At 46.4% G+C, this 58,820-nt stretch overlaps 2 protein-coding genes and 1 pseudogene across 3 annotated transcripts; 1 reads left to right on the top strand and 2 right to left on the bottom strand.

Annotated features, from left to right (window-relative positions):
- The first annotated feature begins 4,456 nt into the window (after positions 1-4,456).
- On the top strand, positions 4,457-46,669 carry FGD1 (FYVE, RhoGEF and PH domain containing 1). 2 transcript variants are annotated; one of them, XM_004000549.6, is made up of 18 exons: positions 4,457-5,489; positions 22,583-22,756; positions 23,065-23,242; positions 23,369-23,807; positions 25,102-25,191; positions 25,887-26,035; positions 27,328-27,484; positions 27,590-27,728; positions 36,874-36,932; positions 37,069-37,215; positions 37,571-37,663; positions 37,827-37,906; positions 42,507-42,537; positions 43,044-43,145; positions 43,515-43,640; positions 43,818-43,979; positions 45,055-45,198; positions 45,743-46,669. In XM_004000549.6, exons 1-18 carry the CDS (start codon positions 5,183-5,185, stop codon positions 46,046-46,048), a joined length of 2,883 nt encoding a protein of 960 aa, XP_004000598.2. In that variant the 5' UTR covers positions 4,457-5,182; the 3' UTR covers positions 46,049-46,669. The 2 variants fall into 2 exon arrangements, with proteins under 2 accessions (XP_004000598.2, XP_011290058.1); XM_011291756.4 differs by lacking the exon at positions 45,055-45,198.
- Positions 46,670-46,819: 150 nt separating this feature from the next.
- Positions 46,820-51,869, bottom strand: TSR2 (TSR2 ribosome maturation factor). The gene is made up of 5 exons (XM_004000546.6): positions 51,710-51,869; positions 51,457-51,547; positions 48,620-48,711; positions 47,894-48,064; positions 46,820-47,671 (listed from the first exon to the last, which is right to left on the bottom strand). Exons 1-5 carry the CDS (start codon positions 51,791-51,793, stop codon positions 47,537-47,539), a joined length of 573 nt encoding a protein of 190 aa, XP_004000595.1. The 5' UTR covers positions 51,794-51,869; the 3' UTR covers positions 46,820-47,536.
- A 4,854-nt stretch (positions 51,870-56,723) lies between these two features.
- Positions 56,724-57,320, bottom strand: LOC109496327 (annotated as a pseudogene).
- Positions 57,321-58,820: the final 1,500 nt, after the last annotated feature.

The following is a 58,820-nucleotide window of genomic DNA, read 5'->3' as shown; positions in this document are numbered from 1 at the left end:
CTCAGTTGGTTGACCGTCCGACTTCGGCTCAGGTCATGATCTCGTGGTCTGTGAGTTCGAACACTGCGTCGGGCCCTGTGCAGACAGCTTGGAGCCTGGAGCCTGCTTCGGATTCTGTGTCTCCCTCTCTCTCTGCCCCTCCCTTGCTCATGCTCTGTCTCTCTCACTCTCAAAAATGAATAAATGTTAAAAAAATTTTTTAAAAAAGAAACAGTCTTCAGTGAATATTCTTGTAGTGTCTCCCAGTGCACATGTACAAGGATTTCTCTAGGGGAGCAATCCTCAAACTATTTTTTTTAACTCAGAACTTCCTTTATATTCTTAAAAATCACTGTAAGACCCCCAAAGAGTTTTCATAAATGTGGGTTATATCAATTGATACTTGTTGCATTAGAAATTAAAACTGCAAAAGCTTAAGTATTTACTTTTAAAATAACAATAATTACATCATATTTAAATAAATATTTTATGAAAAATAAGTATTTTCCAAAACAAAGAATAATTCAGTGAGAAGAGTGGCATTGTTTTAAATTTTTGCAAATCTCTTTACTGTATTGTTTAATAGAAGGCAGCTGGATTCTCACATCTGCTTCTGTGTTCAATCTGTTTGATATCTAGAAAACTCCATTTTACATTCTTGAGAGAATGGGGGTAAAAGAAGCAAATAACACCTTACTAGTATTATTGTTTTGGCTCCCTGCCCCCCGCTTCTGCCCCCAGTTTAATCCAGACCACACTGTGAGAACCACTGCTCTAGGATATGTACCTTAAAAGGCTGGATCATAGAGTATGTGCATCATTCAGCTTTACTAGAAAATGTCCAACTTTTTCTAGAGTAGTTGTATCAATTTACACTCCTACCAATGGTGTATCCATTCCCTCTTCATTCATTCTGGTGTTCATCCCTACCACTGCACCAAAACTACCATCAAGGTCACTACCAGTATCCATGTTGCCATATCCAATGGGCCCTTTTCAATCCTTATCTCAGTTGACTTCTCAGTACTCTTTTTAAAAATCTCCAACACAACCCTAGTTATGTCCCTATCTCTTTTACCTCTTTCTCAGTATCTTTGCCATCTCCTGCTCCTTCACCCAATTTCTATCATTGGAGTTCCTTGGAGCTCAGTCAAGGATCCTCTTCCTTTCTCTTTGCTCTGTTTCAGACTGACCTCTTCTTTCATGACTTTTAATGCCATCTCTATACTCACAACCCTCATTTATATCTGAAACCCAGACCTCTTCCCTGGGATGTATATACCATTACCTGCTTTAACTTCTCCACTTGATTATCTTAAGGAAGTATAGAATTGAACCCTTGATCTTCCCTCTGAAAACCTGTTCTTTCTGTCTTCTTCATCACAGTGAATGACCTAGCCCATGTCAGATCCCTAGGATGCATTTTTGATGCCTCCCTCTCCCTCCCACCCCAAGCCACCACACCAACCCCTTTCAGTTCTAAATATCTCTCAAATCTGTCTACATCTCTCCATCTCCACAGCCACCACTTTAGTCTACTTACCATTATCTCTGACTGCAGTACACTTCTAATCTTGTCCACTTCCAATCCAATCCACAGAAGCCAAAGCACTTTTTTTTTTAATTATACCATGTCAATCCCAAATTAAAAACCTTTCAATGTAGTGTATTTCAGCATTTGGGAGATGTGAATTATCTACAAAAGAGATACTATTTTATCATGATCCATTTAATATGACACAAACTGAAACAAAATTTCATGAAACAAACTTACCCTCCTACACAATTCTATCATACATTGATATTTTCTATTCTTTTCTCAAATTGATTTCAGTACCTTCTGCAATTTGACATACATTTAAAAATACTGCTTCAATACCTTTCCACTGCTCATAGAAATAAGATCCTTTCTCCTTCCCATGTCCTATAAAGCCCTACATAATTTGGCTCCTGCCTACTTCTTTGAGTACATATCCCACTCCTCTTACTCTCAGCTCACTATGCTCCAGCCACACTGGCCTTCCTGCAGTTCCTAAGTATACCATTTCCCCTTCTGCCTAGGGCCTTCCCACTTGCTCTGTCCTCTGTATGAAACACTTTTGCCTCCACTCATCATCTGCTAACTCCCACCCCTTCACATCTCAGCTTAAATATCAGGTCTTGCCTGACCCCCTCAGACTAAATTGTCCCCACCCATTTTTCTCCTTCCTATCACCCTGTTCTATTTCTTTATATAAGCTTATCACAATTTGTAATTATGTGTGTGTTTATGTGTTATAATTATGTGTTTGTTTACCTCCTGTCCTTTCCAGCACCAGACCATAAACTCATGGCCTTGTTCATGTCTGTCTCATTCACTACTGCATAGCTAGTGCCTCACAAGGTGCCTGGCCTATGGTGTATGCTCCAAAAGATATTCATCAAATAAGCAGAGATCTGAAGAACAAATGAAGTGGAATTGGGGAAATGTGGAGAGTTTCACACAGAGGCAACAGCATATGCAAAGACTCAGAGGCTAGAGACACTAAGGAATGGTCTAAGACTTTTAAACTTAGACCCAAGAATGAAGTCTGAGAGGCTGGCAGTGGCCAAACAAATCATCAAGGGCCCAGCTTAATCTTCCCTGTTGAAGAAGGTAGGTTTCCTTTTGAGCCAGTGGGGACTCATCAAAGTGTTCTAAGCATGAGAGTGATATGAGTTGATTTACTTTTTCAAGAGATCATACTGCCTACAGTGTAGAGAAGGGATTCCAGGGAACAAAACTGAAACAGGGAGACTGTGACAGTATTTCAGGTTAGATGTGGTGCTGGCTGACACTAGGGTCATATCAGGAGAAGTGAAGAGACTACATACATAAATTTGGGAGATATTCGGGAGGTAAAAATGACAAGATCTGGTGATTGCATGGGGGTGGAGGAGAGAGAAGACTCAGGGGTGTAACTCAGGCTTCTGCTTTGACTGGGGTCATTCACAAAAGTGATGTACAAAGAAGGACAAACAGGTTGGGAGGAGGATGACTTGAGGTGATGAAAAGGTTTTAGGTATTTCTGGAGTAGTCAGGTAGAGCTGTCTAATAACCAGTTGAATGCATGGGTCAGGAGAACTCTCTGGACCTCAAGAGGTGTCACTTTGGGAGTCATCAGCAAAGAGATGATAATTGAAACCATGGGAGTGAATGTAATAATTGAAGAAAATAACACAGGTAGAGAAGATGAGAGCTCAGGCCAAATCCCTAAGGAACACCAACATTTAAGGGTTGGACAAAGAGGAGCCTGGAAAGTAAAGGAATTTAACCAAGGCAGCAGGAGAAAAATGAGAGTGTGGTATCATGGAAGTGGCTTAAGGAGGAGGGAGTGGTCACAAGTGCCAAATACTAAGAAGAAGTCAAGTAGGATAGCCTTTGAAAAAATTCTATTAGATTTTGTGACACAGGCTGTGGCAGACTTTGATGAGAGCAGTATTAGGCAAGTAGTGGAGGCAGATTGGAGTGGGTTGAAAGATAAGTGGGAAGTGGGAAAACTGAGACAGTTAAGTGTAGGCAACTCTTCTGAGGAGTTTATAGAGAGGAGAAGAGAGGGTGATGGTTGGAGAGGGAGACCTTTCAGTAATTGTTTACTTGTTTTCACATGGAAGAGACCTGAGTATGGTTAGATGATGAAGGGAAGGAGCACGGACTCTGTAGGTTTGGTAGCAAGAAGTCAAGAACTTCCTTTCAGTGACCTCTGTTTATTCTGTAAAGTAGGAGGTGGAGGTCATCTGCTAAGGCTTAGGAGCAGATAGAGAAGTTGGTGGTTTGAGGAGAAGAGAGGTTTGAAAGGACTGCTGTGGAGGTGGGAGAGAGAGCAGCCTCGGAACACAGTAGGGTTGTGGGTCAGTACTGAGGGCGTGGTAGAAGCTGAAGACCATGAGTTTATAGTGGCACAAATCTGTGAGCCTGAATACTTTTCTCCAGCAGTGTTTAGCGGCCTTTGCACAGGCATGGAAAAGGCGGACAGTTGGGCTGATCCAAGGTTGGGATGTTGCCAAGCGGATGCAATAATCCTGAGAACTGAAGCTATTGGCGGGAGAGTGGCGAAGTAAAGGACCATAAAGTCTAGTTTGAGAGGAGGGAAGTGTATCAAAGACAAGTCCTCTATGAGCCAAGCACTAGGGAGACTCTGGAACCTGTGGAAAGGTTTCTGGAAAAGAGATTGAAAGATGAGCAGAGAGAAGATGACCTGAGAGAGGGACAGAAAGGCAGATTTGGGGCTTGAGCTCAGAGACTTGCCTATGTGGGACTGAAGGTTGGGGTATAGGGAATGAAGGCTGAGGGAAATTTTTAAGGGGGAGAAGGAGGGCCTTTGAGGGCGGTCACCGAGAGAAGTGAGGCGGGTTGGAGTGAGGGGGCGTGCCCAAGAGCAAATCCCGGGCGAGGGGGCGGGGCCCGGGTAACTGGGTCCCAGCGCCGCTGTGGCTGCGGCTGCCTCAGCCACGGCTCCCGCCTCCCCACCCCCCTTCTCCGGCTCCTTCCTGCCGGCCGCCGCGGAGACCTAGGCCGAAGCTGTTACCCTGCCCCCGCGGCTGAAGCTTCGTCCGGAGGGATTGGCTGAGGGCGAGCCCCGCAGCCTAAGCGCGCGACGCACACGCGCGCCCCCCGCCACCGCCGTCCTCTCCTTCCTCCCTCCCCTGTCCTGCCCTCCCTTCCCTTCCCCTCCGCCCCCCAGCCTCCGCTGCGGCGGGAGGAAGAACCCTTTCCGACCAGTCAGAAGAGCCCAGATCGATTCCCATTCGGGGAGAAAGAGACCCCGCACTCCAAACAGACCGACCGCTCGCCCCGGGGCCACGGAAGTGGCTCGCCTCTTATAAGAGAGCCCGCGCCGAGCGCAGCCCACCGACCCTCACCCAGCTGCAGCCGCATAGACAAGCGCTCCTCAGCGGGCCCCCGGCCTCGCCGAGCCCAATCCCCGCGCGGGGCCCGGGCCGGAGATGCCTGGCACGGCAGCAGCGGTGGCTGCTGCTGCTGCTGGTACTGCCACTGCTGCCAAGGCTGCTGGCCCGGGCCGGGGCCGGGGGCTTAAGTCTCCGCAGTGGGGCTGAGCCCGCAGCCCCGCCCCCCGAGCCTGAGGCCGCCGCTTCGCCGGGCGCCCGGCCTCCTCCGCCTGCGCCTCCGCCCCAGGAGCTGGAGCCAAGCGGGGAGCCCGGGCCCCGCGCCCAGGCCCGGACCATGCATGGCCACCGAGCCCCGGGGGGTGCCGGGCCTTCGGAGCCCGAACATCCAACCACGAACCTCCCCGGCGCCGCTCCTCTGGTCACTGCCGACACGGACCCTGGAGCCTCTGAGCCCGGACTGCCGGTGCTTAGGGGCGCAGGCTCGGCTCTCGGCGGCCCCCTGGATCCCCAGTTTGCCGGATCATCGGACGCCAGCCTGGGCGCTGTTCCAGGCCCCCGGGTCTTACCCTGCGGCCCCAGTCCACAGCACCACAGGGCCCTACGCTTCTCCTACCACCTAGAGGGTTCACAGCCCCGGCCTGGTGAGTGATCGAGAGAGCATGGGAGCCCGGGCCACGGGCCTGGTACTGGAAGTGGGTTCTTGTTCTCGGGCCCTCTAAGCCCCACCTCGGGGCCGACCCGTTCACCCTGGCCCTTCGAGTCTTCTCAACCCCCACCCCCTTCCCTCGCTCCTCTTCCGTCCAGTCCTTTCAACCTCTGCCCGCGGTCTTCTCTCTCTGTCCCCTTGCCCCCTCAACCCTTCCCACCCCCTTATCTTCTATCCGCTGAGACTAATGGGAGAGGGAGCATTCCCAAGAAAAATGGGCAGGATTGCAAGGGAGTAAGAGGAATTTGGTTGGGGGAACAGTGTTTGGGGGAATAGGAGAGGAGTCTCCCATTTGCCAAGTGCTTACATTGTGCCAAGCACTGGGCTGCGTGCTTTACATGGATTCTCATTTCATCTTCAGGAGCCTCCTGTGAAGTAGGTATCATTTTGTAGGGTAGGAAACTGAAGCCCAGAGAAGTTGAGTAACTTGCCCAAGGTCCCACAGCTAGTATGGAGCCAGGATTCAAAACCAGATATATTTGAGTACAAAGTCTGTGGTCTTTCTCTTTCCCCAAACTGAGGTTGGAGACCATGAAAGTAAATGCCAAACCTTCTGCTTATGTGATTTTCTCCTGTACTGTTCAGCTCAGCAGCTCTGGAGTATGAGTGGAAAAAAAAAGAGGGATGGTGGATTGATCCAAGGTTGGGGTTTTGCCAAGGTGTGTGTGGCGGGAGGACAAGGGAAGGAGGGAGTAGAAGGTGCTGATGAGAGAGAGAGGTGAAAAAGGTGGGCCTTGGGGGTCAACCTGGAGGGGAGGGCTGGAAGGGCTGCTAGGTAAGGAGACATCAGAAGGGGTGGGAGCAGAAGCCAGTTGTAGCAGAGCTGTAGAGCTGCAGGGCTTCAAGGATGATTGTGAAGAGAAACCAGGATGCTTGAACTTGGATTTGCAGAGGTGGAGCAGCTCTAGGTGAGGCTGGGGCCATAGGCTGTTGCCTGGAGAGGCCTCTGAACTGCACAGACCTGAGTGTCCAAGGAGTCCAGTATGGCTTCCCCCATCTGGGGACATCCCCATGTGGACCTGAGCCCAGGAGCCACAGAGAAAGAGCAGTGTTATTTCTAGTCTGCCTTCCACTGGGCAACACTGACAGAGCTGCTGAGCCTCTGGGACCCCCCAGGGCTCATATCCCAGGCTCCATAGGTCTCTGGGACTATGGCCCAGCACAATTAGCAGTAGTGAAGCATAAAGCACTGGAAAGACGTGCCCCTTACTGTGTTGTGACCTTGGGCTAGTTATGGAACCTCTGAGAGTTTCCAGGGGCTTCCTCTTCGTGGGCTGGAGATATCCAACTGATAAGAGGCCTTTAACACCCTGTCCTGCATGTTGCTCCTGCTGGCTTTCCAAACACCCCTTGACAGATGCTGTATGGAGCAGGCTACTCACCCACTTTACTGTAGCACCTCCTTTCAGATCTCGAAACATGCCAGAAGGACTCCCACCTCAGGGTCTTTGCATCTTCTTTTCCCTCTGCCTGGCAGCTCTTCCCCCTGCTCTCCATCTGTCTTGTTCCTCATCTTTCAGGTCTCAGCTCAGATGTCACCTCCTCCAAGAGACCTTCCCTGACCACTTTGTGTGTGTGGGGGGGGGGGGGGGAGGAACACTTGTGAGTCTCCATCACAGTTGCCTGTGTGCTTCCATCCTTGCACTTAGTCTGAAATTATCTTATTGTGTCTACTTGTTTATTGCCCATCTTCCTCCACTAGAATGTGAGTTCTGTGAGGGCAAGGGGATTGTATCTGTTTTGTTCACTGTTGTATCCCCAGTGACTAGTGCAGTGCCTAACACACAGTAGGTGCTTAATAAATCCTTGTTGAACAAATGCCTGAACAGACATGAAGGGAGCGCATAATAAACCCTCAGTAACTATAGGCTTAGAGAAGGACAACTGAATTCCTGCCCTCTAGATGCTCTTGGTCTGGGAGTCAGTAGCTGGGCAGTGTCTAGACCCTTGGTCAATAACCTCTGATTGATACATGGTGGTGATTCTGAGTTGCCTTCCCACTCCACCAATCCTTACTAATTACCAATCACAATACCCATCCTGAACTATTCCCCTCCTGCCCAAAAGAGCAAAAAAGTTTCCAGGATCCTTTTTCCCAGTGAAGTCCCTGCCTGTGTAGGTGTCTTTTTTTTATATACTACATGATAAAAAGTGTCAGGGAAAGACCTGACTTCCCATCCAACCATTCCTAGCTGACTCACTGTGTGACGCTGAGTTCCCTTATCTGAGCCTCAATTTCCTCATCTAGAGAATGCCATGAGGAGTCTATGAGATACTGGTGAGAAGCTTGCAGAATAAAATAAAATTTAAAAAAAGAGAGAAAAACCTTCTGAAGAGGAGGCGGAGATATTACTCAGGCCCTGGCAAAGCAGGCACTGGGCCATGTGATTCACAGCAGCATGGGGTGTGAGAGGCCCGCCTCCCCCACTGCCCAGCCTGCCCAGGGGTAGGCACAAGTGACTTGCTTCTCTCTCTACAGGACTCGCCTATAATTGGCCCAAGAAGCGCAGGGTTGGTGGTTGCAGTGTGTGTGTGTGTGTGTGTGTGTGTGTGTGTGTGTGTGTGTGTGAGAGAGAGAGAGAGAGAGAGAGAGAGAGAAAGAAAGAGAGAGAGAGAGAGAGAGAGAAAGAAAGAGAGAGAGAGAGAGTCCTCTCAAGAAAGAGAGAGAGAGAGAGAGAAAGAAAGAGAGAGAGAGAGAGTCCTCTCAATTAAAGGGTTGAAACATTTTAGTCCACATGTGAAGATTTCTGTGTGCCTGCCGACTTCCTCCCTCAGACTGCTGAGGCCTTTATTGAATCACTATCCTTAGGGGCCAGTGGACAATAGGGGGAGGGTGGTGCTTTTTAAAATAATACAACTGACTCTTGAACAATGTGGGGGTTAGGGGCACCAAGCCCCATACCCCTACTTGCACAGCCAAACATCTATGTATAACTTTTGACTCCCCAAAAACATAACTATTAATAGCCTACTTTTGACCAGAATCCTTACCAATAACATAAACAGTCAATTCCCACATCTTTTTGTATATGTATTATATACTGTATGCTTAAAGTAAGCTAGAGGAAAGAAAAAGTTATTAAGAAAATCATAAAGAAGAAGAAATACATTTATGGGACTGTATTGTATTTATAAAAAAAAATCCATGTGTAAGTGAACCTGTGCAGTTCATACCGTGCTGTTCAAGGGTCAACTATAGTCACATCTTATCCATGTGAAAAACCTTCAATTACTTCAAAGTGCTTTCTCTTTTAGTTACCCTGATTATTGGTAGGGAAAGGGGCGATCGTTTTTATACCCATTTTCCAGGTTGATAAAACCTAAGGCCTAATTAGGTTACTGAGATAACCCAGTGAGATACCAGAGAGGGTTTTGAGAGAGTTTCCAGCTGTAGGTGTGCTCATAGAGATTTGGGGGAAACCCTACCCTATTCTAGATTTGAAGCCTGGAATATCCTGGGGAGTAGCTTGGGGCCTGTGTCTCAGTCAAAACAGTTGCACCTGATATAAGAGTCTTTTCATGGGTAGTAAAGAACTAAGCCAATTGAGAGGGGCAGAAAGAAGGCTGGCTTCTTCTAATTTGGAGCCTAGGGCATCATCAGAGACTCCAAGAGTTAGAATTGGAGCTGGAAAGGGCCCTAGACACCATCTGGTTCTGGGTTTCCCAAACTGGGTGAAAATCAGAATCCCTTATTGACTTTGAAAAAATAACTGATTCCCAGACTCCACCTCAGAGCCCCAGAATCTTGGGGTTGCAATCCAGGAATCTATTTAAAATTCCCCAGGTGATTCTGATGCACAGTCTAGAGTGGGAACTGATTTTTAGTAGAGGTAGTAGAGGCTCAGAGAGGCAGTTTACTCATGGTCCTACAGTGAGTCAGCCTGATTAAGGCCTGGAGAATGCATTGGCCTCCCCTCTAAGGCCCTCTCCTCAGGACCCTATGTGGGCCTACCTCCCTCTCTCCCAACCCCAAAGGAAGGCATGGGATCTAAGCTAAATGGAGTCAGCCCCTCACTCACATACACACAAATACCGGCTGCCTCAGTTTACCATCTATGCTTAGCTCTCATGAATGGCTGCCATCTGGCACTTCAAGCTGGAAAGCAGTTGCAGTTTTGGGACTCTAGGCAGAGGAAACAGGCATCAGAAGTACCCATCACAGGGCCTGGCCCAAAGGAAGAGCTCTAGGGAGTGTCAGCAAGGTTTGTAGAGCTAAGAGGAACATGAAGGGCAGTTAAGGCAAGAATTTCAGTAGGAGCAAAGGCACTGAGACATGGGGCATCCTGGGAACTGGGACTGGTGTTGAGAGGAGTAAGGGATATGCCTGGGAAAGGGACTTTATCCTAGGGCAAAGGGGAACCATTGAAGGGTTTATTAAGCAGAGGAATGATGTGCTCAGATGTAGGTGTTTGAGAGATCCCCATAGCTACTTGTGGAGAGTGGATGGTAGGGGCACAAGAATGGGAGCAGAGATGATAGGCAGTCATCCCAGTGACAGGCAATTATAGTTTGGTTTAGAGTGGTGGCAGGTAAAGACAATAAGATCAGAGAGATATTTAGGTGCTAACATGAACAGGCCTTGGTGGTGGCTTGGATGTAGAGGCCAAGGAAGAAAGAAAAGTCCAGGATGAGTTTGTGTGTTCTTGTCTGAAACCAACTACAGTGGCCCAATGGGTGGTGGGGAGGCCATCTACATGCAAGAGAAGGAGCAGGTTTGACGGAAGATACTGAGTTTGAAAGGCTTTGGGGGACATCCAGGTGGAAGTGGCCAGCAGACATTTGGATGGAGGGTTGGAAAGCTCAGAAGAGAGAGGTCTTGGCAATATATGTTTGGGAATTCCCACCACCAATGCATACCATGGATCACAAAGCAGCTCATGGGGAAAAGTGTGTGGGGTTCTGGGGCCAGTCCCATCCCTGAAGACATAGATAGTGATCCACTATCTATGATCCACACCCAGTTGGATCATTCATTACCTGACCAAATGTTGCCTTAGAAATGCCTTGGGGAGGGGGAGCAGTTTTTAAAGCACATTTGCATAAAGCTGAGGCCCATTTCACATATACCCAGGGTATTTGCTGTTGCAAAGAACTCAGGGAATACTCCTTAAAAGCAAATGAAACATTCGTAAATTCTTGTGGCTCCCTCCATGTTCTCCATTTTGAAGGCATCCTGTGAGGCCATAGAAGGAGGTCACTTATGGAAACAAGAGGGGGCTCATGACAAGAGGGGTGGTGGGCTCTGCTGGGGATTTTTGAAGAGCAGCAGTTTAGGATTCCAGGGGAATGTCTGGGAAAAGACCCAGATTTGGTTCAGTCAGCTGAGGCCTTCCAAACAAACACAACAAAATATAAAGACTCTGGATAGCTGGGAAAAGGACTTCCCTGACAGGACTAAAAGAATTGCAGTTCCCAGGTTGCAGATGGTTGGCACGCCCTTCCTTGGCCCTTTCAGGTGCCTCTGTCCCTGTGGGAGGGCCCGGCTGGAGCTACCTGCTTCCTCCAGGGAGAGTGGCAGCTGTGTCCCAGACAGATTCCAACCAGGACTTTCTGGGGGCCAGTTAGCTAAATGCCTTAGGCAGATGTGGAGCTGGCCAGATCCTGGCTGGGTGGGGCTAGGACCTGTCTGGAATGAGGGCAGGAAGCACTGTCTGCCATTGGCCAGCCATGCAGAGTTATGTTTCCCCCTCTGGAGAATGCAGATATGTTGGAGCAGTGAGTTCAGCCTCTCTGGGCTCTAATACCCAGTTCCTTGGGCCTGGAAGGCATCACATCTCCAAAAGGTGCCTCAAAACACACACACACAGCTGGAGACAAGGATGCAGGGCAGTAGCTGAAGGAGTCTCAGCTCTCCTGGCTCTGCCATTAGTTCACTGTGCCCGTAGCCTTCCTTACCCCTCCCAGGGCCTTAGTTTCCCCATTTATAACACTGGGACCTGGTCATCACATTTGTCTGGCAAATAATATGGCATCAATAAATACATGGTAATAAATACTTGGCAGGTAAGGTAAAGTAAAAGGGGAGGAAGAAGGGCATTTCTTTATTCAACAAATGTCTATTGAGGACCTACTATGTGCTTGGCCCTGTGCAAGGTGCTTGGTGTACAACAAGACAGGCACAATCCTTGTGCTCATAGAGCTTCTTTCTAGCAGGGAAGATCTACATAACAAGTAATTCCAAGCATAGATGCAGCCGAACATATAAGGAGGGGGGGTAAGCAGGGAAAAGAGGGCACTTGAGTTGAGACTCCAAGGATAAATAGGAGTCCAGAGGTAAGGCTAAGTGGAAAAGCCGGAAAAGCCGTTCAGGCCATGGGAACAACATGTGCCAAAGCCCCAGGCGGAAGAGAGCACTTTCGAGGAACAGACAAGAGGCCATTGTGGCTGGAGGGTGGGGGTAGGGAAGTGTTCTTGAGATGGGCCTTACTTGTCCCCAAGCTCTGGAGGTTGGAGTTCATCTGGGAGGCAAAGGGAACCCTTCACAAGGCTGCAGGAATTGAAGCAGACTGTTTTCATAAGATGGTTGTGGTGTGGAGAATACCTTGTAGAGAGGGTGGAGGGAAACCAGTTAGGAAGGTAGAGAGTGGGAAAAAGCTTATGGACTCTAAAGCTAGGAAAGTTGAGTCTGCTAAGGCTTAGGGTCTGCCTGCTTGTGTGAGTTAAGGGAAAGGGAGGAGACCAGGAGAAAGCCTAGCCTCTGGCTTGGGGAACTTTGTGGATGGATGTAACACTGTTGGGATGGGGAAGGCAGGAGGAGGAACCACTAGGGCCTGGGTGTGGTTTGGGATGCACTGAGTCTGAGGAGCCTGAAGACAGGAGATGGGGCATCGAGGTGGCAGTACCCAGCAGGCATCAGCTGTGCCCACCTGGGCCCCAGAGTTAAGGTCAGGAGGGTGAGGGGCATAGGTGTGTGGCTGAGGCCCAGAGGGAATGGAAGGCTCTTCCCGGTGCTGGCAGCTGTTAGCCCTCTGTGGCGCTTTCCTGTAGCCCATGCATGGAAAGGGTTAAGTCACAGAGGGAAGGCGGTGGGAAAGGCCGACTGGCAGGGTTGGCCCCTGGGAGCTGCATCTGGCAAAGAAGCCCTTCCGTTTGGGCCTGTTAGGTGCGCAGCCGCTGCCCACACCACTACCTTTGCCTTCACCTTCACCTTCCCTGCTCACCCCCTTCCCCAGCTCCTTCCCAGTTTCCCTAGGCGGGGCCTCCCAGACTAATGCATTCCAGGTGTTGACACAGCCCCAGGGGCGGCAGGAAGTGGGGCAGGGAAGGTTTAGGTCTTTCTTACTGTGTGCATCGCCTAGGGGCTCCAGGCTCCAGGCCTTACTGACTGCTCTGTTCTCTGGAGAATTCCTTCAGGGATCTCTGTTTGGGTCCTGAATCCCTGGTACCGTCAGGCAGTGGTGAGAGCCCCCCAGACGCAACTCTGCCACTTCCTAGCTTTGTGTGACCTTGGGTGAGTCACTTCACCTCTCTGTGCCTCAATTTTCTCATCTGTAAAATGGGGTTATTATGCCCACTTCTGAGTGTTGTCATAAGAATTAAACGCCACAGGTAAAGAAAACCCGCAGCTCTCAGCATGACACATTATAGCCATGTTCAACAAATGGCCCTGGCCCTGGCCCACCCTTTTTGTTTCTGCCCCCTTGCCTCTCTGAGCCTGCATCCCTCACTGTCTCTGTCTCCCTTCTGACTTGCTTTGGTTTTACAGTTTCCCTCTCTAGCTGTCCAGCTCTCTGTAGTTTTCCTGTCTTGTTCTTCCTTGTCTTTGTCCCAGTGTCTCTTTCTGTGTCTCTCTGCCTTTTTCTCTCGTAATCTTTCTGTGTTACTAACTCTCAAATTTGACCAGGCTTCTGGTGAGAGTGGAAGGGAAATGGGTGGTTGTTGGGTCCCTGGGGTCACACACAGCAGGGGTCAGAGGGGCCATTCCCTAGTGGCTCTGTCCTCACAGGAAGGGAAATCCAGCCAGCGTGGCAGCCCCAGAGCTGGGTAATTACTGCCCCCAGTGCTCCCAGCTGCAGCTCCACTCCCTTCCCTTCCTGTCCTCTGAAGTCCCCAGCCCCCCCTGGGGGTGGAGCAACCATCCCCATCCATCTCTGGCCTCAGGTCCAGAGACACTGGGAGAAGGCCAGGCCCTTACAGCAATCCAGCAACTGCAAGAGGGATGGGCTGCCTGTGCTCCCATGTGACTGTGTGTTGTGTGTTGTGTGTGTGTGTGTGTATGTGTGTATGTGTGTGCATGCCATGCATGCATGCACATGTGCCTGGCTGCCTGGCTGTCTTTATCCCCAAGGGTCTGTTTTGTGTATATCTTAATGTTCTTATTTCTGTATGTCTATGTATACGTTTGAGTGTGTCTGTATATATCTGTCTATGTGTGTCTTTGGGTCTGTATTTGTTGTATGTTCCTATTTGCTTGCTGTGTGTCACCTTGTTTCTGTCAGCCCCTGGGAGTTTCTAGATGTTTCTGCATGTGAGTTTCTGTTTGTAGATCTCGTCTGTGTGCGTGTGTGTGTGTGTGTTTCTGTGCCAATGTCTGTCTCTGTATGGCCCCTATGAGTCTGTATCTTGGTTGTGGTTGTGGTTGGTATGTGTCTGGCAGTGGAGGGGGGTGGTGACTGCTAGTCTTTTGGCCCTTCCTGCTGCTTGCTCCTGTTCCGGAATGTTTCTACTAACCCAGGACTGTTCATTGTGCCCTCAAACATACTCTTCACCTCCCTACCCCTAGTATTCACACCATTGCTCACTTTTCTTCCTTTGCCTGTAGGACTGTGCCCATTCCACCTAAAACCTACACCCCTTTCTGGATGGTTGAACTTGAAAACCACCTCCTTTAGAAAGTCATCCCCACTCATCCCTTCAAATGTGATTTCTTTCCCAATTCAGCAAACAATGGCTGAGGATGTGCTCTGTGACTCTGGACGCAGACATGCTTGAGATCCAGTCCCAGTTCTCACTGTGTATCCTCAGACAAGTTATTTTGCTTCTCTGCATCTCAGTTTTTGTGCCTATAAAATGGAGCTAATAGTACACAGGGTTGTTAGAAGGATCCCTTACAGGAAAGCATCAACACAATGCCTAGCCCAGAGTAGGTGCTTAACAAACACTTGAATCCCCATACTTTATATCTTCCACTAAAAAGTGAATACCTTGAGTTCCAGAGAGTTCTGAAAGTTCTTGCAATCCCCTGCTCTCTTCTCCAGGCACCTTGCACAGGGCAAAGTGTGAACTGGACCAGGCAGAACAAAAGGCAGAATCCAGTTCAGGGAACTGCCAACAAGTATTGCATGAGCTAGCTCCCTGAGCCTGGTCAGGCCCAGAAGAGATTGGGCCCTAGCAGAGGGTGTAATAAGGGACCTTCAAGGCTGCCACCCAAGAGCCAGAGCATGTCAGGGCAGGAGGTAAACAGCAGAAGTGTAAGGGGCCTTAAGGACCATCTACTTCAGATATCAGAAAGTGGTGCCCCACAAGTTGAATTTGACTTACAAATTTTGCTTGGCCTACTCACTGTTTTCAAGACTAGGGGGTTTCACATAAAATTTTAGATTTCTGGTTCTCTTGAAATATTGGAAGATCTGAAAGTACAGGGCCCTGTTACTGCAAAGTGACAATTAGATAGAAGGGAGGAACTACTGTCCCTACTTCAGGGGATGCATGTGCTCTCCAGTTTACTCCAGTCCTTATCATTCCATAATGTCTTATACTGTTCTATTTTACAGAAAGGCATTCACTTTCCATGAGGGTCCACACTTTACAGAAACATCCTTCATTTTACAGAAGGGGCCTCACTTTATAAGAGACTTCCTCCATGTTACAGAAGAGTCTTCTGTTTGGCAAAGAGTCCTTCATTTACAGACAGGTCATCCATTTTACAAAAAGGTCTATAGAACTCTCCTTGCATTTTAGAATGTCCCTCCATTTTGAAGAAGTCTCCTCCACTATGGAGAAGTTGCTTACCTTTACAGAAGGGGCATTCTTTGTATCAAAGAGACCTCCCTTTTATAGAAAGTTTCTCTACTTTGCAGGAAGAAAACTCCTTATTTGCCAGAATGGCTCCCACTTTCCAAAAGTGCCTTCACTCTGCAGAAGGTGCCTCTGTTTTTCTGCAGAGTCCTCATGTTCAGAAGACCAGTTCACTTCAGGAAAGGAACCTTCAGAACTACCCACAGGGTTCTTGTAGATAGCTCCCAGTGCCCTTCTCACACTTGACGGAACTTTGTGTTTGAACTTTCATGGAGATCATCTGCCGGACCAAGCAAGGCCTGGGTCAGTCTGGCCAAAAAGGTGTAGGGCAGCTGGACTGGACCTCACATTCAAGGCCAAGGTGGAAGGAAATGGGGCAGCTATGCCTTTATCCCCTGCTTTTTTCTCAAAGTGAGGGACTCCCCCTTCCCCACCAACAGAGCTGGCATTCCAAAAGGCAGTTTCTTATTTGCTGTTGTTCTTTCTTCTCCACTCCCTCTGGTCCCTTTCTCCACCCCACCCCACCCCACCCTACCCCACCCCACTGCCAGGAATTCCAACTGTCCCTGGGGCCTACCTCTTAGCCTGGAGAGGCTGAGATCTAGGGGCTGTAGGGAGAAGCATGCAGTAAAGGTCAGGAGGCCTGAGTGCTGGGGCCAGCTTCTGTCCACTCTAGCATCTCACCAGGTCCTCAAAATGAGGAACACACACATATTCTCCCCCATTTTGCAGATAGGGAAATTGGGGTCCAGAGCTGTAAAGCAACTACCCAGGTCACCATGGAGTTAATAGCTGAGGTCCAGTCTGAGGCCCTATTAGCTGACTTGAGATTGAGCCAAGGCTACAGCTAGGAGGTGGGAAAGGGGGTGTTGCTGTCCAGGGAAGGGGCATGCTAGCAGCGGAAATTACCAGAAAGAGGTGAGGGAGAAGCAGGGTCATTCCAGTGGAAGTGGGCAAATGGAGGAGCTCTTATCTGCAAACAGCTAGAGAGTAGACTTGTTCTGCCAGGAGCCCCAAAGCATGTGCTCAGGGCACCTGCCAAGTAGGGGCATGCAGCAACCAAAAACAATTTTTGGAATGATTTTTACTTCTTTTTTCTTTTCTTTCTTTTTTTTTTTTTAGCAAACAAAATTGTTTATTTAATTCAATATCTTTTTAATGCCGGCATATATGTTTTACATTATGAGTAAGTGTTTTACATTATTTATTTATTTATTTATTTATTTATTTATTTATTTATTTATTTTTAAATTCTATTTATTTTTAATTCACATCCAAATTAGTTAGCACATAGTGCAACAATGATTTCAGGAGTAGATTCCTTAACCAATTTAGCCCCTTACCAATTTAGCCCATTCCCCCTTCCACACCCCCTCCAATAACCCTCTGTTTGTTCTCCATATTTATGAGTCTCTTATACTTTGTCCCCCCTCCCTGTTTTTATAGTATTTTTGTTCCCTTTCCTTATGTTCATCTGTTTTGTCTCTTATAGTCTTCATATGGGTGAAGTCATATGATATTTATCTTTCTCTAATTTCACTTAGCATAATACCCTCCAGTTCCATGCACATAGTTGCAAATGGCAAGATTTCATTCTTTTTGATTGCTGAGTAATACTCCATTGTGTATATGTACCACATCTTCTTTATCCATTCATCCATCGATGGACATTTGGGCTCTTTCCATACTTTGGCTATTGTTGATAGAGCTACTGTAAACATTGGGGTGCATGTGTCCCTTTGAAGCAGCATACCTGTATCCCTTGGATAAATGCCTAGTAGTGCAATTGCTGGGTTGTAGGGTAGTTCTATTTTTAATTTTTTGAGGAACCTCCATACTGTTTTCCAGAGTGTCTGCACCAGCTTGCATTCCCACCAACAATGATTTTGTTATTTCGATGACAATAAATTGTCATGGAAAAATTCAAAACTCTATTATACTTCTTAACACTTATTTTACAGTTTTGTATGATTTGTATTTTCAATTGAATTTGAATTGAATTTGAATTGGGGGATGGGGTACCATTGTCTTTTCTTTGCCATGCCACCTCTCCTAGGAATCCTGCCCTGATCTGAGGAGCTGTCAAGGAGAGCGGGGCTGGATTCTGTGTCCATCTCTGGCTGGGTTTGCTCATGTTTCTTGGTGTATCAACAGCTTTGTGTTGGGTTGCAGCCTGTGGCCTGTGGTTTTATGTATCTGTGTGCATAGTTTTGTGTCTTTGTGGATGTGCAGTTCTGTTGGCTTTCAAGTTTAACTCACATTGCTGTGTGAGTGGGGGCAATATGCTCTTTCCCTCTTTGTTTCATGGACTCCCCCAAACCAGGGGCTGTGATTACTATCCAATTATCCAGATAAGTAAACTAGGTTCAGATAGATAGAGAGGCTTGCCCATGGTCACGCAACTAGTAAGTGGGGATGTTGGGATTTAACCAGTGTCTGTCTGTATGACTTCTAAACCAGCTCTTCCTAATTAAGGTGCCACAACACCTCCACCCACACAGTCTAGTCAGTGCACGCTGTCATGCCACCCCTCTTTGGAATAGTCACATACCATGGGTTTTAAATGATTGACCTTGTTTTTTAATAAATAAGACCAGATTAAAGGTTATCCCAGAAATAATGTCGCTGTCATGAGCATTCAGGTGCCTATTGCAGGGAAATTGGGTAGAGCCCACAACTTGCCTGAGGCTTAAATGGACAAGAGACTAGGGGGCCCTGGTTGCCAGGTGCCACCTCAGAGGCCTTGCTCTGCCTCATTCACTCTAAGCCTTCCTTGACTAAGGTTGCTAAAATTTGCTCAAATAAAGTATGGGTAGATTTGAATTTCAGATATACAACAAATAAGTTTTTAGTATAGCATAATAAATTTTTAGTATAAGTATTCATGAGACATGCTTATACTAAGAAATTATTCATTGTTCATCTGAAATTCAAATTTAACTGGGCATTGTGTATTTTATCTGGTCGCCCTGTCCCTGGCCTCTCCCTCCCCTGAGCTTCCCCAGTCCTAACATGCTGACCCCCCTTGTACTTCCTAAGCTCTACCTTAGCTTTTCCTGAATGAGACTCTCTTGTCTTTGAGATTGGGAGCTCCCTGAGGGTTAAGATCAAGATTACCTTTTGGCCTACTGAGGGCCTGTTGGGACTGCACACCCCCACAGCAGAGCTGGGACAGTGCCCTGAACTCCTGGGGTGCCCAGGGTGTGCTTCTGGTCAGTGACAAGAGATGCCAGAATGGCAGCAATGATTGTGTGTGAGCACAATGCACCAAGCACATTGCATGTGGACATGTGAACAACTCTGCAGCTCTCACTAGGCCCTCGAGGGCTGTGCATTGTCAATATGTCTATTGGGTACATTTTCACAAAGTATTATAAGGTTTGGTGGTATGACTTTCTGCAGGGGTGGGGTGGGGAGGCTTTGTGGCCTCTGCTCTAATGGGCACTCAGGACTCTGGTAAACCCAGTGGTAGAGGAGGCAGTTCTGGTGGAGGACTTTGTCAGATGTGTAGGTGTAAGTGTGTGTGTGTGAGAGAGAGACAATGCTGTGGATTGTCAACTATAAAAAATGGGCTGGAGAAAACCAATGCAGGATCTAGCCAGGTGGGGATGGGATGGGGCAGTGGGAAGAGCTTTGGTATCCAGGAAAGGAGAAGGCATCCCTTGGGAGCTCCCCAGGGGCAGAGATGGGATTTTTCACATCCCTCAGCACTGCATCTACTTGGGCTCAGAGCAGGGCTCAGAAATATTCAGGGAACTGAACTAAGCCTAGAGAAGCCAGAGAGTTCAATAGGGTTGTGAAGTGCCATGGAGGCCTAGCTGAGAAGTTCCTATTTTCCCCATGGGCAGTGGGAAGTCACAGAAGGTTCTTGTGCAGGTAAGTGGCATGACCTGAGCTGGAGGTCCATCTACCTACTTGGAGGGAGCAAGATGGGACAAGGGGACCATTGAGGGAAAACATAGGAGGAGACAGGGAAATGTAGGCAGAGGGACAGGAATGAGGAGCACTGAAATGGGAGAGGGAGGGATCTTGAACCTTCTTCCTTCAGTGGAGCTTCAGCTGGTTCTTGGCCGGGCCTTGGCTCCTGAACTGGAACCCCACTGTCATCTCCCTACAGGTGGGTGTAGAGATATTGTGCTCACTAGCCACACTGCAGCTCACAACTTTCTGAAGCACTGGGGTATACCCCTGCCCCTCCTACTTTCCCTCTTTTCCAGCTTCCCTTGGAGAGCAAGATTAAGAAAGGAGTCCAACTTAGGACCAGTCTGCTGAAACTCTGCCATTGACTTGCTATGTGACCTTGGACAAGTCGTTGCCTGTCTCTCTGCCTTCATCTACTTAGAAACTGAGCTCACAGTCCCTGTCCCTCTCTCCTAGGAATCCAGAATGTCCCAGAATATTTGAATTTTATCCAGCCTCCCATTCTGCAGGGCTGCTCACAAGGAGGCAGAAAGAAAGGAGAGGCAGGTCCATTGGTGGGCTCCCAGGTGAGGTGGATGAGAAGGGATTAGAGAATGGGCCAGAGCACAGCCACAAAGAATGGTATAGTTACCCTACCACCAGGACAAGCAGTGGAGCAAAGAGAGAGAAGCCCAGCCAGAGGGCCCCCAGCTGCTCTGTACAGACTGGGTAGGGAGAGCTCACCTATGGAGGCCTGCCTGCTTTCAGGTGTGGAGACAGGGCCAGGTGGAGCCCTGAGGAGGCGAACAAGGGGCACCTGAAACCCTGGAACCTATGTGTGTCTTTGAGGGGGGATGTCTCTGCACAATGGGGTGCCTGGCTTTGCTTGCTAGATCTCTGGCCCTTTCAGCTACCCTGTCTCTCACTTTCTCTGGCCATTTGTCTCTCGAACTGTGTTTCCTCATGTGCCGTCCTCCAAGTGATTCATCCTCTTCAACCCCACGCCCAGGGGGGTTAGCAGGGCAGGACCAGGCCAGGATGTGCTGAACAGGGCAGGGTACACTGCCCAACTGAGCTGAGAAGAGCACCTCCTCCCTCCCAGTCAGGGCCCTGCCTGTTCAAGTGAGAAAGGAAGTGAGGACACTGCACCCAAGGCAAGGTACTGGGTGGAAGAGTGGGGCTTGGCCAGGGGCCTGGGGCACCATGTTCCTTCAGGATTGTGAGGTGACAATGGCTGGAGTCCCCTGGGGCCTACCTTGCTAGCCTGTGGCCAGAGTAGGGCCCAGGGCCCAGGGAAGCTGCTGGAACACTATAGTTTGGGCTATTCCTTCCCTCCAGGACTGGGATACCCAAAATTCCTGTGGCTCCTTTTGCACATGTGACCCTGTAGGTTGTCTCTGAATGTTATAGCTGTATGTTTTTGCAGCAGGGGGTACGTGTAACACCATGACCACTTAGACCAGTAGGCAAATTTCAGGTGTTTATATACGCCTGAGCCCCTAAGACTCAAGGACACCATGGACATGTTTGTTTCATGAGTATGACATAGTAAATTAGGGCACATGTCTGTGATTGTGTATCTGTGTTTCTGGGTACATGGTGGTGTGTGACTTTGTGATGTTATCTCATTGTGTGAGGCAGTATCTAACATGGTATAATAACCCTGCATGGCTATAGTCTTGATGACTGTGTGAACCTGTGACACCATATTATGGCATGTGTCACACTCTGTGGCCCTGCAATTGTGAGACACAGTATAAATTACACTGTATATCTTTGTGACTCAGTGTAACCATATTTGAGGAGTATATATGATGGTAAGTGGTTGGGAAATTATTGTATGAAACTGTATAAAATGAGAGGCTTGCCACTGTGTGATTTTCTTTGTGACCGTGCATGACTGTGTTTGCTGGGTGTACATGATACTGTGGCGCTGTGTGATAGTATGTGAGGTTGTGACTGTGGGTCTTTGTGACTGTGTGTGACCAGGCTTTCAGACCCAACAGTTGTATGAAACAGTCTCAATAACACCGTGTGTCTCTGTAATTGAGTAGACCTTTTTTGTGACTGGTGATTTGTGAGACTATATAACACAGGATAAGAGACCCTGTGGCTGTGAGAGGCTATGTCGCTGTGGCACAGCAAAACCAACACTGTGTGTGGGTGGGAGCTCTTGACTGCCACTCACTCTCTTGTCCTCACACCTGTTTGCCGGCACCCTTTCCTACACTGTGGCCTTTCATGGCTTTCTCTGTCCACAGGATGGTCACCTGGCTCCTCAGCCTGCCACAGGGGCTTGCCCTCTATGCTCTGCCCAGTCCCCCACTCCACCCCCACACTGAATTCTCTGTCATATGAGACCCTCTATAACTCCCTGACTAGCCAGGCCCACCTGAGCCCCATACTCCTTCCCTTGGGACATGTCATCCTGGACGGTCCCTCATTGTCTCCCAGGTGGAATCTTCTCTCCCAAAAGTAACCATCATCTTCCCTAGGGCCAAAGACAGAGGTGGATTTAGGGAGTCCACAGTGAGGGAAGAGGGAAAGTACAAAAAAGACCTCCCTTTTTCTGAATTTGTTGCCCACTGTTTTAAAGCTGTTCCTGTGACCTGAATGCTGGGTTTTGTGTGTGTGGTTGTGCATGTGTGTGGAAGCAGAAGAGGGTAGTACAGATTAGTGAGAGGCTGGGATTTTAAGAAGCAAAACTTTTGCTCATGAAATACAATTTTGTCATAGCATGCTCAGATGTATAAAATTGTAGACAAGGAAATCCAGATATTCTCAGGACCTTAAGAAAAAGGGTGAAGAACAGTTTAGCTCAGCATACTTACTGTGGCTATATAAACAAGGGCTGAAAACACATACACAAATTGTAGGGTGCTCGTACCCACCCCTAGCCTGGTTAAACTCCCTAGTAATAATGCCTGCTAACATACAAGGAATCAATGTACAGATCACAAAGAACTCTTGTCTATTGATGAAAACAGCCAGCCACAGCCCTGGGCCTGGATCCCCATCTGAGGGCTGTGGTAGGGGCTTCCCAGAAAGACAGTGTGCCCAGGAAAGGGGCTCAGGGAAACCCAATACCCCAATACCTGCTAAGACATACAAGTCCCCGGCTCCTTTGGGATAACATCAATCGCTTCACACCCAGGTTCTCCTTTTCTGCAGGGCTGCACCAAGGAAACCGTATCCTGGTTAAAAGTTTGTCCCTTGACCCTGGGCAGAGCCTTGAACCTCATCCAGAAGGTCCCCAGCGGCTTCGCTCAGACCCTGGCCCCCCTACTGAAACCCCCACTCAGCGTCCCTCACCACTGAAGCGGACACCAGGCCCAAAGCCGCAAGGTAAGTGGTTCCAGAGAGGGGCAGAGAAATGGCCCGGGGGAGGAGATAATGGAAGGGAAAGGTTGGCCAGTGTCAGAGGAAAGGGCTTGTTAGAAGGATAGGAAGCATCATGGTCTAGGAGCCAAGGGCTGTAGCCTGGGGCTAATGCATACATACTGGCATCTTGCCTCAGGCCTGCTCTGTACCTACCTTGGGCAAAGGTGCAGACTAGGAGTTTGTGGAGGGCCTTGTGGCCTGACTATGACAGCCACCTCCAAACTCAGCTCATTGGGGTCTCCCCTCTCTCTTTTCCCTGTCAATTTCTCCAGTCCCCCCAAAGCCCAGCTACCTGCAGATGCCCCGGATGCCCCCCCCACCTGAGCCCATTCCCCCTCCACCATCACGCCCTCTGCCTGCAGACCCCCGAGTGGCAAAGGGCCTGGCCCCTAGGGTGGAGGCCAGTCCAAGTTCTGCGGCGGTATCCTCACTGATTGAAAAATTTGAAAGGTGAGTCTGATCCCTGGAGGACCCTGTGGGGGTGAGGGTGGGCCTGGGACAAGAAGGACAGCTTTAAGACAGGACTCTCAGCCAAGCTCATACCCTGCCTCCATGTGTGTCCACCACCCACCTCAGAGAGCCTGTGATTGTCGCCTCGGATAGGCCAGCCCCTGGCCCCAGCCCAGGTCCCACAGAGCCAGCCATGTTGCCACAGCCACTCCCACAGCCACCAGTGCCCCAGCTTCCTGAGAGCGAGGCCTCCCGCTGCCTGTTCCTGCTGGCTCCTGGGCCCCGGGATGGCGAGAAGGTGCCCAACCGGGACAGCGGCATTGACAGCATCAGCTCACCATCCAACAGTGAGGAGACCTGCTTCGTCAGTGATGATGGGCCCCCGAGCCATAGTCTGTGTCCTGGGCCCTCTGCCCTAGCCAGTGTCCCTGTTGCTTTGGCTGACCCCCACCGGCCCGGCTCCCAGGAGGTTGATAGTGACCTGGAAGAGGAGGACGACGAGGAGGAGGATGAGAAGGACAGAGAAATCCCAGTGCCCCCAATGGAGAGACAGGAGTCTGTGGAGGTACTGACCCATGTTCACCAAATGGCAGGACTGTGTGGAAAAACCAGGAGCCTGGCTTTTACACTTGGTTCTTCCCCAGCTCATTATTTCTCAAAACAGCATTGTTTCCACTTAGAATGTTCGGCTTCCCTGGTTTCCTGGTACTAAATATCAGTAGCAAACCCATATTTCACCCCCCACTCCTTCACTGTAACTACCAACATGACCATGCACAGTTCCAAATGACTACCAAGAAAATTGTTCTACCTTTATCAGAGAACTACTAGCTGGACCTCAGTTTTTCCATCTTGAAGATGAGCATCCTGGTTGGGGATCCTTAAAGTCCTGTTCCAGCTGGAAAATCCTAAGACTCAGTAGCTATGTGACATTGGGCAAATCTTCACTCCCCTACCACAAGCCTCAGTTTCCTTATTTGTAAAATGGGAAGTCTCTCATATCCAGAGACTTCCTGGAAGCTGGCCTCCAGAGGGGCACAAGAGCTAGAGCCCCTCCTGTCCAAACGACCTGGGGCTGTGGCAATGAAGGCTCTTGGCAGCAGGAAATTGTTTCTGTGCCCCCGCAGCCTAAGGCTGCTTTCAGAGGCATCCTTGCACTTAAGTTAGGTTGTAGCCAGAACAACTTCTTCACCAGAAGCCAGCGCAAATATAGGGCCTGAGGCCAGGGACTCAGCAAATATGTGTCCAATGGATTGGAAACTGGGACAACAGGCAATGAGTTTTATACATTCTGGTACTTTCATGTTTTCTTCACATTCCAGGGACTCAGCAAGCCTTTGCTGACAGTGAACTGAGTGAGTGAATAAATAACATGTATAGACTACTTAATTTGTGGTCTTCTATGTTTTACTTGTATTAAATCATTAAATTATCTCAATTGCAAATGAACTTAAGTCCTATTACTATCAGTGTATGTAGATGAGAAGACTTAGATACTGAGCAGTTACACAACTTATGCAAGCTAATGAATGACAGAGGTAGGATCTGAACCCAGGAAGTCTGACTTCCTGGCCCACATAATTAACCACTGCACTATTCTAAATGGATAAAGAGAGCAGATGACTGGGTGCATGAGTGGCCGAGTGAGAGAGTGCATATCACCAGAATTGAGGAGTGGCCTTTATGGTACATTGGGGAGTCAGGGATGAAGTTGGGAGGCTATGGGTCTAGAGATGCAGGTTGGGATTATCCCAGGGTAGCACTGGGCTTAGAGTAGCATTTGAGCTCTTCAGAGAATTCTGAGGGTGAAGGTTAGGGCACAGGATGATAAATGAGTGGTTGCCTCTTCTCCTTTCCAGTTGACCGTGCAGCAGAAGGTGTTCCACATTGCCAATGAGCTCCTGCAAACTGAGAAGGCCTACGTTTCCAGGCTCCATCTCCTGGATCAGGTGAATGGCCCCTCAGGGATCCCAGGGCCCCAGGACCTGGTAGGTGGGTACCAAAGAGGAAGTAATAGGGCCTGAGCTCAACCCTACCATTACCAATCTAGAGTTGGTAAGACCCCTTTCTGACCTTGACCCCCACCCTGTCTCTGAAGTCAATTTTTATTATGACTCCAAACTTAATCTTTGTACCAACCCTCATTGCTAACTTTGGGTGGGTACATCAGCCCTGACTGCAACTCTGACCTAGATCCTGAATTTACCCCAGCTGTAAACCAGACCCTGAACTTCATTCTAATTCTGGCCGTATTCCTGACCCCAAATCCACTAGTATCCCTAAGGGTAGGAACTTTTGCTTGCTTTACTCACTATGTTATACCAGCCACTACAACAGTGCCTGGCACACAGTAGGAATTCACAAATATATGTTAAATGAATGGATCTGACCCTGAACCTAATTCTTGACCCTGCTCCTGACTTCTCATTGTCCCAATGCCTACTTCCAGGTCCTAACCTTGATAACCGGAAATCCAACCCCACATATAAGCCTAGCTCCATTCCCTCTCTCCTCAGTCTCAAAACCAATGCAGATCCCAAAGCTCCACAGAGCTTCCCACAAACACTGCCCTCACCTACAAACTGCCCCTTCCCCAGCCAAGCCTCAGGCCCAGCTGCGCTGAACACTCCTGCCTGCCCCACAGGTGTTCTGTGCCCGGCTACTGGAAGAAGCTCGGAACCGCAGTTCCTTCCCTGCTGATGTTGTCCATGGCATCTTCTCTAACATCTGCTCCATCTATTGCTTCCACCAGCAGTTCCTGCTGCCTGAGCTAGAGAAGCGCATGGAGGAATGGTGAGGGGCCCCAGATCTAGGCTGTCTGCCCTCCTTTCCTCCTGCCTGTCCTCTCCTCTTACCGCCTTTCACAAAGAGAATAAGACCAAAGTTCTTCCCTCTATTCCCTCCCAATCTAATATGAAACATAGACCAGGACTCAGAAAATTGTAACAGCACAGCCCTTAAGAGTATGAGGTTAGGAGCCACATTGCCTGGGTTCAAATTGCAGCTCTGCCACTTGCTAGCTCTGTGATATTAAGCAAGTTTCTTAAATTATTGTGGTTCAGTTTCCTCATCTATGTAATGATGATAATAATAGCCTACCTTATAGGGTTGTTTTAAGGATTTAAATGAGTTGACACGTGTCGAGAGCTTAGAACAGAATCCTGTATATAATAAGTGCTCAACATGAGCTGTTGTTTTTTATCAGACCTAAGATAGAGCTGAGAATGGGAGGCTGTAGGAATCCAGACAAATGGACCAAACCTAGTGTGGGGTTAGAGAAGGATTCAAGGAAGAGGTGATTCCTGAGCTGAGTCCTGAGATAGAAGGGCAGAGTTTATAGGCAGTCTCCCAGCCACCAGGCTCTCCTCTTTCAATCCATCCTTTAGAGTCTACCTGCCATAATGGTCTTCCTGAACAATCAGACCATGTTACTTCCTTTTAAAAATCATCTCCATGTTCCCCACACCCACAGGATAAAGTGTGTTCCCCTCACCAGACTGTACCATGGAGGACTGGAAGGAAGCCAGTTCCTACATCTCCCCAACTGACTTTTACCCCTGAGGGATAGACCAGACCTGGTTCTTGTGTATTCCCCAGGAGACTGTGACCAGTGAGGGCTAAGACCAGGTCCCTCAGCAGACTGTGACTCCTGAAGAGTATGACTAGGCCTGTTCACTTTGCCTCACCTATCAGACAGTGGCCCTGTCAGGGCTTGGCTAAGTATGACTCATTTGTGTCTTCAGAATCACCCAGCATAAGGCTGGGCACAGAATCAGTAATAAGTGTATGAAGTGACCCTTGCAGTGAGGTCCGGGCAGGTATTCCAGAATATATTATTCCTGGTACTTGCAAAGGGCAGAGTTGAGGTAGGTGGTAGCCTGGGCCATTGTCTCAGGTCAAGCTGAGCCTTTTGGCCTAACTGGCCTATAACATAAGCAGCAATTCCAGAGGAGCAGACTGGCTAAGAAGTAGATTTCCAGGAATGAGATGACAGTAGCTTGCCTGTGGCTAGAGACCTAGAACCCTGGGAGAATTCTGGGGGACAAGGATCAGCAGGACCATGTCAGCCCCTGCTTCCACCCCAGGGACCGCTACCCGCGCATCGGAGACATCCTACAGAAGCTGGCACCCTTCCTCAAGATGTATGGCGAGTATGTGAAGAACTTTGACCGGGCTGTGGAGCTGGTCAACACCTGGACAGAGCGCTCCACCCAGTTTAAAGTAATCATCCACGAGGTACAGGTAAGCAGTGAAGCTGGATAGGGCAGACTGGGGAGGAAAGGTCTGCAGGGACCCAGTGACAGGTCTGTTTCCAGGCCTGAGTCCCTCTGCTTCTGCCTGTCACAGAAGGAGGAAGCCTGTGGCAACCTGACATTGCAGCACCACATGCTGGAACCTGTGCAGCGCATTCCCCGCTATGAGCTGCTTCTCAAGGACTATCTGTTAAAGCTGCCCCATGGCTCCCCGGACAGCAAGGACGCCCAAAGTGAGTGCACACATCTGGGCCCTGCCCCCTACCCCATCCCCCAAAACTTAACTCACAGGGTCAGCCTTCCATTGCCACATAATTGAGATCCCAGAACAGGTTCTCCGAACTGAAAGGCCCACATCGAGGCTCTGGAGTAAGACCGCAGGATGAACCTGCAGGTCAAGATCTTTCCCTAAGTACCCAGACAGAACATTCAGGAGTCCCCTAGTCTAAAGTCCCCAACTGGAGCCCCAAAGTTTGAAAAGCATGCCCAGAATGATCCCCTAGAGGAAGCCATCTGTTTTCTAGGCCAAGACCCCAAGGCTGACCCCTAGACTCATGCTGAAATGAAGTTGTGCCAAGTCGAAAATGAAACTGAGTCTGAACCCCCAGGGACTGAGCTACAAGGCCAGGAGCCCAGACTGATCCCTCAAGCCAAGCCCTCTTTACTGAATCTCCACAGCTGAGCTCCCCACGAAGAGATTTGTCTCACCAAGCCCCTGACTTTCCATCCTCTACATTTAGAGCTCTACTCTGTCACCAGCCGCTACCTAGAATGAACCTCCCAAAAGAACCTCCCAAGTCTGATCAGAGCCCTACAGAATCACCTCTTCAGAACTGAGCACCCCAGACTGAACCCTGTATTTTCTACCTCCAAGATTTGGATCTCTAGGCTGAGATACTCCCTCTTCAGACTGAGTCCTCACACACTGAACTACTAGAAAAGTATTTCATTCTGATTCCTCCAGTATGAGGCCCACCCACCCAGGGTCATACCTCTAAGAGTGATCCCCAGAATCTCCCCAACTTTCTGTCCCCAGACTATTATTTCCTTTCTTTCCTTCATTAATGTAGCAGCTACTTACTGAACACCTTGGTTCTGTGCATGTCATGGGCACAGGGGATACAGAAGTGAACAAGAAAGACAGCAAATAGACAATAAACAGAAGTGACAAATAAACAAGAGGACATTAGAAGGTGCTACATGTAATTCAGAGATTAAGAGGGTGATATGATAGGGACTTTGGGGCTTACTTTAGTTTGGGTGGCTTCTCTGAGTAGAAGATATTTGAGTCATACCTGAATGACAAGAAGAAGGGAGCCATGTGTGGATTGTGGAGGAGCATATTCCAGGCAGAAGCAACAGCAGGTGCCGAGTTCCTAGGGGCAAGAGGGCAGTAGCTTGCATGTCTGGACAAGCAAGAGGGCCAGTGTGACCTGAACATGACAAGTGAGGGTAGAATGGTAGAAGTAGGGTTGTAGACTTTACAGGCCAGGATAAGGAGGTGGAGTTTATTCTGAGTGTGGTGATTAGCCATGAGAAGATTTTGATCAGGATCACTTGGGAAGCAAGAGAGGGAGCTGAGAGACCAATAGAAAGCCTTTGTAATAATCTAAGTGAGAAAAGTGCTTGGATGAGGATAGTAACAGTGAAAGCAGTGAGAAATGGTTGGATTCAGGATGTTATATTTGGAAGCAGGACCAAAAGAACTAGGGTGTAATGGGTGTGAGGCTTGGGAGAAAGAGTCAAAAATTACTTGCAGATTTTTGGTTAGTGGTGATGGTTCTCGAGATGAGCTTAGGAGGTCGATTTTGGGCATGTTCAAAGTGAGCTGCCAGTTAGGCAGTTAGATGAGTCTCAAATCCCAGGAAGAGAGATTTGGATGTCACTGGCTCATAGACAGTATTCAAAGCTGTGAGGTTGGCCACAATCACCAAGAGAGTGAATGTAAACGGTGAAGAAATGGGGGCCAAGGACAAAGCTGAGGGAGGTGGAATCAGCAAAGGACTTAAGAAGGAGCAGCCCTAAAGGTAGGAGTAAAGTTAGGAAAGTGTGGGGTCCTGGAAACCCCAAGAGTCAGGAGCAGACAGTTTTGTCCACTGCTGTGCCTGCTTCCCAAACTGAGCCCCCTCCATCCCACCAGACAGGACACTTTGCTACCAAGCCTGGACCTCTAGAAAGAGCTAGAACCCTAGGAAGTTTGACAGCCAAATGCTACAAACATCTGCAGACTAAGTGCCTCAATCCTCTCCCCAAATGAGAGCCCCTCTGAAGTGCCAGGAATGGGATACATAACCTGAACCTCTAGAAAAAGCCTTCTAGACTGATTCCCTGGGAGTAGTTCCATGGACTGACATCTCTAACCTGAGCTCTCAGGCTGAATCCAGTATGAGGTCCCAGTTATATAACCCCACCCTGGTTTCCCCAAACTAAGTTCTGGGCCTCCAGAATGTTCTCCACACCTTGAGCTCTGAGAGCGAGTTCCCAGTCAGAGCTCTCAACCTGAGATCCCACAGGGAGATTCCCCCTGTGGGAAGAACTTCCCAGTCTGATCTTCATGGGCCACCATTCTATAAACAGGTATTGCCAAACTTGGCACCCTATATTAATCCCCTATTTACTGTCCCTCAGACTGAGACACCCTATATTTATCCCCGATTTACTGTCCCTCTGTCCTGAGCCCAAAAGACAGACTCTTTTGGCAGAGACTGATCCATGCCACAGACTAAGACCACCAAGCCCTCAGACTGCATTTCTACAGTTCCCCAGTGTGAACTCCAGAGGGAACCCCGAGCTTAATAGCTGCCCAGTCTCAGCTCTAAACAGAAACTCCAGATTGTGTTCTCCCTAACCCAAATCCCCCAGACTGAAGACCCCTATTTTCTATCCCCTTCACTGAGCCCTTAGATTAATGCTAGATTTTCCCCCAAATTATGTGACCCATGCTCCAAGGCTGATCTTCCCCAGTCTCAATTCCCAGACTGACTCCTCCCAGACAGCCCCCCATTTTCTACATCCCAGCCTTGGATTCACAGATTGAGATTCCCACGCTGAGTCCTTCAGAATGAAGTCTCCAGGCCCCCTACTGAGACCCAAGAAGGACACCTCACTGGCACACTGAGTCTCCACACTTTATAACCTTCCAGGGGGATCCCCAGAAGAAGCCTCCTGTCTCATTTCTCCACTCAGAGCCCATGAATTCTACAGAATCACATATCCACATTGAGCTTCCAGGACTGAGTTCTGAGACTTTATTTCCACACTGGATCCCTAGCATGACATTTCCAAACTGAAATTCCCCAAATGAGCTCCCTGGACTGAACCCCCAAATGAGTTGCCAGTGTAATCTTCCTAAACTGGGCACCAGATAGACCTCTTTTTACCAACTATGTGTCTCTGGGCAAGCTGCTCAGTCTCAATTTTCTCATGTGTAGAAGGAGGATGATAATGATACCTCCCTCATAGAGTTGTTTGAGGATAAATGAGATAATCCAGGTAAAGCTGTTAGCACAGTGCCTAGCACATGGCAAAGTCTCAATAAATGTTAGCAGTTTTTATTACTGAATGCCCTGACTGATGCCTTCCATACTGAATGCCCATAAAGTCAGCCCCAGATCAAGTTCACCTAACTTAGGTTCCTGTTTTGTACCAATTTCAACCCTATATGAGCCCCCAGAATGAACCTCAGAGCTTGAGCCCAACTGAGCTCCCCAAACTGAGCCCAAAGATGAACCCACACACACACTGAAAGAACTTCCCAGTCCAGTTTTCTGGAGCCACTCAAAATGAGAATCTCTGAAAGCCAGTCTAAGATATGCTCACTAAGTTACCTGGGCCAAGATCTTAAGCTAACCTCCTAACTTTTTACCCCTCAGACTAAAATCCCCAGGTAGAGCCCCAGAAAGTGCCTCAAGGTCTAAGCCCCAATGAATCATATCTCTGGTTCCCTAGACTGACTCCCCCACTTTCTGCTTCCCAGACTGAACTCTGGAATCTGGACCCTAGACTGGGTTTCTCAAACCAGGCCAACTGAAACTGCTGGCCTGGGCTGCCTACCCTGAGCCCAAGACTGAACTCCAAACCCAGACTGCCAAAGCCCCACCATAGCTTCCAGACCAAGCCCCTACACTGAGCTCCCCAAACTGCACTCCCTAGACTTGGACCCCCCAAATGAAATCCTAGGCTGACATCCCCACACTGAACCCCCAGACAGAGCCTACACACACTGGACCCCTGGAAATGTCAGTTTGGACTCCATATAAGACATCTCCAGACCGAGTTCCTGATACCAAAGCCTCTAGTCTTAGCCCAATGGCCTGCGCAGGTCTAAGCTTGTATGCCCACAGCTTGCCAGAGTCTTATTCTCCCTTCCCTGGGTACCTCCTACTTCTTCCACCCGACATGCTCCCTGCCCTGGGGTGGGGGAGATGCAGAATGTGTGGGAGAAAGGGCAGATGGCAGAGCAGCTCCAGCTCTGATGTCAACTCAGCTGCTTCCCAGGTAGACAACCTAAGGCCACCACCTCTTCTCTCTGTTTCCTCATTTTGGACAAACAGGGCACAATCACACCTATCTTACAGAGTTGTTGTGGGGATTGAAAGGAGCTAATTTATGCAAAGCATCTGTTGGGAAGGCCTGGAGAGAGTGGAAGGACTCTGGCCCCATCCTTGGAAGCTCCTAGTCTACTAAGGGATGAAGATTTGTAAATGCATTATGAATATGCAGTGTGACTAGTAGGACAGAGGGGAGCAAAGAGGAATGTGGGAAGCCAGACAGGGTCCCAACCCAGCCTGGGAACTCAGAGCGGGTTTACTGGAGGAGGCAAGCTGAATCCAGAAGACTGAGTGGCAAGACAGGACATGTTTAGGGAGGTGCAAGTGGAGAAAGTTGGAGAGGTCAGCAGAAGTCAGATCTCCAGGGCTTTCAATGCCAGGCTAAATGGCTGGGTCTTTACCCTACAAATATAGGGGAGCCATTGACAGATTTAAGCAGAAGAGTGACAACAAGCTGTATGTCAGAAAGACCCTCTGGCAGCCAGGGTGGAAGAGGGGTTGGAGATGAGAGACTCCTGAAAGGCCTGACAAGGGCTATGGATCTTGAGCACCAAGACTTGGTCATGGAGGGAGAGCTTCCTAGAAAACCAAGACTTGGTTTGCCTCTTCAGATGCACGTGTACTCCTTCATCACAGGTATATTTTAGTGGGAAAATCCAGCACCATACAGACAAGAGTGGAGTGCAATACAGCTATAGCAGGCCCTCAAGCACTAGTAGGATTCGTTACTGTATGGGGATGTGTAGGGACTTATTCCAAGTTTGTTTTTTTTTTTCCTGATGATTCCTGGTCACTGTAGGAAATATGGAAATTATAGGAAAGACAAAAAAGGTAGGGAAAAAGATCACCTGTGATAAAAGCCCCCAGGGAATAAGCATGATGAACATTTTGAAATATATTCTTCCTGGTGTTTTTTATACACATATATTTTGCAAAATCAAGATCACACAGTATATACAAGTTGTTATCCTTTTCTTAAAATATCCTGAGCATTTGACAAATTATAAGCATTATTTGTAAAGGTTGTTTAGTATTCCACTATATGAATGCACATTAATTTATTTAACTGAACCCCTACAGTTGGACATTTTTCTTTCCGGTTGACACTGTTGTAAAAATCACTGCAATGAAAGTGTATTTGTACATAGAACATGTATTTTTTATTGAATTTTTATTTTAATTCTAGTATAGTTAACATACAGTGTTATATTAATTTCAGGTGTACAATATAGTGATTCAGCAATTTTATACATCACTCAAAACAAGTACTCATCAAAACAAGTGCACTCCTTAATCCTGATTACCTATATAACCCATCCCTCACCCTAAAGTAACCATCAGTTTGTTCTATATCATTAGAAGTCTGTTTCTTGATTTGTCTCTCTCTTATTTTTTCCCTCTGCTTATTTGTTTTGTTACTTAAATTCCACATATGAGTGAAATCATAAGATATTTGTCTTTCTCTGATTCACTTATTTCATTTAGTATTACACCCTCTACCTCCATCTATGTCATTGCAAATGGCAAGATTTCATTCTTTTTTATGGATGAATAATATTCCATTATATATAAATACCACATCTTTATCCATTCATTTATTAATGGACACTTGGGCCACCTTCATAATTTGGCTATTGTAAATAATGCTGCTATAAACATTGGCATGCATGTATCCCTTTGAATTGGTGTTTTTGTATTTTTTGGGTAAGCACCTAGTAGTGCACTTACTGGATCATAGGGTAGTTCTATTTTTAACTTTTTGAGGAACCTCCATATTGTTTTCCACAATAGCTGCACCAGTTTGCATTTCCACCAACAGTGCACAAGGGTTATTTTTTCCTACCTCCTCACCAATTTCTTGTGTTTTGATTTTAGTCATTCTGGAAAAGTGTGAGGTGGTATCTCATTGTGGTTTTAATTTGCATTTCCTTGATGATCAGTGATTTCAGCATCTTTTCATATGTTTATTGGCCATCTTTATGTCTTCTTTGGAGAAATGTCTGTTCATGTCTTCTGCCCATTTTTTAATTAGATCATTTGGTTTTGAGGTATTGAGTTGTATCAGTTTTTTATATATTTTAGATACTAACCCTTTTACAAAGATGTAATTCGCAAATATCTTCTTTCATTCAGTAAATTGTATTTTAGTTTTGTTGTTTCCTTTGCTGTGTAGAAGCTTTTTGTTTTGATGTAGTCCCAATAGTTTATTTTTGTTTTTGCTTCCCTTACCTCAGGAGACATATCTAGTAAGAAGTTGCTATGGCCAATGTCAGAGAAATTACTTCCAGGATTTTTACGGTTTCAGGTCTCCCATTAAGTCTTTACTCCATTTTGAACTTATTCTTGTGTATGGTGTAAGAAAATTGTCCAGTTTCATTCTTTTGCATGTGGCTGTTCAGTTTTCCCAACACCATTTGTTGAAGAGACTGTCTTTTTCCGATTGCATATTCTTTCCTACTTTGGTCAAAGATTAACTGACCATTTAATTGTGGATTTATTTTGGGTTTTCTATTCTGTTTCATTGATCTATGTGTCTATTTTTGTGCCAGTACCATATTGTTTTGATTACTACAGGTTGGTCATATAATTTGAAGTCTGGAATTGTGATACCTCCATTTTGTTTTTCTTTTTCAAGATTGCTTTAGCTATTTGGGGTCTTTTGTGGTGCCATACATATTTAGAATTGTTTGTTCTAAATCTGAGAAATGCTGGTGGTATTTTGATAGGGATTGCATTAAATGTACAGATTGCTTTGGGTAGTATAGCCATTTAAACAATATTTGTTCTTCCAATTCATGAGCATGGAATGTCTTTCCATTTATTTGTATTGTGTTCACTTTCTTTCATCAGTGTATAAAATACTATAAAAGTTTTCAGAGTACAGGTCTTTCACTTCTTTGGTTAAGTTTATTCTTAGGTACTTTATTATTTTTGGTGCAATTGTAAATGGAATTGTTTTCTTAATTTCTCTTTCTGCTTCTTCATTATTAGTATATAGAAATGCAACAGATTTCTATACATTGATTTTGTATCCTGTGGCTTTATTGATTTGTCAGTTCTAGTACTTTTTTGGTGGAGTCTTTAGCATTTTCTAGATGTAGTATCATGTTATCTGCAAATGGTGAAAAGTTTATTGCTTCCTTACCAATTTGAATGCCTTTTATTTCTTTCTGTTGTATGATTGGTGTGGCTAGGACTTCAGTACTATGTTGAGTAGAAGTGAAGAGAGTGGGCATCCTTGTCTTGTTCCTGACCTTAGGGGAAACACTCTCAGTTTTTCCTTATGGAGTATGATGTTTACTGTGGGTTTTTCATAGATGGTCTTCATTATGTTGAGTAATGTTCCCTCTAAACCTACTTTGTTGAGGGTTTTTATCAAGAATGAATATTGGGGGCACCTGGGTGGCTCAGTCAATTAAACGTCTAACCTCGGCTCAGGTCATGATCTAACGGTTTGTGAGTTCGAGCCCCATGTTGGGCTCTGTGCTGACAGCCCAGAGCCTGGTGCCTGCTTCAGATTCTGTATCTCCCTCTCTCTTCCCTCCCCCACTCGAGCGTGCACACCCTCTCTCAAAAATAAACATTAAATTTTTTTAAAAGAATGGATGTTGTACTTTGTCAAATGTTTTTCTTCTGCATCTATTGAAGTGATCAGATGTTTTTTATCCTGTTTCCTGTTACTGTAATGTACCACGTTGATTGATTTGCAAATATTGATCCACCCTTGCATCCCGGAAATAAATCCACTTGACTGTGGTGAATGATTCTTTTAATGTATTTTTGGATTCATTTTGCTAGTATTTTGTTGAGGAGTTTTGCATCTTTGTTCAACAGAGACATTGGCCTGTAGTTCTGTTTTTTTTGTGGTGTCTTTATCTGGTTTTGGTACCAGGGTAATGCTGGCCTCATAGAATGAATTTGTAAGTTTTCCTTCCTCTTCAATTTTTTTGGAATAGTTTAAGAATAGATATTAGCTCTTCTTTAAATGTTTGGTAGAATTTGCCTATGAAGCCATTATGGTCCTGCACTTTTGTTTTTTGGGAGCTTTTTGATTACCAATTCAATTTCCTTGCTAATAATCAGTCTGTTCATATCTTCTATATCTTCCTCCTTCATTTTTGGTAAGTTATATGTTTCTGGGAATTTATCCATTTCTTCTAGGTTGTCCAAATTGTTGACATATAGTTTTTCATTATATTCTCTTATAATTGTTTGTATTTCTGTGGTGTTGGTTGTTATTTCTCCTCTCTCATTTGTGATTTTGTTTATTTGAGTCCTTTCCCCCTTCTTTTTGAGGAGTCTGGCTAGGGGGTTATCAGTTTTGTTGATTAGAATGTGTATTTTCTTGGTAGAGATTCCTATAATCTGAATTATTGAGACAAAGAGTAGGCTCATCACTTTCTTTCTTTATATGACTTTTTCCTGGTTATAAAAGTAATACATGTTCTTTGTCAAAAATATGGAAAAACAGAAAAATCTAAAGAACACAATAAAACCACCCATAGTCCCACCATCCAGAGACAATTTGTTTAACATGGATATGTTTCTTTCCAGTTACATATGTAATTATTATTGTTGTTATTTTTAATGGCAAAAATAATCCTGTTAAGCTTTCATTTTATTCACTGCCAGTTATTCCATGCACTGTGATTCTGCTATTGTGGCATTTTCTGATTTTAAGTGATGTTGCTATAGACCTCTTTGAGGCTGGTGCTTTCTGGGATGGGAAGGATGTGGTCAGGCCAGGAGGAGGTATTCAGGGAGCAAAGAAACCCCCAAGAGCCTCTTCTCTGCTAGTCTCCCATTTGACCTCCCACTCTGCCCACAGAATCTCTGGAGCTGATAGCCACAGCAGCAGAGCACTCTAACGCTGCCATCCGCAAAATGGTGAGTGGCCCTTCTAGCCCCTGTCCTTCCTTGGCCACCCACCTGTGGTGTCTCTGTCCGGGGGACTTGTGACTTGTGGACATGTAAGGGAAGGCCAGCACTCCAACCCTGCCTTTTGCTTACTGTCTCCTGCCAGGAGCGAATGCACAAGCTGCTGAAGGTATATGAGCTGCTAGGGGGTGAGGAAGACATTGTCAGCCCCACCAAAGAGCTCATAAAAGAAGGCCATATCCTTAAGCTGTCGGCAAAGAATGGGACCACTCAAGACCGATACCTCATACTAGTAAGTGCCAGGTGTGGGCTTGCACACATTGACTTGGTACTCACTCAAGTCTGTACTTCCTGGAGCCATTCTGTCCTCTATTTTTCATTGTATCTTCACTATCTACCCTTGGAATTTTTTACAGGTGATGTAACTAAGACTTAGAAGTGACTTGCCCAAGGTCACCCAACTAGGAAGTGACTCCCATGCCTAGGTTCTTTCCTTGTGACCCTTGTGCCCAATCTGGACTGTGCTTTCTCCATCTATTGCCTTGAGTCCCCAGCAGTAAAGCTTCAGGAGTCCTATAAGGGTAGGGAGCTGGGCCACACCTCTCCTGGGTCCCCCACACTTACATCCCAAAACTTTTCCTTCCTAGTTCAACGACCGCCTCCTTTACTGCGTGCCCAGGCTGCGGCTCCTTGGCCAGAAGTTTAGCGTGCGGGCACGCATTGATGTAGATGGCATGGAGGTGAGCACCAGGAGGTGGGAGATGGTGACCTGGAGTGGGGCCTTGGTGCTGGGAGGAATGAAGTCATTCTGACTTTGACCCTGAGTCTTTGTGTGCATGTGTGCAGAGGGTAAGGGCCCTGTGGAGCTTAGTACTCACAAAGCCTCTTTCTCCCTCCATTCAGCTAAAGGAAAGCTCCAACCTCAATCTGCCTCGGACCTTCCTGGTGTCAGGAAAGCAGCGCTCCCTGGAGCTCCAGGCTAGGTACTTGCCCTTACCTATACCTTCCCTCCAGCCCCCTCTTTCCCTTCAGATATGAAGCAATGTACCCTAATGCCAGGCTACCCACCTCCCAACTCCAACCAAGGAAGAGACTGTTTCAGAGGAAGGATGGGCACCTTTCCCCCAAGATGCAGGCTTGCTCTTTTGGTGGGTTTTGTTAGAGGAGAGGGAACAATGAGATATTAATCCAAATAGGAATAATAACAACACAGTTTATTATAGATTCAGATATTTAAGAGAAATAACAACCAAATGCAATGCTTGGTCCATGGTAGGAGCCTAATTTGAGAAAAACCCTAAAAGACATTTGCAAGACAATAGGGAAAATCTAAATGTAAACTGAACAATAGCTGTTGAGTAATTATTACTTTTTCAGGTGTGATAATGGTATAGTGGTTATATAGGAGAATGGCCTTGATTTTTGGTGATGCATGCTCAGGATTTAGTATCATGATATCTATAGTTTATTTTTAAATGATTCATCAACCCCAAATACATACATATATGCATATACACACATATACACATACATATATAACTTTCTGTGAATATATATATATATATGAAGTAAATATAGCAAAAGATTTTCTAAATTTGCATTTATATAGTAGGCATACATTTAGTGAACTTGTGCTATCCTTTTTTGTATGCTTGAAATTTTCTAAAATAAAACTTTTTAAAATAACATTTAAAAATAATGTCCAGCCATTTAACAAAGGGGATTTCATATCCGTCCTCTACTTGATTATAATAATAGCTCATATTTAGTGAAGACTTGCTCTTATGCTATGCAGTGTTTTAATTTTAACTTAGACAATTTATGTTTAAATTGACTAGCTGAATCCTTAAAACAACCCTTGAAGTAGCTACTGTTGCCATCAACCCCATTTCACAGATGAGCAAACCGAGGCACAGAAGAGTTATGTACCTTTCCTAAGATCTCATAGCTACAAAGGAACAGAGCTGGAAATAGAGTTCATGCTGCCTTCTGAGGGCCCAAGTGATAGACTATCGAGGTCAAGGTCAGGGCCAGAGAATGGATGCATATGGATAGAAGACCTGTTTCTGACAGGCTGCAAGGAAGTGAGAAATGAGAGTCAGAACCCTTATTGCTGGGACTGCATGGAGTCAGGAAAGAGAGATGAGTATGGCTAGAGGGCATCCTCCTGGAAGATGAGACATGGGTGTTGGCTTTGAAGCTCTGGGAGACTGAGAGAACATCCAGAAGCCTGAGGCCAGGAAGCTGGCCAATCATTGGTAGGAACTAAGCCAATCATTGGTACAACCAGCAGAGGGCTCAGCATAGCCTGAGAGACAAGCCACATGACTCAGACATGTCTTCTGCTGGGAGGTTGGGAGGGAGGTTGCTGCAGAGATGCTGGGGCCAGAAAGGAGCACTAAGCAGTGTAGGGTTTCCTAGGTGGCAAAAGGCAGGCATGGAGGGTTTGCTTTGTAATTGCTTGTACTACCCCTAAAGAATTTTTTTTTTTTTAATGAGGGACCCTTGGATGGCTCAGTCAGTTAAGCGTCTGACTCTTGGTTTTAGCTGAGGTCATGAACTCAGTTTTGTGAGTTCGATCCCCACATTGGGCTCTGTGCTGGCAGTGTGGAGCCTGCTTGGGATTCTCTCTCTGCCCCTCCCCAGCTTGCATTCTCTCTCTCAAAATAAAAAAAATGAACTTAAAAAAAATTTTTTTTTAAGAATTTCTTTCAACGTTTATTTATTTTTGGGACAGAGAGAGACAGAGCATGAACGGGGGAGGGGCAGAGAGAGAGGGAGACACAGAATCGGAAACAGGCTCCAGGCTCTGAGCCATCAGCCCAGAGCCTGACGTGGGGCTCGAACTCACGGACTGCGAGATCGTGACCTGGCTGAAGTCGGACGCTTAACCGACTGCGCCACCCAGGCGCCCCGCTAATGAAAATTTCAAATATCCAGAAAAGTAGAAATACAACAAACACCCATATGCCTACCATTTAGACAACTGGTGCTCAACCATGAAAACACAGGAATCAGCTGGGGAGCTTTTAAAAAATACTGATGCCTGAGGGGTGCTTTGCTGACTTAATAAAGCATGTGACTCTTGATCTTGGGGTTATAGGTTTGACCCTCATATTGGATATAGAGATTATTTAAAAATAACATCTTAAAAAAAATACTGATGTCTGAGACCCACCCTCAAGTCTGATTTAATTTGGGGGTAGCCCCTGAACATGAGAAGTTTTAAAAGCTCCCTTGGTGGTTTAATGAGTGCACCTGGGTTTGGAACCACTGACTTAAGAGTCAACAACTATTGACATTTTGCCATATAAATCCTTTGCTGAACCATTTTAAAGTAAATTACAGACATGATATACTTCACCACAGGCCTTTCCTCTATTTGCACATATGTGTGTATGTGTATGTGTACACACACAAACACACAATGCTTTCTTTCTATATTTTATTATGAAAATATTCCAAAATACAGAAAAGTTTAAAGAATTATACAGTGAACAACTGTAAACCCACCATATAGATTCTACAAGTGTTAACATTGTGCTACATATATTTTATCACTAATCTATCCTCTTTATTTTTAATTTTTTTAAGCTTTATTTATTTTTGAGAGAGAGACAGACAGAGTATGAACGGGGGAGGAACAGAGAGAGAGAGAGACACACACACAGAATCCGAAGCAGGCTCCAGGCTCTGAGCTGTCAGCACAGAGCCCGACACGGGGCTCGAACCCATGAACTGCAAGATCATGACCTGAGCCAAAGTCAGATGCTTAACCCACTGAGCCACCCAGGCGCCCCACTAATCTATCCTCTTATCCATCCACCAATCCATCTGATTTTTTTTACATGCATTTCAAATGAAGTTACAGACATCACTACACCTCACCCCTGAAGACTTTGGTGTGCATATTATTTTTTTTTACGTTCATTTTTGAGAGAGAGACAGAGCATGAGTGGGTGGGGGGGGGAGGGTTGCAGAGAGAGGGAGAGACAGAATCCGAAGCAGGGTCCAGGCAGGGTCTGAGCTATCAGCACAGAGCCCGACATGGGGCTCGAACTCACGAACTGTGAGATCATGACCTGAGCTGAAGTCAGACACTTAACCGACTGAGCCACCCAGGCCCGCCTGGCATGCATATTATTAACTAAAGTCCAATATTTGTTTAATGTCCTTTCCTTCTCTTGAAGACAGATTTTCATACAGTGAAATGCACAGGTCTTAAGTGCATGCCATCAGTGTGTTGTGACAAATGTAAACACTCATGTCATGTTTTTAAATAAACATGGAATGCTATGTGTATTTTACATATGTTGTTTTCACTTATATTATAAACAGCTTTCTACACCACTTATGTTGTCTGACAGTAGTGATGTACCATCATTTATTTTATCTGATCTCCTGTTGTTGGACACTTAGGCTGCTTCCAATTTTTCTTTAAAAAAATTTTTTTTCAACGTTTATTTATTTATAGGACAGAGAGAGACAGAGCATGAACGGGGGAGGGGCAGAGAGAGAGGGAGACACAGAATCAGAAACAGGCTCCAGGCTCTGAGCCATCAGCCCAGAGCCTGACGCGGGGCTCGAACTCCCGGACCGTGAGATCGTGACCTGGCTGAAGTCGGACGCTTAACCGACTGCGCCACCCAGGCGCCCCTCAATTTTTCACAATAAATAGCATTGCAATGGACATTCTTGTAGCTAAATATTAACTCATATCCTTAATTTTTCATGAAGTGGTTTTAAAGATGTAGCCAGACTTTCATATTAGAAAAGTACTTTTGATGTCTGGAGTGTACATGTGGAAGGGGATTAGAAGATGCCAGGCAGGACACAGCCAAGAAACCAGGTCCTATGCCTAGTGAGCAGTTTATGGGACTGCACCACAGCAGCAGCCTTGGAGACTATAGGACAGACAGGAAAAGTGGGAATGGAAGGTGAAAGAAAGGGGTAACTCACACTGATTGAGCAGCTAGTGGATCAAGGATTGTGCTGGGCACTTTACATGTCACCTCAGTTACTGATGAGAACCCAGACTGATAATTATCTCCACATAAAATGGAAAAGAAAATGGATTAAAGAAAAACAAATTGCCTTCCTTTCTCACACTTGTCATTCCAGCAACAGGGAGCTATTTATGCTTTCTTATATGTTCCATACTGTTACACACACATCACCCTTAATCCTCTGAGGCCCAGCACCTCCTTGAAGAAACCTTCCTTAACAGCCCCCACCCAAATTGCAGGCTGGGGCAGGTCTCTTCTTCTGGGCTTCTCAGCCCTATTTTCACTCTGTCACAGTACTGATCCCCCTGTACCGTCCCTATCTCCCCTCCTAGACCATGAGCTCCTTGAGGGTATGGTCCTCTCTAAGCCCCAGGTTCCTAGCACAGAGTCTGGAAAGTATTAGTTAACTGTTGAACAAATAAACTCAGGCTATATGACTCGCCTAAGGTCACACAAAAAGTTAAGGACCAGAGGTTCAAACCCAGGTCTGCCTGACGCCAAAATAACTTGCTTGTTACCACTCCAGTTGGTTTTGGTTGGCCTGCCTAACCCAACATTTTTCTTTTCTCCCCCCAAGGACTGAGGAGGAGAAGAAAGACTGGGTCCAGGTAACATCCAAGAAAGCTTTGTGGTAGGGGGCTGGAGGAATATTAATAGGTCTCCTTGGGGTTGGAGGATTCTCCCCTAAAACTCATGTCAGACCAGAATGGGCCTAGACACCTGCTTTCCAACAAATTTTACCATCCCAGTTTTACAGATAGGCAAACTGAGGTCCAAAGGTTAAATGTAAACTCACAAATTCTTCCTTTAGAAAGCTGGCTCCGCTGAGGGTATAACCCCAAGGAGTTAAGCCCTGTAAAATCTTAAGCCAAGACAATGGCCGGGAAGACCTTCTGAGGTTTTTCAACCACTGATCGCCTCCCCCATTTCATAAATATAAGAACAGAGACTTGGATTTGGGTTGAGGCTTGCTCAAGGTCATGTGCCTAGCAAGGGGTAGAGGTAGACCTAGAAGCCAACTTTTCTGATTTCAGGCTGTCATAGGAAGGTGAGGGTGGAAATGCGTGGGTTGTGAGGTGACCTGACCTCTTATTTTTTACAACCTCCTTCACAGGCCATCAACTCCACTCTTTTGAAGCATGAACAGACGCTGGAGACCTTCAAACTGTTGAACTCAACAAACAGGGAAGATGAAGACACACCCCCTAACTCTCCAGTAAGAGTCCCCACCCCTTCCCCTGCACTGGGACCCCTTCCAGGCCTCCAAGTTCCCACTTTATCTTGAAATGATCCTTGCCCCTTCCCAGAGAGTAAAGACCAGAGAGGCAGTACATGACCTCGGAAGTACAATCTTCTGTTAGTATGGCCACAGAGAAATTGTTGGGAAAACCTAGGCCCAGAAAGTAAAAATGACTTGTCTTCAGTAGCACAGTAAGGTAGGGGCAAAGCAAGGATTCATAGGCAGGTCTTCTGAATGTATCTGCTGCCTCCAATGATGATCCAAGCCTTGGGGCAGTGGGCAGGGGCTGGCTGGACTGGGCTGGGGAGTAGTCGTGTCTGACCTGGGACCTGGCCCTCTCTCCAGAACGTGGATCTTGGGAAGCGGGCACCTACACCCATCCGGGAAAAGGAGGTCACCATGTGCATGCGCTGCCAGGAGCCCTTCAATTCCATCACCAAACGCAGGCACCACTGCAAGGCCTGCGGGCATGTGAGTTTTGGCAGACAGGGGCAGAGCTAGGGAGGGGACAGGCTGACAGTCCAAAGGCCCACTTCTGAGTGGGTTACCTTCCAAGTTAGGGGAGGCTATGAGTCCACTGTGGGAGTTGGTACACTGAAGGGAAAGACCTGCGGGAACCAGGCTGTTTTTGCCCACTTGCCACCCCAGGTGGTTTGTGGGAAGTGCTCCGAGTTCCGGGCCCGTCTCATCTATGACAACAACCGCTCCAACCGTGTGTGCACTGACTGCTACGTGGCCTTGCATGGGGTTCCTGGGAGCAGCCCAGCCTGCAGCCAGCATACACCCCAGCGCCGGAGGTCCATCCTGGAGGTAAGAGCCAGGTCCCTGACTAACACCCCCACACTGGACCACATGGGCTCCAGTCACCCACCCAGTGTGACTGATGCCTAGGCATCTCTGAAATGCCAGGGTGCCTTGTGCATCCACTAAGCAAGTGACACAGGCTTGGAGTGAGTAAAATGAGTGCAAGAATGAATGAAAAACTAACTTTTATTTAAGTGCTTTAAATATTTAATCCTCACAGCAACCAATCTATCCATGCTATTACTGTCCATGTGTTGCAAATGAGGAAACCGAGGCCCAGGGAGTTATTTGCCCAAGTTACACAGCCAGTGAGTGGCAGAGCTAGGATGGTTTTTCAATGAACAAATTACCTTTTCTTATTATAAAGTAGAATATGTGCACTGAAGAAAATTAGACAATATAAACAAAATAAAAACACCATATTCCTTCTACCCACTGGATTACCATTGTTAATAGTTATGCTGTAGCATGCACATACACACATTTTTGGTTTTGTTTTTTAACCAAATTGAGGTATTTAACACTTAAAGAATGCTTACTCTATGCTAGGCACTATTCCAAGCACTTTGCATTAACTCAATCCTTACAACATGCCTATATGCTCTCCTTCCAAGTCGATACATTTTCATCTAGAGCTGGGATCCTGAGCCAGACTGCCTTACCCAGCTCCCCAGTCCCCTTCACCACAATGCTAAGTTGCCTCTTGTTAAATGTGAGGAATGAATGTATGATGAAAGATGAAAAAAAAAGGTGAGGTGAAAATGCGTAAATGACTTGAGAAATAAATGAACCGAGGGAAGAAGGAATGCCTGACTGGCATTTAGTGCCCCTGCTGAGAGTTGTACACCCCTCCCTCCCTCCCACCAACTGTTAAAAGGCAGCAGCCATGGTGGGAGTTCAGCAAACAAGGCCTGGCTTTCCATCTCGATTCTAACTCACTGGGGGTGGGGGGCACTGGGAAAACACTCCTGCCATCTGAGCTTCAGCTTTATCAGTCCCCATGCTGAGGGGGTGTCAAAGCCATGAGGAGCCAGTCCAGGCCTTCTATCAACACTGATGTCCCCCATGTCTCTGGCCACAGAAACAGGCCTCAGTGGCTGCGGAGAACAGCGTCATCTGCAGCTTCCTACACTACATGGAGAAAGGTGGGAAAGGCTGGCACAAGGCATGGTTCGTGGTCCCTGAGAACGAACCCTTGGTGCTGTACATCTATGGAGCCCCTCAGGTGTGCATCCTATTCCTTCAGGTCCTTTCAGCCACCTGGCAAAACCAGGATGCTTCTCTTCCCCTTCAGTCCTTGACCTCTCCTTGGCCTTGGGGGATTGGGTGAGCCTAAGGGAAAATCAGAACCCCTACCCTTGTGAGAAAAAGACCAACTAGAGACAAGGAGCGATTGTGGGCCAACATGTGTAGGGAAAAGTGGGGTGAGTGGCGAGGCTAGCTTCCTGGAGGAAGTCAGAGTGGAGGCTAGGCACTTCTAGGTCCAGTTTGGAATGGGGAAGAACATGCAGATGGAGGCAATAGTCTAGATGAAGGCCTGCAAACATTATCTGGTATATGCTAAAGAGACTACCCCAGCTGGTTTTGGTTGTGGGAGGAAACAGGTATTTGATCCAGCCTGCATGCTAGCCTCAGTTGACATTTTTCTGTTGCTGTCATTGGAGCCATGGAAGGTTCCTGAGCAGGGGAAGGAAAAGAGGGGTTCAGCAGTTACAAAACTAGTGAGAAGCCCAGCCCCAAGGTGATCTCAGCTCTGTCCTGTTCCCTAGGATGTGAAAGCCCAGCGCAGCTTGCCCCTCATTGGCTTTGAGGTGGGGCCTCCTGAGGCAGGGGAGCGGCCTGACCGAAGGCACGTCTTCAAGATCACCCAGAGCCACCTGAGCTGGTACTTCAGCCCTGAGACAGAGGAGCTGCAGCGGCGCTGGATGGCAGTGCTTGGTCGGGCAGGCCGTGGGGACACGTTCTGCCCAGGGCCCACACTGTCTGAGGACAAGGAGATGGAGGAGGCACCGGTGGCAGCTTCAGGAGCCACTGCTGAACCCTCTGAAGCTCCCCAGACCCGAGACAAGACCTAGAGGGTTTGGGGGGAACTGGGGCCCCCTCCCCCACACTCTAACTGCCCATGTCCAGTTGGGGGCCCCAGGCCCCTCCCTCCCAGCTCAGTCAATACTTGAACTCCCATCATGGGCACTTTCAATCCCCAGTGCTGGGTCTTGGGTTTTTTAATTCTTTTCACAAAACATGGGCTTTTAAAAAATAATTCCTACAGTGATGTTAATTTTTTTTAAATCCCTGTCCCCAGGGAGGGTGGGAGCTGTTGCTAGACCCCCTTGAATTAGGCTGTTTTTCCCTCATCCCCTCAACACCCTACAGATCCTGCCTCCACCCAATTCCCCCCAAAGCACTGGAGGCAGGAGATCTGGATTCAAGTGCCAGCTCTGCCACTGACCCCACGGCCCTGGCCCACCCGTGCCCCCTCAGCTAGTATCTTCACACATATGTTACGTGGGGTGGTGACAAGACCCCTCCTGCCTTTCCCATGGCTTACAGCTTCTACCCGGACCCAAGGCTACCCAGTATTTTATCGTCCAGACCCATGGCAGGGCCACAGGGCAGGACGGGAATGGGGGGAGAACAATGGATACTCTTGGTTTTGTTTTTTTAAAAAAATACAGTTTATTTCGGGCTTACGGAAACTTTCAGAGTGCTGCTGTGCTCCATTTGTCCAACTGTTTGTTCAAAGTAACAGGCTGCTAGGGTGGGCCCAGAAACCTCTCCCTTGCTGAGCTTTGAGGCCCAGCTCCTATAAGGCTGATTCCAAGGCTATTCACAGGTCAAGCCACAGATTAAACAATAAGGTACTATTTATTGAGGTTTTAAGCCTCATCTCTGGACTTGGAGAAGAGTATGGAAAGAGGCTGGAGGAGACAGAAAACAAAGCCCAGGTCCCCCAAACTCACCACCTACCCCAAATCTTAGACTTCCTGAAGGAACCCAGGGCTGGAGGCTGGGCTGCAGGAAGGGAGTGTTCCTGGGAGGTTCCAATTTCTGGGCAGGGGTACAGAATTGTTCTGTGTTATGGGGGTGGGGAACAGAGGGAAAAGAGGGAGAAGTACCATAGCTATTTTCGTTCACATCTTCACCTCATCTCGCTTCTGGTCTGCACATTTATCTCACCACTCCTGACCCAGCAGGAGTACTGGTCCTCTCCTTCACAAATCCACCTGGCTATTGTCAACCAGTATTTAGTTTCTCCTCCAGTAACACCCACACCCACTCATCCCTCCCTCTTCATACTGACTGTACCCAAGAATGTGCTAGCAAACCAGGCCTCATAGTGCAGCCAGTAACTTAAGGCCCAAGGGAGTGTGATGAACCAGGTCCCACTACCTCAAGAGCAAGGACCCTAAAGCTCTTCTTCCACTAGAGGAAACTGGACAGGGGAACTGGGAGAGGGTGGAGATGGGGCAACCAGTCCAGAAGTCCACAACCCTCCCCCAAACCCCTACAAACAAGTGTCAAAACAACTAGCAAGCAAGGGCCCAAACCATTTCCAGCCCTACTCATTTCTTTCTCCGGACAATGGTCCAGCCATCCTCCACTATATCCTCTTCTTTAATAGTCTGGGAGTCTGGACCAGAGGATTCAGGCTGGAGGCAAACCCCATCTGTAGCTGCCCCATCATTCATAGCTGTGACCTGGAGGAGAAATATAGGAGAGAGCTAAATACACCTCCTGGCTGTGGCCACTGGAGACCCAGGCTCTCCCAGCTTTGCCAGGATTGGCTGTGTGACCTTAGGAAAGTTCCCTGGCCTCTCTGGATAATACAACCCCACCCCCATCATTTTCCTGTGAAACTAACTGATTTCCCAGAAAACTAAAGACATCACATCTCCCAACCCAAAGGGCACCCCCTTCACCTCCATCTCCTCCACGCTGTCCGCGTCATCCTCATCTGTCTCTCTGGCTGTTGTAACTGCAGTGGCTCTGACCTTGCACTTTCTTTGGGTGATGTGGGAGGCCATCTCCTTCAGAGCAGCCCCATCACCCCTCTGGAAGTGGTGGAACATGGTCTGTAGCTGCTGGCTCACCTACCAAGAAAACATTCAATCAGCTTGGATTTTTAAAGAACCTACAATACAACCAGCCCATGTTTGCAACAAGAGTAGGGAGGGGCTTGGAATTTTCCAGAAAAGAACAGGGCATTCTTCCCCCAGGAGTTCACTAATGAAGGAACCATATATGAAGGGCTCAGGTAAGGGCCTGAATAATGGAAGGAAGGCTTTCTAGCAAGGAAGATACTAGAACTGGGTTTGAAAGATGGGAGAGGTAAAAGGGAAGTCCATCCCAGCAGGAATTGATGGGCAGTAATGCAGGGGTGGAAATATACCTGGCCTGACTTGCCCTTGGGATGGGGGTGAAGAACAGACCTGGATGAGAATGATGTATGGAGAGAAATAAAAGAGAAGGGGCAGTGTTTGGAAAGACCTGAAAGACTAGACTTTTTCCTTTAGGCAAAAGGGAGTCACAGAAGGTTCTTCTTCAGGACTCCAGAAAGTATTGGTTAGAGCCAAGAGTCTTGGCCTAAAAACAGGGAGAAGAAAGACCAGGTAGGAAAATGGTAGTTGTGTCCATGATATGCTCACCTGGGGCAGACTCCCATCCTCCACAACAGTATCAAATTCGTTCATCATGAGCTCCCCGAGGAAGTCTTCCACCTCATCTAGCTCCAAGTCAGCTGAGTAGGAAAGGAAAGACCAGCCAACTGAATCAATCACTCCTGCCCACTACTATTCAATACCTACTTCTTAGGTCCATATCTGATTGGTGGGTAAAGGTCCAAACAGTGAGACTTTTATTCACTGAAGTGCTCTGTACTCCAAGTTTTAACATGATTTAAAACAACCACCAGGGGCGCCTGGGTGGCTCAGTTGGTCCAACTTCGGCTCAGGTCATGATATCAAGGTCTGTTGAGTTTGAGCCCCTCGTTGGGCTCTGTGCTGACAGCTCAGAGCCTGGAGCCTGCTTCTGATTCTGTGTCTCCCTCTCCCTCTGCTCCTCCCCTGCTCATGCTCTATCTCTCTCTGTCTCTTAAAAATAAACACTAAAAAAAATTTAAAAACAAACACTAAATATAAATACCTAATTTCCAAACTCCTGCGTCCTACCAAACAGCATCCCAACCACACTGACCCTCTTTCATCTGACCTATTTTAACAGGCCTCCTCTCTGTGATCTTAAGCAAGTTACTTGTCTCTGTACCTCTGTCTTCTCATCTCAAAGTGGGGCAAATAGTGGCCTTCTTAGAGGTGTGTTATGAGGAGTCACCTAAATAATGCCTAGCATATGGGAGACCGATAATACATGTTAATTTCCATCACTCAAGGGCTGAAGTTTTCAAAATATAGAGAGCCTTCACAACTGTGGTTCCACTGACAGTGAGGGCCACAGACCAAGGGGATAGTAAGAGGAAATGGATGTTAAGTACTTCCAATGATGAAATCATCACAGCCTTCACATCAACATCCTACTGTGTGATTTTGGCTAATCCCTCCCCTCTAGGCTTCAGTTACCTTTGGAGCCCATGCTCTTCTTTTTCGGAATTAGAGAACTATTCAAGAGTCTTCCACAAAGCTCCTCACTCTCTCTTTCCTCTGGCAGAGTTCATTCACTCCCTTGACTTTTCCTACCACTCTAATCTAATATCCCCCAAAGCTTTCTCTCTACTTGTTTTACAGATGCCTCAGGCCCTCCATATCCAAAGCCAGACTCATCACCTTACCCTCCAAACCTACTTCTCATCCTCCAAGGTTCCTCTATTCCATGAAAGGCACCTAATCCACCCAGCGACTCAAACCAGAAACCTGCCTCCTTTTCTCTCCCTCTCCACACTCAAACAATCTCCAAGGCCCTAATCCACCCCTTCTTTTCCATTACTATTGCCCCTGCCCTGGCTCAGACCTCATCATTTTCTAGACAGAAATAACCTTCTCATCAGTCTTTCCCTCTCTAGTCCATGCTCCACACTGATTATTTTCTGAACTTTCCAGCCAACAAATCCTATTACTCACCTTAGAAGCTTCCCATGAATTTTTATCACCTACTTCAGTGTTTCATATCCTGCTTCTGAGAAGTGACTGTCCTGCTGGTTTTTAAAGAAAGCTACCCATAGAAAGCTAACGGGGAAATAAGGTAAACAAGCTTTTTTTTTGTGGTTCTTATCTTTATCCAAGCCTTTATTACGTTAATGATTATTGTAACTCCTAAAGAGGAGCTGAAGAAAAGAGCTTTTCTCACATAATTTGACTGGAAAAGCTTTTTCTTCACTGAACATGTAACGGAACTATTCTTCCATAGCATGCATTCTGGAAAACACTGGCCTAACACACAAAACCAAAGGAATGTAGGGTCTTCCACGTCTTATCCTTTCCCTGGGGCCGCCCAACCCCCTTGCTTCATTCTCTACCACTCCTCCCCTTCTTATACCCACAAGTGCACACACACTCTTACTCTAATACTGAGCTCCCTGCCACTTCCCAAATATATAATCTTCTCATACCACAGACTTATTTGTGTGTTGCTCTCTTTGCCTCCCCCACCTAGTTAACTCCGGTTCATCCCTTTAAGACTCAGCCCAATCACTACCTCCCCTAACAATCTCCAAAAAAAAGCCTCCTCCTCAGTCTCATGCTACCGAAGCACCCTGAGCTCCTCTTTATTAGAACATCACCCTGTGTATAAATGCCTGTTTACTTAAATGGATCCATTACTAGATGGTAAACTTTCTTGAGAGGACTCTGCCTGATGTCATCTCCAAGATGAAAAACCTGAATAAAGAATTTTGTAAAAATCCTAATGTGCAAAAGGCCCTCTACAGAGTCCCTTATTTTTACATGACCTTCAATTCAAGACCCATCAAAGGTAGATCTTTGCTGTCCAAATAACCAAATATACCTACTGAGCACTTGAAATGTGGGTAGGCCAAGTTGAGATGTGCTAAAAGTGTAAAATACCTACCAGATTTTGAAAACTTAATACTAAAAGGGGATGTAAAATACCTCATTAATAATGTTTTATACTGATGACACGTTGAAATATTTCGGATATATAGAATTCAGTAACATTAACTTCATCTGCTTCTTTTCACTTTGTTACAGTGGCTGCCGGAAAATCTTAAATGACATGTGATTCACACTGTATTTTTATTGGATAGCGCTGGGGTGGATACTTTTATACCCATTTTAGGAATTAGGAAACTGAGTCTCAAGTAAAACAACTTGTCCAGAGTGATACCACGGGTCAACGGCACAGCCCGTAAGGCATCTCAACTCAAGATTCTGTCTCCAAAGCCTGTATTCAATCCACCTCGACCTTTGGTACCATCCCACAACTGTTCAAGAGGAAGAGATGCGGCCTCTCCAGGACCCGCCTCCTCCTCCCCACGCCCCCCACAAACAGGTCGCAGCGGCTCACATTCACTCACCGTTGCGGAAGAAGTACTCCTCCACTGCACCCCCCAGCCACTCGGCCTTCTCCTGGCTGTGCACGCCCCCGAAGCCATTCTCCACGGCGATCTGCGAACACAGGCCCAAGCCCACTATGTCAACCTGGAAGCCGGCCTGGGGTGGCGTAGGGCTGGCCGCTTATGCGGCCCAGTGGAGCCTCAGGCGCACTGTCCAGCCAACTCTTGTTCTGCCCCAGACCCTAAACTTTATCCCAGCCACGGCCCCACATACCTGCAAAGCCGGCCAGGCCTCCAGCGCCGCGCGGACGCCAGCCCCGAAAAGTGCTCGAGAATCTTCCCCCGCTCCGGCCATCATCAGGCTTCAGACCACGTGATACCCAGAAGGCCCAATCGCTGCGCAGTAGGGCCCAGGCCGAAGGAGCTAAAAGCCGAGTCGGAGAACGCAGATTTGCCTTTCGCTGACTTGGCAGCAAGACCAGAGCAATAGAAAAGGCTTTCAGAACAATGGATGACACCACTGCAGTTACTCATATGTAATAAATCATAGGAAGCCAGGAGTGGAGGACGAGAAGGGCCATGGGTTCTTGAAAGACGTGGGGAACTTTTTAAAGATACGGATTGCAGGCCTTGGTACAGAGGAATCAACCTCAGAGAGCATAGCCTTGAAATCTGTGTAAAACAAAACAAAACAAAAAAACACTCAACAACAGCAGAATATGCATTTTTCAGAAGTGCACATGGAACATTCTCGAGGACACACCATATGCTAAGTCATAAAGCAGGCCTCAATAGACTTAAAAGGATTGAAATCATGCAAAGTTTGTCCTCCCACCACAATGGAGTGAAATTAGAAATAAGTAACGAAGAAATTTGTGAAATTCACAAATAGGTGGAGATTAACACACTTCTAAATAACAAATGGGTCAAAGAAAAAAATTATGAGGGAAATTAGAAAACATCTTGAAATGAATGAAAACAAGAACACAGCACACCAAAATTTATTAAATGCAGCTAAAGCAATGCTTAAAGGGAATTTTATAGCTATAGACACCAATATTATAAAAGAAGGATCTAGGGGCCTGGGTGACTCAATCAGTTAAGCAAGCAGCTCTTGATTTTGATTCAGGTCATGATCTCATGGTTCATGAGTTCAAGAGCCCCACATCAGGCTCTGCACTGAAAGCATGGAGACTGCTTGGGATTCTCTCTCTCCCTCCCTCTCTCTCCCCCTCCCCTGTGCTCACTTTCTCTCTCTCTCTCTCTCTCTCTCTCTCTCTAACTCTCTCTCTAAATTAATAAGTAAACTTTAAAAAAAGATCTCAATGGGGCACCTGGCTGGCTCAGTTGGTTAAGTGTCCAACTCCTGATTTCAGCTGAGATAATGATCTACAGTTAGTGGGATCCAGCCGCACATCGGGCTCTGTGCTGCTGGCGTGGAGACTGCTTGAGATTCTCTCTCTCTCCCCCTCTGGCTGCCCATCCCCTGCTCATGCTCTCTCTCTCTCTCTCTCAAAATAAATAAATAAAACTTAAAAAAATTCAAGTTAATAACCTAACTTTTCATCTTAGGAAACTGGAAAAAGAAGTAATCCCAAAGCAAGCAGAAGGAAGGAAATAACAAAGACTGTACAGAAGACACATGGAATCGAAAATAGAAAAACAATAGAGAAAATCAGTGAAACAAAAGTCAGTCATTTGAAAAGATCAACAAAATTGACAAATGTTTAGGTAGATTGACTAAAGAGAGACAGCTGACAGCTTGGAGCCTGGAGCCTGCTTTGGATTCTGTGTCTCCCTCTCTCTCTGCTCCTCCTCCACTTGCACTCTGTCTCTCTCTGTCTCTCAAAAATAAATAAACATCTAAAATTTTTTTAAAAAGAAGAGGAAATTAGGGCATAGAGGGAGACAAAGATGCACAGAGAGATGACTATGTGAACACAGAAGGTAGATATCTGCAAGCCAAAGACAAAGGCCTCAGAAGAAACCAAATCTGCTGACATCTTGAACTAGAATTTTGAGAAAATAAATTTTTGTTGTTAAAGCCATCAGTCTCTGGTATTTCATTATGGCAGCCCTAGCAAACTAATACAGTTGCACAATGCTGTAAATATACTAAAAAGCCATTGAATTTTACACTTTAAATGGGTGAAACTTATGATATATAAATAATATCTCAATAAAGCTGTTTTTAGAGAAGTAGTATAGGGGCACCTGGGTGGCTCAATCAGTTGAGCATCCAATTCTTGGTTTCAGCTCATGTCATGCTCTCACAGTTTCATGAGTTCGAGCCCCACATCAGGCTCTGCACTGACAGCATGGAGCCTTCTTGGGATTCTCTCTCTCTCCCTCTCTCTCTCTCTGCCCCTCCTCCACTCACACTATCTCTGTCTCTCTCAAAATAAATAAACTTAAAAAAAGAAAGTAGTATAGATGATTCCCTCTCACAGTAAGGGTTGCAAACTTTGGACTAGACCATGTAAACAAACAGCAATGACACTTCTGTGCCTGGCCCTGTGCTGACTGCTACTGAGTCATGGGGTTTGATCAGATGCCTAAGGAGTTTACAGTGTGTCATGCAAGATTGACCAAGGACCCCAGATAATGATCAGTACTCTGGGTTAATCTAGGTTTTGAAGGGCCTGTAGCAGATAGAATTTCACAAACTCTTTAAGAGAAATAGTACAAATTAGGTATGAAAGCATTGCTTTGTATTATAAAAGAAACCACAAATTTTGCAAATTACACTATTTTTTAGAGAGATGAGGGAGGAGAGAGAGAGAGAAAGAGAGAGAGAAAGAAAGAGAGAGAGAGAATCCCAAGCAGGCTCCTCACTCCCACAACCCTGGGATCATGACCTGAGCCAAAATCAAGAGCTGGATGCTCAACTGATTGAATCATCCAGGTGCCCCCAAATCGCAAAAAAAAAAACTTTAAAACTGACAAATACCATAAACACCCTCAAATCCAAAAAGATAAAAAAAAAGTTTAATAATTGTCTAATTCACCTCTACACTAATTGTCTTTCACTACAGGCTCCTTGATATCCTCTTCTAAATAAATATGATTTATTTTATAATAACATTTTCTAGAGAAAAAAACAAAAAATTCAGTTGAATTCAATGTCATTCAGTTGATGAAAAAAATTGTTATTGGTAGTTTGGAAAAGTTTCAACTTCGCAACTTATTAGTAATGTAAATTTTCAGATTGTTGTCAGATAGAAACCTCTATCTAGTTTCTTTTACATGTGAGCTGTAAAATTTCAGGATATTTTAACTGTTCTTGTGTAGTGATAAATCTTCAAATCTCCTCAAATTGACAATGCTCAATAACCAGAGACTCAGAAGTGACCTGTCGAAGTATGGGATGCTGAGGCTTAAGTTTTGTTAGTTCTATGATAAATCCATCTCTGCAATGTTAGAGAAGGGAGCACAGAGGCTCATGAGAGTCCAGCAGAGGGGGCCCCTGACCCAGCTTCAGGGATCAAGCTTTCAGAGATGATGCTTGAGCTAATTCTTAAGTGTTTAAATGGAATTTTGTCAGGTGGTGCGGTATTTGTGTGCATGAGATTGTGGAATGTGTTACCAAAGGAGGAGGAGGAGGAGGAGGAAGAAGAAGAAGAAGAAAGAGGAGGAGGAGGAGGAGGAGGAGGAGGAGAAGAAGGAGATTTTCATGCTGAGGAAAGAATGTATATACAAAGACACAGAGGCAGGAAACAACATGGTGTGTAATGATAAGCACGAGCATTCCCAAACTGATAACTTCAGGAGGTGAAAGCTCCTATGGAGCTACAGAAACTCATTCCAACAGACTCAACAACTTAAACTGAGTTCAAAGAAGCCCAAATGAAGATACTGAGATTAAGCACCTCTGCATGAGTTTCCAGGGTCTAAGGCCTCAACTGTACATGGAGAGAGTAGTTAAGATTCTGGTCATCACTTCCTGTGTGTTGTGGGGTTTTTTCCCACACCACCAAGCAATTCTCTGACATCAGCTGTGTGTCCTCCAATTCAACTCACTTCTTATACTACCTACCTGGAAATACCCTCTGATCCCACAGGTTAAGGGTTCAGTCTTACAAAACTGCCCCCGCCATGTCCTATGCCAATCACAAGTCCAGATTGTCACCAGTACTTCTGACCAAATGGCTTTATACAGGAGGGTACAACCCCCTCCTCAGGTTCAATTACTTTGCTAGAGCAGCTCACAGAACTCAGAGGAACATTTTACTTACTAGATTATCAGTTTAGGGACACCTGGCTGTCTCAGTCCAAAGAGCATGCAACTCTTGATCTCGGGGTCATGAGTTGGAGCCCCACACTGGGTGTAAATATTACTTAAAAGTAAATAAATAAATAATCTTTACAAAAAGTTTAGATTTGGGCACCTGGGTGGCTCAGTCGGTTAAAGGTCCAATTTCAGCTCAGGTCATGGTCCCACAGTTCGTGAGTTTGAGCCCCACATCAGGTGAGCTCAAGCCCCACTTCAAGTGAACGCGAGCCCCACTTCAAGATTCTCTCTCCCTCTCTCTCCTTCTCTCTCTGCCCCTCGTGGAATTTTCTCTCTCTCTCTCTCTGCCCCTTGTTCACTCACGCACGCTCTCTCTCTCTCTTTCTCTCTCTCAAAAATAATAAAATAGGGGCGCCTGGGTGGCTCAGTCAGTTGATCATCCAACTTCAGCTCAGGTCATGATCTCACTGTTTGTGAGTTCCAGCCCCACATTGGGCTCTGTGCTGACAGCTCAGACCCTGGAGCCTGCTTTGGATTCTGTGTCTCCCGATCTCTCTGTCCCTCCCCCGCTCTCTGCTCTCCCAAAAATAAATAAATATTTTTAAAAATAATAATAATAAAATAAAATAATAAAATAATTTTTTTAAGTTTAGATTATCAGTTTGTTACAAAAGGATATAATTCAGGAACAGCCAGATGGAAGAGTTGCATAGTGCAAGGTGTGTGGGAAGGAGCAAGGAGCTTTTATGCTCTCTGTGAATCTCCATGTGATCATCAACCCAGAAGCTCTCCAACAGGGTTTTTAATGGAGGCTTCATTACATAAGCATGATTGATTAGATCATTGGAAATTGGTGATTTTTTGTTGTTTAGTTTTTATTTCATAATCATAAACTTAACTCTGCAATCCAGCTAGACTTGGAGGGGAGTAAGGCAAATATGGAACCCATAGAGCACAAAGGTTATAGGATATTTCGAGCAGATGGGCGTGAAAGTGTGCTCTCCTGAGCTATAAAAGGAATGGTTTGGTAGTTAAGATAAAACACAGGTCAAATTTATTAGATTTGTCCACAGTCAGCAATGGTGATCTTCTTGCTGGTCTTGCCATTCCTGGACCCCAAGTGCTCCATGGCTCTAGAATATTCATGCCCTCTTTCACCTTGCCAAAGACCACATGCTTGCCATCCAGCCAGTCGGTCTTGGCCATGCAGATGAAAACTAGGAACTGTTCATGTTGGGTCCAACATTTGCCATGGACAAGGTGCCAGGACCTGTATGATTCAAGATGAAATTCTCATCATCAAATTTCTCCCCATAGATAGACTTGCCACCAGTGTCATTATGGTGTGTGAAGTTGCTACCCTGGCACATAAATCCTGGAATAATCCTGTAAAAGCAGGAAGCTTTATAACCAAATATTTTCTCCCCAGTGCTCAGAGCATGAAAGTGTTCTGCTGTCTTTGGAACTTTGTCTACAAACAGCTCCCATCTGTTAAAACAGCTTTATGTCACGTCTTGGTTTCCAGGTCCCTTACCCTGAAGGAGACAGGGCCCAAGGGCGCACCATCCATGACAATGTCAAAGAACATGGTGGGGTTGACAATGGATGGGTGGTGTAGGTATCTCTGGGGAAGCAGCAGCGTCTGCAATACCATTGGTGATTGAACACAACCTCCAGCCCCTCTCCCCTCCCAGGAGGTCAAGGGGTGGATTGAAAGTCAGAACCTTCCAATCACAGGTTTGGCTCTACAGACAACCAGCCCCCATCCTTTGTTTCCTAGGGGCTTTCCAAAAGTCACCTCACTAACATAGCAAAAGATACCTTTTACCATTCTAATCACTTAGGAAATTACAAAGATTTTAGGAGTTCTGTGCCAGGAACAGGGTCAAGGACCAAATATATATTTCTTATAAAAAATGACAATATCACAGTAGGTCTTCTAGAAATCCCCACATTTGGAACCCCAGTCTGGAGTCCAACAAACCAAGACCTCTAAATGAACCCTGAGATTTAGCCTTGAGACTGAAGTCCAAAATTGAGTATAAGTGACAGATCACTTTTTCTGTGCCTGGAGCCCATCTGACAATCTGGTGAAGTCAATATATCCTTTCCCAGATTAATGTTTTTAAATGCATAAAATAAAATCTAGGATTATAAAGGAAACCAATTATATTTAAATATAGTTATCAAAACATTACAAAAACTAATTGTAATATACATATTTCTTTATTAATACATTAAATACTATCCTCTACTAGCAGGTTAGCAGATTGAATGACTACTGTGATTTCAAATTATTGATGATTGTAAACAATATTTTAAGAGATCTGCCATGAAAAATATCTGTCTATTGGTGACAAAGTCACAGGTACTGCTAATACCACTGTGCTTGGGTGCCTACATTTATTATTTTTTTAATTTAAATTCAAATAGTTAACATCCAGTGTAGTATTGGTTTCAGAAGTAGAACCCAGTGATTCATCGCTTACATATAACACTCAGTGCTCATCCTAACAAGTGTCCTCCTTAATCCCAACATCCCCCCAGCAACCCTCCATTTGTTCTCTGTATTTAAGATTCTCTTATGGTTTGCCTCTCTCTCTGTTTTTCTTATTTTTCCTTCCTTTCCCCTATGTCATCTGTTGTGTTTCTTAAATTCCACATATGAGTGAAATCATGATATTTGTCTTTCTCTGACTTATTTCGCTTAGCATAACACACTCTAGTTCCATCCACACTGCTGCAAATGGCAAGATTTCATTCCTTTTGATCGCTGAGTAATATTCCATTGTGTATGTATGTGTATATATATATATGTATATGTATATATATTGCATTTTCTTTGTCCATTCATCAGTTGATGGACATTTGGGCTCTTTCCCAATAATTTGACTATTTTCAATAGTGCTGCTGTAAACATTGGGGTGAATGTGCCCTTTTGAATCGGCATTTTTGCATCTTTTGGATAAATACCTAGTAGTGCAATTCCAGGGTCATAGGATAGTTCTAGTTTTAATTTTTTGAGGAAACTCCATACTGTTTTCCAGAGTGGCTGCACCAGTATGCATTCCACCAACAGTGCAAAAGGGTTCCCCTTTCTCTGCATTCTTGACAACATCTGCTGTATCCTGAGCTGTTAATTTTAGCCATTCTG

Source organism: Felis catus, chromosome X (genome assembly GCF_018350175.1).
Source record: "Felis catus isolate Fca126 chromosome X, F.catus_Fca126_mat1.0, whole genome shotgun sequence".
In the NCBI taxonomy this organism is placed as follows: Eukaryota; Metazoa; Chordata; class Mammalia; order Carnivora; family Felidae; genus Felis; species Felis catus.
Note: the sequence above shows the minus strand (reverse complement) of the source record. Positions and strands in the feature narration are given on the sequence as shown.

What these genes read in the sequence shown, in the direction of transcription:
- FGD1 (XM_004000549.6), top strand. Translation starts at nt 5,183, where the DNA reads ATGCATGGCCACCGAGCCCCGGGGGGTGCCGGGCCTTCGGAGCCCGAA. An exon ending in GGCTCCATCTCCTGGATCAG is followed by an intron (nt 25,192 to 25,886) that starts GTGAATGGCCCC and finishes CCTGCCCCACAG; the next exon opens with GTGTTCTGTGCCCGGCTACT. An exon ending in GCCGGAGGTCCATCCTGGAG is followed by an intron (nt 43,980 to 45,054) that starts GTAAGAGCCAGG and finishes CTCTGGCCACAG; the next exon opens with AAACAGGCCTCAGTGGCTGC.
- TSR2 (XM_004000546.6), bottom strand. Translation starts at nt 51,793, where the DNA reads ATGATGGCCGGAGCGGGGGAAGATTCTCGAGCACTTTTCGGGGCTGGC. An exon ending in AGGCCTGGCCGGCTTTGCAG is followed by an intron (nt 51,548 to 51,709) that starts GTATGTGGGGCC and finishes CTGTGTTCGCAG; the next exon opens with ATCGCCGTGGAGAATGGCTT. An exon ending in GGAGTACTTCTTCCGCAACG is followed by an intron (nt 48,712 to 51,456) that starts GTGAGTGAATGT and finishes TTTCCTACTCAG; the next exon opens with CTGACTTGGAGCTAGATGAG.